We start from the raw sequence: 72,089 nt of genomic DNA on the forward strand, positions 1-72,089 counted from the left end.
GCAAATTATAGGGTTTTCCCCCTGGTGAACATTAAAATAAGTAATTTTTTTTTTTTTAAGATTTTATTTATTTATTTGAGAGAGAGAGAATGAGAGATAGAGAGCACGAGAGGGAAGAGGGTCAGAGGAAGAAGCAGACTCCCTGCTGAGCAGGGAGCCCGATGTGGGACTCGATCCCAGGACTCCAGGATCATGACCTGAGCCGAAGGCAGTCGCTTAACCAACTGAGCCACCCAGGCGCCCTAAAATAAGTAACTTTTAATATGGAAATTTCCATTCATCTCTACCATCTGAAATCACCCTGTATACACAAATGAACCTTTGAGAAATACTACAGTGGTCAAGAGGGAGACATTTAGAAAGTAGGAAAACCCTCCAGCCCCTGCACATCTGTGGATCCAGGTCCTGCTGAACACTGTGTGAGTTCTGGAGTGGTCCCTGCAGTCACCCTTGAGCCTGTCAGGTACTGCGGTGTCCCCTGGACTTGAGCACAGATCTGCCCTTTGAATGGCTTGAGGACAAGCGGGAGGTCCTTAAACCCATTTGCCTATCAGCTTCTTTACCCTTTACTTTAAAGGGATTATGGAAAGAATGACCTCTTCCTTCTTAATTCTTGGAAATATCACACACATCCAACTGAAAAGTAAATAGAGAAACTTTTTAATTCCCTGAAAGGAAAAATTCCTGGATATTTCCATGTGTCTTATAATCACAGAGACATTCTTATCCTTACTCAAACATTACCAAAAATAAAGACAATGTTTACAATTTATTCTACAAAGACGCAAACAATCTCATAAAAAAAAAAGCAGAAAGACAAGACACGAATTCCAAGGACAGACATGAAAACAATATGATTTCAAAGATTTATTGTTTATTTTTTGTATGTTTTGTTTTTATTTGTTTCACTTTTTGTACGTTTATCTCGCAAGAGCCTACAGAAGTGAGGGAAATTGTCTGCAGGCTAATTTTAAACAACATGAGAGAGAGGTTAAGCGTTAAATATAAAAAATAAAACTTTTAACTTACTTACTATACTAGAAAGAATCTTCCTGAAACATGTCAGTTAAATTGGTCTGCAATGCATTAAGAAATGGAGAACATGTATCTCCTCTAAGAAATATTTCAAACCTTGTGTACACTATCAAAAGAGCCGGTCAGCAAGTTTTCAAGTCACAATCCCCTGGACAAACTAAAGACAAGTTACCTTTTACCTGAACTCAGAAGAGCAAAGTCTGTAGGAGTAAAAATATTGCCAGTGTTCTCAGCAATCTACCCATACATCTGACAGCTTCTGAAAGTCTATTCAGTAATGTGAACCATGATTTATTTCCTGCAAGCTCCTTGCTTAAGTGGCAAGTAACTTCCGAGGCTCGACTTCGCAGTCTGTGGAGAGAGAAGCAAGCCGTACTGGCAGCATTGCTCCATCTTGAAAATCCTCCTCCGAATGGGAAGAGAGTCCAGCAATGACCTTCCTTGCAACACCGCCCGCACACGCAGAGCTGCAAGTCTGCACTGCGGGTCGCTGGGCAGGGGCGACTCTCAGCCACTAAAGCCAGTAGCAGATTAAAGAGAAGAGAAAGAAGTGGAGGTCAAACGTTTCAGTTGATAGATGCTATCCCAGATAACATAGCAAGGGCTTGTGGTCTAGAAATGGATGAGACGTCAAAATGAGGTAACCAGGTATTGATAATGTTGAGAATTTAAGATGCAAGTCCCACCACTGAAGATGGAGCTTTTTGACATGGCGCTGCAAGGAGTTCTGCCTGGGATCGATCTATTTGGAAGTCCCTTCTGGGCAGCACTGTTAGATATTTCTATTATCTGCTACATCGGAACCTCTGAATAATCATGACTTATACTCAAGATGATGCCTCTGACACCTGCAAGGTTCTGAAGGATCCTCCAAATCAAAGAAAGGTCATATAATGCCTGGTATTATTTTGGCATTAGCCTATATTATATAACGATTATTTAAAATTCAGTAATCCATATTTGGGCTCAATGATAGCTCTATCAACCTTACTGTTTTCTCACCTAGAACATCCCATTCTCCCAATAGGCTTATTGCACAACCAAAACCAAAGTGGGGACAGTGGGTTCTTGAAATATAATCAGCCAGGAGGAAAGATCCCATCGGCCAACTCCCTGATACAAGATCACCAGTGTATCTCAACGCAACCTGAATACTCCTTACAGTAACATCCTCTTGAAGACCAAATATTCCAAACCCTTAGTTTTTTATAGGATTTAGAATCATTTTTCACTTAGCTAACCCTCCACTTGCTTACTGTCTTCTATATGCATTTGTCCAACTTGGGTTGGCTGTTGAGTACCAGTAGAGGGGAATCCCAATTCTGCCTCCTCGACTCTCCTTTACGGACTTGGAAATGGAAGGTAGTGCAGTTCTTTCTGGCCATCTGGTAGGCTTGAGACTCCAGGCTTCTTGGGGTAAGTTCGGCTGGCAATTTTAAAGAACTCTTCTGCTGCATCAAGAGCAATGAGACGATCCTGCCAAAGATTTAAACATACAAATGTCAAGATGGGAACTCAACCACGTCGATGGGAAAACCAATCCAATAACAATACCCGCCCTAGAAATAATCACGAGCAAGTAAAACATTTCTTCAATTTTTCTCAACAAATTTAGAGATGCCCCTTAACCCTTTGCGTACATTATCCAAGAAATGTTCCACACTCCTAGAGTCCCTTCAAATGCTTTTTTAATCTTAGGTTATATAAACAATGTTTCTCACATCTCTTTGACCTACAAATGGTTCAAAAATCTGACTGCAGAGCAGAAGTGGCTGAAAAGTACAGATTCTTGAGCCACAATCTGAGCCTCAATAGGGCTAAGTGCAATCCAGAAATCTGAATATTTAAAGCCCTTCAGGTGGTTCTGATGCTGCCGGCCCCTGGAAACCAGCGTATAAGATACCACCTCAAGCTGTGGTGTTGCTGGTGGTGCTGGAATGATGAGTATTTGGAATAACAGAAAAGAAAAATTTAAAGCAAAATGAGGGCATGTAAAAAAATATATCCACTGGGGCGCCTCGGTGGCTCAGTCGGTTAGGTGTCTGCCTTCAGCTCAGGTCATGATCCCGGGGTCCTGAGTTCGAGCCCCACATTGGGCTCCTTGCTCAGCGGGGAGTCTGCTTCTCCCTCTAACTCCCTCTGGCTCTGCTCCTCCCCTGCTCATGCTCTGTCTCTAATAAATAAATAAAATCCTAAAAAAAAAAAAAAAATACATCCACTTACCACGACAAAGAGGTATCTCTCCGAGAGCTCCCAGCTTGTTGGAAAAATATTGGTTTCTTCAGCCAGTTTTAACAATATCTCCCGAGCTTTCCTTGTGTTTTTAGAATCACTGATGGTGCTGAGTTTCGTCACTGACAACAAAGAGTCGGCTTCCTTTTGAAAACCTACGGGGACAAAAACTTTACCCCTCATGTAAATACAGTAGTCACAGGAAATGGCCGTCCTACAGGGGATTAACAAGGCACCCAGATGTGGACTCCAAACAAACATCAGGAGCCAAGGCACCATTTCATGGGCTCCCTCCCAGGTCAGTGTGACTGGTAGGGTCTTTAATTAAAGCTCCTTTGAGATTTCTTCTCATTTAATTTTCTTTGTTAACTTCCCTTCCAAGTTAAGCCTCAGATCCTCATCCACTGACAGCTTGCTGCCCCCCCCCCTTTTTTTTTTTTGGCACTGAAATCCTCCTCCCACTCCTTACTCTTCCCCTACCTGCCTTTGCAGTTTGGGACCCGCAAAGTGGTTGTCTCCAGGCTTCTACGTCTCCAAGCCCAGATGCCCTTCCCCGAGGCAATTGTCTGGTTAAAATTACTCACCCCAAAATATGAAAGACTCAGAGATTTACACCTGCCTGGGGTAATTCACATTATAAAAGGAGACAATTAGGTCACAATAATGGTGAGTAAAGAGGGCAGGGGTCCATCCCATCTCACTGTATCCCAACTAAAGCAATGGAGGCTGGCGACAGCAACCAGGTACACCCCATGTGAAAAGGTATGATGCCAAGGTGTCCTGTTCTCTTTCAAGGCAGAAGGATGTAGGACTTCAAACTCGATATGTTCACGCTTTAAATACTAAAACGAGGTCATTTTACAACATGAGGGGCCGTGTTTACTGCAGCACGACCCTGGCCGACTTAAGAAAAACCAATCCCCAATATCCATGCCACAGGTTATGTCCCAACTTGGAAGCTTCCCTACCTTTTATTCCTTCTGAGAGTCTACACCGAGTTTCGCTCTCTTACAAACAGTATTTCCTCCAACCTGCCTCTTCTTAGACAGCGGTTCCTAATTGGCCAATCACGCTCATCTAGTTCAATCCACGAAGTACACTGCCAAAAACATTCCGTGGTAGTGCCCACCTGCTTCCCCTGCCCTGGGATACTCCACACTGAGGACAGATGGAGGAGCACATGGCAAAATTTGTCCTCAAGACATGGGCTGGTGGTAACAGAAATATCAGATGTTTATGCTGGAGGATACAAGGTGGACAGGCTTGGGGCCATAATTAGTACGCGACAGCTCCCATCAGTCAGCCGCCGACGTGCCTTTTACACAACGCACGCAGAAGAGAGGGAAGAATGATCACCACTGGTGATTTGCACCATTCCATGATCACTTTCAGACTCACCTAAATCCTCTAAAATGCGTTTCCATCTATTTCTCACTTCCCTCCGAATCTGCCGCAGGGTGTAGATATCGTAGTTGAGTTTTTGCCACTCCTGTAGGAAAATGAAAATGCAGCTTTACTTTTACCCCTCGGCCTCCACTGCTACCTAATTCCCAAACGGAAGCTAAGTGAAACATGTGGGTCTCCTCTTCACCAGGCTTCAAAACCTGTCTGGAAAGAGAGGAGGGCACGGGTGAGAAGGAGTCCATAGGAATCCGTCGGCTACCAGTTTCGGGGCATTCGTTAAATTCTCCCCATTCCTGGTCTCAGTCTCAGTGCTCTTACCTGTAAAGTGGGGATAACAGTGATGACTTCATTCCAGACCGTTATAAAGATTAAAAGTATATAGGAGCACAACACCTGCATGCAGTGAGCCCCTAATAAAACCCATGTATGACCAAAGCCATTTTATCCCTTGAGAAACCGAGGCCCAAAGACGTTAACTGGGGAATCCAATACCATGCAGCTAATTGGTACCAGAATTGGTATTTGAATCCAGGTCTGAGTCCAAAGTCCATGAGAAAAACGACACACACCAAGAATTTATTTCTTCTTCCTTTATTATCAGAGTGAAGTAGACCTGGGAATCCCAAGTTTCTGGATTCCCAGCCAACATTTTCTTCACCATATCTCATCATCACTCTCTTTCACTTCTGTTCCATGATAGGGCGAATCTTTCAGGCATTCTTCAGAACTATTAAAAAGCTATCATTCTGAAAATTTCAATCTTATGGGCAGTAGGCCATCACATTGGTCCCCATACAGAACTTGAATCTTTCAAGAGCGTTAGAATCTTTATTAAGCTGGGGCACCTGGGTGGCTCAGTTGTTAAGCGTCTGCCTTCGGCTCAGGTCATGACCCCGGGGTCCTGGGATGGAGCTCCAAGTCGGGCTCCTTGCTCCGTGGGAAGCCTGCTTTCCCTCCCCAACTCCCCCTGCTTGTGTTCCCTCTCTCGCTGTGTCTCTCTCTCTGTCAAATAAATAAACAAAATCTTAAAAAAAAAAAAAAAAGCATCTTTATTAAGCTAAGTGTTTCTTTTAAATGTCATGGACATTTATTGTTAAGAAACCTTATCTATACAGAACAGTCATTTTATGGAGAATACCTTTTCCTTTCAGCAAAAACATTAACCACACAACTATTCTTAATGTTCAATTTAAGACCCAAGTATGTGATACTCTGACTTCTCTAACCGCATTTCTTTCAATGATGACACTATTTCCCTATAGTTCCTGTCGAGGCTGGCCTTGCTCATTGCTAATCAACTTTCATGACTGGCTAAGAGAAACCAATTTAGCTGCCATTCACAAATAATTATAGATTCCACTTTGAAAACAAAAAACCAGCAAAATAAAGGGGGTTTTGTTACGACTGCGTTTTAGGTCTTGTATCTAAGGATAGGCCATCAAAAGGGCATAGGATTTCAGCCATTTTTTAGAAGTCAGAAAGTGGGGAATTTGAGTACTGTTTCCTGGTCTTCTGTGGGTTGTTCTTTTTTTTTCTTTTTTCGGTTTTTGAACCTAAGACACGTGTGTACATGTGTGGGCACGAGTGTGTGGTGACTGGGGTCAGCGATAAGGCCTGTGCCCTAGAAGAAAGCAGAGTTAAAGGACTCATCTTGGAAATATGCAACCCTGCCCTCATCTTGAGCACTGTGTTAAAGTGCATGATATATATAATCCCCTACAGAGTGTGTAAGTTGGGGGGAAACCTCAAGTATTGTTGTTCTCATTGGATGGGCCTTATTATACCACACTAGCCATTCAGGGCGTAGCATCTTGGAAAAGAACACAGCTGCTAGAACCATCCTGCCCGGGTCGGGGTCCCGGGTCTGGGCCCCGGGTCTGGGTCCGGGCTCCATTATTTCTTAACAGCCTGGCTTTGGGCAAGTTCATAACTGTGTCTCATGGCCTCTTGTGCAGCAGGGGGACACAAGTACTACTGACCTCAGAGGCTTATTCTGAGGATCACGTGTGCTCACGCAAGCCCTGAAAGGGGCGCTTGATGCACATTCTCCTCCAAGTCAGTGTAGACACGATTAAGAAACAATCTTCCAAGACTCAGGATGGTTTCTATCATGAGAATTGAGGGAAGTATCTCATTTGGAAGGATCTCCAGAAGAAAAAGTGCTCAGCTCTTAGCATCAGATATGGTTTTACTTTTCCTGAAAACTGTTTCGTCATTCTGGACATTATTTGTAACTGATCAGTTTCCACCAAATGAAAACACAGAGTCCTTTCACGGAAAATTGATAGGATTTCATAAGCATTTTTGAATCACCAAAATTTCAAGCTACTTTTTATGTCTTTATTCATGCTTTTTCTCTTCTCATCTTCTGTCTTGTGCTCTCTGTCTTTTCATGTGAGTTGCTTCGGTCCTTTTTGCTAAAAAGAAGATTGTAAATAAATAAAATATTACACAGAGCAGCGTGGCGCTGATTCTCAATGAAATGGGTCCTCCTTAAATGGAAAGTGATCGGGCTTTTAGAAACACTTGATTCAAGAAACCCACACAATCAAAAAATCCGCAGATGAGTTTTGCCTTCTGTCTTCACACAACCTTAAATCATGTAACAAACCACTAGGTGGCTTCATTAACTTGTGATTCAAGGTCTCTGAGATGCTTTCTTGGCTTCTTCTGACTGGCTGATGGCCAGTTCTGGCTGATGCCCCAGAACTTGTTCCCTCAGCTCAAAGTAGCCAAATCCTATCCTTTCAGAGCCCCAGCCTCACTGAGCCGTCCAAGCTTCAGACTTTTTTTTTTTTTAACTTTTCTCTTCTTGCTGCCCACCTACCAGCTATTTTGCTATTCTTAAATTCCAACACTGCATGTCCTGCAAATTCGTTCTCTTTCAGTATCTGTTATTCTAATAAAAGCGCTTGATGGAGAAGCGATACTATGACATGGAAAAATCTGCTATGGACGGATCCCCACATGATGCATCAACTGACTTGTGCACGGGAAGTGCTTGTTAAGATTAACGGGATGAAACCATGCGCTTCATATATCTGGATTATTACTGTCGTCTTTTGACAGAATGGTCATGGATAATCATCACATATGAAAGTATCTGGAAGTTTTGCGCAAAATGTAAAGCTCTAAAACCAGTAGAAGCATGGGTAGGGTTTTAACTAAGAATTAGCTTTTGATAAAATAAATGAGGAGGGAATTTGAATTTGTCTTTAATATGACCCCAAAGAACAGAATCTGAATGCAACAAATGAGAAACGGCGATGTACAAAATCTTACTCACAGCTAAACAAACTAACTCACCTATTCCCTGATACTTCGAGAAAAGCAAGTCTTGTGGTGTCCTACAATTTTTAAGTCGTCACACTTTGTTTTTAGACAAATAATCTTAAAATAACAGAGACCAGGGGTGCCTGGGTGGAGCAGTCATTTGAGTGTCCCGCTCTTGGTTTCAGCTCAGGTCGTGATCTCGGTCCTGGGATTGAGCCCCACACTGGGCTATGTGCTCTGCCCAGAATCTACTTGGGATTCTCTCTCTCCCTCTCCCCCTCCTCCCTCTCTAAAATAAATAAATAATTAAAAAAAAAATAACAAAGAGCAATTACTCTTCACAAGTGAGTTGAAATTCAAACCCACTAGACATCAAAAGTTGGTCTTATTTTCTAAAATTATCTTTTGTTTGTCCTTTGCTAAATCCTGATGTAATACATTGTGCTCGTCTTGATACAGTGGCCTGAAACTTTGACAATAAGTCAATTAGCAAAGGTGTAATAAAAGAAATAATGCAGGGGGCGGCTGTGTGGCTCAGTCAGTTAAGCCTCCAATTCTTGATTGTGGTTCAGGTCATGATCTCAGGGTCGTGAGAGGGAGCCCCACATCGGGCTCCATGCTCAGCAGGGAGTCTGTTTGAGATTCTCTTTATCCCTCTCCCTCTGCCCCTCCCCCCCCCCCCCCCAAAGAAAGGAAGGAAGAAAGAATTGGTTGCATAAGGTACTTGAGAGCCGAGTCCAAGTGAAAGACATGTGATTGAAAGTGTGTTACTGAGGGCACGTAGAGCATATTCCTGAGGTGCTTCTCCTCTCTGTTTGTTGGCCCACCAGATTCGGGCCAGATAAGAAGGCTGAGGCAACAAGAAGACAGGAGAACAAAGGACTCTATTACTGTGAGGTTGTGGATGAATGGGACAGTTTAAAAGTACTTGACATTTCTTGCTAAAAAAGGTGATGTATGCATATAGAGAAATGTACTCTAACAAGAGGCTATATATGTTTTAAGTCATCTTAAACTCTTAGGAACAACTTCAAAAGTGATCAACTTATTTTTAGTTATAAAAATAATATAATCACATGGAAGTAAAAACCCTAAAAGAACAGAAGGGTCTAAAATGAAAATGAAAAGTTTGCTTTCCCATCTTCTTTTTCTTACCTTATTCCTCAGTAGTACACTCAACTTTGGCTGTATATTAGAATCATCCAGGGAGCATTTTTAAAATACCAATGCACGAGATCCATCTCCCAGGCTGATGAAATCAGAATCCTTTGAAGGGGTGCCAGGTTTGAAATTCAATACCTCACATCAGTCAGCATACCCCCACTGGGGCAGTAATGGGCACCTAACCCAGCTCATCAAAGGAGATGCAGCTAAATCTGTGAGGCTTTCAAGAGTGACCAGGAGAGATGTTCTCCCTTCCCCTGGACAATGTAGTGAGAGGGTAAGAAACCTAGAACTAACTAGAACTGCTCCATCACTGTGACTACCCTGAGAAGAGTCAGCCTAAGGAAGAAGTCAACTCTCAGAGGAGGACAAAGGTGAAAGAATCAGAGAGAGAGAGCCTAAGGACATCTGGGCCTCAGGATCCTATCTCATCTGAAGTCATTCCTACTTCTGGAACTCTCTGACAATTCCACGTCGGTTTAGACAACTGGAGTTCTTTCTCTGGTCCTTGCATCCGAAAGATTCATGTTACAAAGTGCGTTCACTGAGTACATAAACAAAAAGGAAACTATAACTACCGCACAAAATATTAGTCTCGTGTTTTCCTACCTCTTGCTCCTGGGGGACAACATTCAGCATATAGACCTATTTAGCTGAGCGAGGTTATGGCTTACAGAGAATGCAGTGTTAATGGCTCGATCTTTCTGTCCCAGAAGTGACTTAGTCAATGACACAAATATAATAGCAGTCCTTTTCTGGGTCTAAGGAATGCTTTACGGTGCCTCCCCTGAAATTCTGTCCATCAGAGCAGAGCTTCTCACTTGGGCAAGACTGTTCTTATAAGAGGGGAGAGGGGTCCAGCTACCATTGACTTAACCACTCAATTCCCTTACTTACAAACATATGTTGAATCTTTCTGTCTGGATCTAATGATCAGTTCAAAGTTAACTTTTGATCCATAATAACTTTGAGTCAAAACCTATTCACCATCTGAAACCCAAGCATTAGGATATCTTGGTTTTTGTCTTTCTTGGGTGGTCAAAAATCATCTTCAGGAGAAGAAGATGCTCATACCCAGGCTTAAATCTGCTTCATCATCATCTTCATTCCATATCCCAAGATCAGACAGTCACAAACTGAACTTTAAGAAATGGTCTTTACTCAGGGGAAATCGGAGGGGTAGACGAACCATGAGAGACGATGGACTCTGAAAAACAAATTGAGGGTTCTAGAGGGGAGGGGGGTGGGAGCATGGGTTAGCCTGGTGGTGGGTATTGAGGAGGGCACATTCTGCATGGAGCACTGGGTGTTATGCACAAACAATGAATCATGGAACACTTCATCTAAAACTAATGATGTAATGTATGGGGATTAACATAAGAATTAAAAAAAAGTGAAAAAAAAATGGTCTTTACTGTATTTGATTGTCAAGAAGAGCCTTTCCCAAATTTTGCATGAGTTATGTTACTTCCCTCATGCTCAACTTCCAGTAGCAGTCAAGCCAGAATTCAAATCTACTTCCAAAGTCTACATACCCTTAATTTAAAAAAGGAAACAGAAAAGAGTGACTAGTTATTGTTGCTACCCCAACACAGCTTCCTTTTCTTGCATATCTATGGCTTGTTTATGTAAGTTAGGTAATACATTCATATGATCCACAATCCAAAAAGTAATAAAGGCCCTGTCCCCCAGCCATCAGTGCCCGTTCTACAAATAAGGAATGTTACCAACTTCTCCCGCACCCTTGCATCTTTTTCCCCCATAAATGCTGGCATACTATATATCCTGTACTTTTCACTTAATATATTTTAGCAATCATTCTGTATCAGAGTATGAACCGTCCTTTTCTCTCTCTCCCTCTGCCCCTTCCCCCACTCATGCTCGCCCTCTGTCTCAAATAAATAAAATCTTTAAAAAAATAAAAATCTTTTAAAAATGTATATATATTTGTTTTATAGAAAATGTCCCCTAAAAAATTACAATATTTTCCTAAATGTGCCTTAAAACTAAAAAATGCCTTAAGACCTTTTGCTCCCCATCATTCTTTCTAGCATCACCTAACTAAAATTCCCTTCGGGAATTTCCACTTCAACTCAACACTGACACATTGGCTATAACAACATTCCGTACACTGCCTTGTACGGAAGTTAAACATCTACATCAGGGTATGGCACAGTGAATGGGACCCCAATACTTTTACTTGAAAATGACAGCTTCTTGGTAAAGTGAATCCTTTGAACACTGTGAACTGCTATCTCTTTCTTTCTTTTTTTTAATTTTTTAATTTTTTTATTTTTAAAGATTTTATTTATTTATTTGACAGAGAGAGAGACAGCAAGAGCAGGAACACAAGCAGGGGGAGTGGGAGAGGGAGAAGCAGGCTTCCCGCTGAGCTGGGACCCCGATGTGGGACTCGATCCCAGGACCCTGGGATCATGACCTGAGCCGAAGGCAGTCGCTTAACCGACTGAGCCACCCAGGTGCCCCTATCTCTTTCTTTCAATTTTTGCCAGTTTATATCATCTCATACTACTTTCTATTTACGATGAAGAGAGATTCTCTAAAGGATAGAAAAAATCATATGGCCTGCATCTCTAGTCCAGTTTTCCTTCATTTCGTACATGGTGGGAAATATCCGATAAGTCAGAGAGAGACGTAATATGTGGGGGCACATCTGCTAACAGATTCTCTCATGTTTGCTTCTCACAGAGAAATGTGAGATGGATAACGCAGACGAGGGTAGTTTTGCAACTACTGAAGGGTACTCAAAACTGTTGATGTCAGTCTGGAGGAAGGTTTTCAGTAATGCAGGACAGGGCTCAGTGTGGGGGCCTCGTCATCATTTTTATCATTGACTTCGTGAAATCAAAGGCCACAGAGGTAGGAGAGGTAGCTGATATATGGCAGGAGAGAAACAAGAGTTGAAAATATGCAACAAATAAAGCCTATGAAATAAAACCTATACATTGAAATTTATTAGGAATAAATGGAGATATATCCTACTGTTAGGCTGAAACAGCAGAACACAGCCAAAGCAGCCGATGCAGGGACCCACTTGCACAGCAGTTCACATCAAAGACAGGTCTAGGGTTTGAATCAACCAAAAGCTCCAAATCGACCCAAAATGGGGCATTCAGTCTGCATTTCTCCGGCACTTGCTTTGTGCCAAGCACAAGTCTGGGCTTCCCAAAATAAATAGCACGTGGAGCCTGCCCTAAAGGTAGCCCCAAAAATGAATGTATATTATACTGCATTAATCATGAGCATCTCTGCACTCCACACAGATCCACCGGGGGTGGGGGGCTGCCTAAAGAGGCATCCTGTCCAACAGTGATACAGCCAGGAGAGGGACCAAGACGAGATGAGGTGCTTGGAAGCCATGTCGTGGCAGCCTGGCTGACGGATCTGCAAACCACAGGGCTTTGGGGGTACGTGATGGCATTCTTCAAGCCTCAACAGCTGCTATGTGGAGGAAGGATCCTCTTCTTTTCTCTTCTCTATATACCCTCAAAATGCAGGACTAAGACTAAAAGGTAGAAAAGCCCCAAGAAGGAAGATCAGTGGAAGAAGGAAGTTTCTTTTCAGAATGAAGTCTTTGTAAGATAGTGAGTCCTTCGTCACTGGACCTCAAAGGGGTCATTTCTACAGGAAATATACCACCGTTGACCTCTGTACAGCTTGGGAGTGAGGGGTGCTGACCTCCTATGAAGTCAAAAGTCCATGAATAACTTTTGATTCCCTGAACTACTGGGCACCTGGGTGGCTCAGTCGGTTAAGCATCTGCCTTTGGCTCAGGTCATGATCCCAGGGTCCTGGGATCGAGCCCCAAGTTGGGCTCCCTGCTAAGCGGGGAGTCGGCTTCTCCCTCTCCTCCCCGCTCATGCCCTCTGTCGCTATCTCTGTCTCTCTCAAATAAATAAGATCTTAAAAAAAAAAAACTACTAATAGCCTCCTGTTGACCGGAAGTCTTACCATTAACATACACAATTTACATGTATTTTGCATATTATGTGTACTATATACTGTATTCTTATAATAAAGTAAGATAGAGAAAATATTATTAAAATAATAAGGAAAAGAAAAAAGAAAATAGGGCCAATGCACTTATAGTACTGTTCTGTTTTTATCAAAATAAAATTCCTTGTATAAGTGGACCCATGCAGTTCAAACCCATGTTGTTCATGGGTCAAATATATATAACTTTAAATTTCTAAAAATGTAATTTCTTTCTTTTTAAGATTTTGTTTATTTGACAGAGTGAGAGTGAGACAGCAGAAGCAGGGGGAGCGGGAGAGGGAGAAGCAGACCCCCCGCTGAGCAGGGAGCCCGATTCAGGGCTCGATCCCAGGACCCTGGGATCATGATCTGAGCTGAAGGCAGACGCTTAACCGACTGAGACACCCAGGCGCCCCTAGAAACGTAATTTCTATAGGCTCTTTCAATACATTTTTCCTGTATCAACTGACAAAATCTAAAAGAATCTCAAGGCATTTACAAAAAAGTAGAGATAGAGAGGTAGATAGAGAGACAGAGATAATATGTATAGAGCACTTACTTCTTCCCAGGCACTGCTCTAAGCCCTTTACATGTATTTACTCAGGTAATTCCTATAACGTGTGTTACTCTGGGAGATGGATATTATTATCACATCTCGAGAATGAGAAAACTGAGACAACTTGCCCAAGTGCGCACTAGTAAGTGAGACCTGGGACTTCGCATCCCAGCAGCCTGGCTGTGGGGCCGATGCACTTTGCCACTCTCCACCGCCTTCTAAAACAGAAAGGGAGGGGACGTGTCGGCAGGTGGGAAGGGAGGAAAGGAAGTGGAGGAAGAGCAAAGGACAGCTGACTGGAGAAGAAACAAACCTGAAGCCACAGCAGCTGCGCCCAAGGAGGAACCAAGAAAACACAGCTAAAGTCTTGGGAGAGAACTTTTCTAGAGACCAAGTATTCCCAGGCTCTAGCCCAGAATGCTACCAAACCCAACAACATCCTTCTCAAGGCCTGGCTTGCTGGGAGGTTGTGCTGAGTCCTTCCTCTGGGGACTTCAGTTCAGAGCAGGTAGAAAGGACCTCGTCCCCTCCCACTCGTCCCGACCCTTTCTTCAGCACACTCCCTCCTGTCCACCTCCTCCCCACGTCCTCTGTGAGCAGAGCAACACGGGCAAAACCATTCCCTCCGAGGCGCAGGGTGGTGGGTAGTGAGGGGTGGCCCAACCGGCAAAGATCTGAGATTCTGAGGACCAAGGAGAAAAAGGCAGTATTTTGGCCTGAACTACGCTTGTCTGCAACGGAGAGCCATGAAACTCCCCATACTTTTCTGAAACTGCTTCAGGCTCCAGGACTGGGTAAAAAAAAAAACCCCTGGGTTTCCTAGACTTACCTGAGGTCCTTCCTCTGCTCCTCTCCCTTGCTGCCCCACCTCTCATTCCGAAAAGAAGCCAGCCACATTAACCTCCCTTCCCTTGCAAAAGTCCCTGGGGAGACTGCAGCCCTCTTCCGCCACACTGTTACCAGGATGCCTAACGCAGAACCCCAGCCATGTCCTCCCCAGAGCGCGCGGGACAGCCACAGCCGGCCAGGGCACTCACCCACATGGCTGGCTTCCTCCTCCCAGACCTCACCAGTGGGCGGCTTTCAGCGGACACCCAAAAGCTTGACCTCATGTGCCACGTCCAAGAAAAAGGATTCGGGAAGGAATCAGCTCATTCTTCTTAAAAGGACAACTGAGTCACTCCCTGACACAAGCAGCCATGGTGCCCTGCCCCTCCAACCCTGCAGCTGCCTCAAGCTCTAGCCCACTCTCCAGGCCCCTCTGCCCACTGGCTTCCCTGGGGGGCTTCCACCTGCTGCTCTCACTTCCTCACCACCCCCAAATTCGCCAGTCCCTGGCAGGCGGCCCCCTTTGGAGCTGTTACCCACAGCAAGCGCTAGCTTGCCTTCCCCACCTTCTCGTCTCACTCGCGCCCAGTCAGGGGCGGCCCTCGCCCTAACCTAAAGCACGGATTGCTGACGGCTGGCCCCTTCTAACGTGCCTCTCTGGGTTTCTGCGGGAAAAGGAGGGAAGGCACAGAAAGGTCCACTATTCCCCCGCCCCTCGGAGTGAGCAGCAGCAGGTGTGAGAGTCAGGATCTGCTGCCTCTGCAGGGCATCCTCCAGCTGACCTCCCTCCCCCGCTCCCAGCTTTGTTCCCCGCTGCCCGCTCCCCTCAGTCCTACACGCCCCAATCCAGACCAGTCATCTGCTCCTGCCAATTTGCCCTCTGCCACACTATTTCCACCACCCCAGCTTTACCTGGCCTGAGCAGCAGCCAAAACTGGTCCCTCCACTTCCTTCCAGAAGCTAAGGTCTCCCAACCCCTGAGCTGTCTTCCTGAAGGTGAGGTCGGGTATATTTCTGGGTCAGATTTGGGTGGTGCCCCAGCACTTACTGAATAAAGCTGCAATTCCAAGCAGGCTCGCCATGCTCTGACCATCCAGTCTTGATCGAACACGTCCCCCCTACACACGTGTGCCCCCGCCGCACAGGACCACTGGTCTGTTCTCCAGCGCGCCTTGAACCTGTGTGCCTTTAACCACGTTCACTCACCTCCTCATTCGAGAGCCATCTAAATCCTATTCACTCTTCAAGGCTCAGTTCAAAGGCCACCACCTTCAAAGATCTTCACCTTTCTTACCAATTGAAAATAATTGCTTTTTCTTTTGAAATTCCTCAGCCCCTTTATGAAAACCGTTGTAGAGCTATTTACTGTATAGACATTGTTAAAAAGGTATTTGTAATGTCCCCTTCGCTACTACATTGTAGGATCCTTGGGTACAAGAACCTGGGTTCACCCATGTCTTACACAATCCTCTGTACACAGGGGTGCCCCAGTGGGTTTGCTGAATTCAAAGAAATATGACAAATCACATAAAGGCTGCATTCTGCCAGTGATTCAGGGCCTATTTTGATCTAGAAACTGGCACTAAATATTATCAGAAAGAGTTACTTGGGCTCTAATCCGTGCCTTTCGTGGACAAGGCTGGTTTGTACCATCAAGATATTTTGATTTCCGTATTTTGGGGAAATGATGAATTTGAGAAAGGTGAAATTAAACAAAATAATCCATTCCCCTCTTGCATTCTGTGCCTGATCAAGCATTTGATATTTCGAAAGTTCTTTTCGCGTTTGTGTCTTTAAATAATAAGAGATGTTGAGGCCACCCTGTGTGGCAGGTGCCGTCCCAGGCATAAAATCCAGCGCGACCGTTTCATGGAGCCCTTTCTAGAGACATGTGAAGTGAGGCCCTGACAGTTTAAATAACCCAGCCGGGATCTCACAGTTATTAGGAGGAGAACCTAGAATTTAAACGCAAGTCTGTCTGACTCCATAACCCATGCTCCTCCTGGTATCCTAAGCTGCCCCTCAATTAGGCCCAAATTTAGCCCACTATGCTGTCCTTCCTTGTCACCAGTGTGGAAACTGGGACACAAGGAAAGAAATGGAACATAACGTGCAGGGACATTCCAAAAGCGCCTTCTGGCACAGCCACTCGGGTCCAGAATAGGGACAGGCCCCCTCCTCTGTTCTCCAGCTACCCCTCGTCGACTCACTCCTCACGGCTCAGCAGCCAGAGGAGAGACCAGATGCCAGTGCCAGGGGCAGGCTGGGGAGAGCAGGCCAGGAAAGGAGGCCACGGTCCATTACGCAGAGGAGCTTCCTTTAAACACAGCTGGTTCTGAATGGTGTCAAGGCCACGGACCCAGGAGGGGCATCCTCTTTCAGGGCTCTAAAAGCCTATTTTCTCCATCCGCCAGATAGGGTGTGTAAGTGGGAAAGACAGGATTGTATTTCACTATTCCTACACAGCCTGGCCGCTCATTAGCCCTCTGCCTCCCCCTCGGCCCAAATGGCACAGGATCAAATGACAGAGCAGAGAAACTCGGTGTACTAAGGGATAAATAACAGAGATGGACCTTGGGGGAGTGGGGAGTGAGGAGTGGTGGCCAAGGAGGGCCCAGAGACCTGGCACTTAGGTCCTTGGGGGCTCCGGGGCTCAGAGGGCCCTCCAGCTGCTCCCAACAAGGGTTGGCTTTATCTTTTCTGCCTGGACAGCTCATCCATCTGGAGCGTCTGTTGGTGGCTAGGGTCTATGGAAATGAGCCTTTTCGGCAGGGTAGATCAGACTCGGATGCAGTTCTCTCTCTCCAAGTATGATCAGACCCACCTCTTCAGTGACATAAGAATAAACTTCTGGGCTACAGACCTGCATCTGGGTCTCCTCCCTATGGACCTTCCAGAACTATCCACTTGCCCTTCTTCTGAATCAGGGAAAGCCGGGCCTAGTGGGGTTCACAATCCCCCCAGGTCTAGGACCAGCCTGCTGGGCTGACAACCAGGCCCTAAGGCTCCACCCCCAGACGCTCTGAGACTTAAAAGATAGTAAAGTGAAACTTTTCGAAGGTCTGGCAGTTTGGGCAGTTTGACTCTACATACAACTCGGAGTCTCAAACCCCTAATACCATCCTGCAATTACTGCCTGGGGTGTCCTGAAGAGGTACACCCTTACCCTGCTTGCTAAAACAGTCCCACTATCCTTTGCAATGCTCATGTGTCTTGACCTAGAACTAAAGCTAGAATGTTGACCTAGAACAAGTCAGACGTAAATGCCAAGCAAAGCCTTTCCAGCTCTCCTTGTTTATTTTCATTCCCCAGCTCTGCCAGGGTTCTGGAAGCAGACTGCTTCGCAGCCAGAGGCCCCTGACCTAATTCTTTATCTGGTTTTAACCAGATTAAGTCAAAGGATGGCTCACGGCTCCTGCTGCCAATGTCTGCCAGCAAGGCCATGGAACGAACGGGGCTTCTGAGCAATGAGATTTCAAGTCAGTTTTGTCTAATTTGGGGGGTTCCAGCCCACTCCCGGCCTCAGAGGTAGGAGAAGGGCCGCACTCAGGATGTGATTTGGCGAATGCTGCCAGTGGGAAGAACAGGGGCTTGGAGGCTGCATGTGACACTGTTATTCCTAATCAACTAGCTGGAAACCAGCTCAAAGTCCTGCTGTTCAGGTCACTGCGGGGGAAGGACAATTCATTGCTGTCACCAAAACCAAAGGATAAGAAGACTATATTCCTGTTCATGGACAGGAAAGGGGGACTTCAGTTTCTGGCAAGATAGAAATGACCCATTCATGTACCCGCGAGGAAGGCTGTTGCCCCCAAGTACTGAGGCGAGTTTAGATTTAAGGCTGGGTTGTTTGAATCCAGAATCTAGAAGCCCACTAAGATCCAGCTATCCTTCAGCACCCAGCCCTGTGTTGTCCAGTTCCATCCCCAGCAGCCACACACGGCAGGTCTGAATGCAGAAGCACTCAGTATAAAAGACACACAGGATTTTGAAGACCTTGTACCAAAGTGAAAAAAAAATGAAAAGAATGTAAAATGCCTCATTAGGAGATTTATAGCGATTTTATTTTGAAATGATAATATTCTGAATATACTGGATTAAAGAAAAGATATTATGAAATTCAATTTCACCTATTTATTTTGACTTTTTTAATGTGGCTAGGAGAAAATTTAAAATTGCTTGGGTGGCTTGCGGTATATTTTTATCGGACAGTGTTGATCTAGATAATACTATACCCTATGGTTTAATTTCAAAATGTGGCAAAATTATAGGGGTTAATGAGTCCCTGCTCCTTTTATTGTTAGTGTGTTTTTCAGTTTATAAGAGTGCTTTCACACCCATAATCTCAAATACATGATATCTATACCTAGGCAAATGTCCCATTAGTTCTAAAAGACCTTCAAGACAACAGAAAAGTATATCTTGACTGAATAAAAACCCAAAACTTTTCTTTTAAATTGTATTGATTTATTTGAGAGGGAAGGTGCGCGAGAGAGAACACAAGCAGGGGGAGGGACAGAGGGAGAAGCAGGGAGCCCGACTCGGGGCTCGATCCCAGGACCCCGGGATCATGACCAGAGCGGAAGGCAGACACTTAACCAACTGAGCCACCCAGGTGCCCCACCTCAAAACTTTTCTACAACAAGGAAAGAAAATAATAATACAAAGGTAAGTAACATGTTGGGGAAAGTGTTTGATACAAACAATAACAAGGGGTTAACACAGAAAAATCACACTTATGAACAAGAGAGGTCAAGAGAGAATTCACAGAAGGGTAACACCAGCTCTTCAAGAATTCTCAAGAAAACAATGAATTTGGTGTTGCTGCTATCTATCCAAATTATCTATGGGAAACAACAATGGGAATGCCTGAGGCTGGGCAGTTGGGTGAGGAAAGGGGCTCCTTCCTTACAACTGAGAGTTATAAAATTGGCATCGTTTTATTTTTTTCACAAAGGGTGAAAACTTTTTGGCAGTGTGTTTCAAAATATATAAAAATGGGTAAAATATTTAATCCAAGAATTCTAGTTACAAGAATCTATCTTAAGGAAATAATCTGAAATACAAAAGATGTGAATGCAAAGAATATTCATTAAAGCACAAATTGGAAATGCAAAAAAGTGAAGAAAAAAGACCTAAAATAATTAGTCATCAGTGTTAAGGCAGAATATTTATTTATTATAATATATATATATTTGAGACAATTATATAAATATATATAGTACATATGTATATGTGTGTACAGTATAAATTCCATGTGTGTGTGTGCATATATGTGTATATATATATACACACAATGTCTCAAAAATAACAGAAGGGGGCGCCTGGGCGGCTCAGTCGTTAAGTATCTGCCTTCGGCTCAGGTCATGATCCCAGGGTCCTGGGATCAAGCCCCGCATTGGGCTCCCTGCTCTGCGGGAAGCCTGCTTCTCCCTCTGCCTCTCCCCCTGCTTGTGTTCCCTCTCTTGCTGTGTCTCTCTCTGTCAAATAAATAAATAAAATCTTTTAAAAAAATAACAGAAGAAAAATGCAGTAAAATAGTACACTAATATTCATCTCAGAGTGTGTGTGTGTGTGTGTGTGTGTATATATGTATATATATACATATATATATATGTATATATATAGACGATTTTTTTCTCCTATACTTTCCAAATTCTCCACAATGGTTATGTACTTCTTTTATAATCAGAAAAGAAACTTTAAAATAACTAAGAAGGATTATTTTTACAGCTTCCTTTGTTAACCCAACCTAATGTCTACTTACTTCAAAGATGAAAAAGTCTAGTTATAAGTACTATTATCATTTGAATTTACTTAGAGAAGTATTTACTATGTTCTGGATGGCAACTCACAGAGCCTACTCAGCTCATATGACTTCGATTAATTCTGTTAAATTGAAAATCCTGTGGGTAAATCTGCAAGTTCCTATGTGTGTATACGCGTGCCTCAGTATTTAGTTGAAAACCCTGGTGTCTCTGTAGAGCGTTTACTCTGCATTCCAAGATCTCTGCCAGCCTTTAAGAGGAGGAAGGGGACAGAAAGCAGGCAGGCAGAGCAAGGACAAAGTTAGGTGTGGTGAGGAAAGAGCCCCAGCAGAGCTGAGATCATCTGGAGATGGTGGGCATCCAAGGGAGCCAGGTAGAAACACAAGGGAGAGGAAGAAAAGGAAGAGAGAAATCAGAAGTTATAATTTGCTTTTTTAAACTAACAACCCCCTAAATCCAAAAGTTTCTCATTTTTTTCAATCCAAACACTGCTTATTGTAAGTGGTAATTTTTTTTTTTAAGTAGGCTCCACGCTCAGCATGGAGCCCGACATGGGGCTTGAACTCACAACCCTGAGATCAAGACCTGGGCTGAGATCAAGAGTTGGATGCTTACCGACTGAGCCATCCAGGCACCCATGTAGTGGTAACTTTTTGTAATTATTCTTCCTGCATACCTTATCACCAGGGACCCTACTAATAATTGTCCTTTCTGTATTTGAAAGCTGTCAGCTTGTTTATTTCTCCCTGGCACTGAATCTTATCAGTCTTTTTCATCTTTGCCCCCTAGGAAGAAGGAGTTAAGGCAACTGGCCTGTGACCCATTCACTCATTTGTGTGTGTGTGTGTGTGTGTGTCTCTGTCTGTGTGTTTGGGGGAGGAGTAAGCCCCCCAAGAAAAAGAAAAGAAGGGGAGCCTGGGTGGCTCGGTTGGGCATCCAACTCTTGGTTTCAGTTCCGATCACGATCTCAGGGTCATGGGATCAAGCCCCACATTGGGTCTGGACTCAGTGGGGAGTCTGCTTCTCTCCCTCTCCTTCTGCCCTTCCCCCCACTCTCTCTCTTTCTCTCTCTCTAAAATAAATAAATCTTAAAAAAAAAAGAAGAAGACTGGTGACCCTGGCAGGTGACCCAATCTAATTTCTTTATCAACCAAATATCCTGGTAACTAGAGGAATGACATCTGCTAGGAGGAAGAAACCTTGTTTACAGATGCCCTTAGCACGATGTCTCTGGCCAAAGCATTCCTTGCACTCAAGACACCCAACATCTTTGGGGTGTGGCTCCCTGGAGAATGTCACATATGCTACAAAATAATGAAGGGATACCAGATGAAGCCCTTTCACAATTCAAATGCTTTTCACAATGTGAGGTAACCTGGAGAACTTCATTTAGACTGATCTAGTGTTCTGAGTCAGAGGTGCATGTCCTGCGGGGGAAGGGCGTCCTAGGGTGACATTCTCAATGTTCCAAACCTCTCCCTGCTTCAGCTGAGCCTCTTGATTGCCTGTGTCTTTGAAAGTATTAGCACAACTTGATGCTAGCTGGGTAGATCTATGATCCAGGTGACTGCTTTGACGATCTGTGTTTTGCTCACTCCACCCCTCCCCCATCCCTTGACTCCTACGTTCTAATTTCTCCATATTTTCATTGTCCACTCTAAGTGGACATTGTCCACCTTCTCTAAGTTATAGATACCCTTTTTAAGACACGGAGCTGCACACCAAACCACTGCCCTGGTCGCACCACATACATCTCCAGTATATTACAACCCTGTGAACACAACCCAAGTCACGTTGACCCTTTCACAAGAGGCAAAAGCTGCTCGCGGCCTGCATCACCTGTCAATGACAACACAGTTCCATTAACAGCTAGGAGTTATTATTTAAATCCAAGCCTTATAAAACTTTTTTCCTTACAGTTCCAGTATCTCATTCACTGCCTACCTCTTACTCCCCTCCAACCTTCAACTGAACCTTCAGAGGTGCTGGCTCCCCCACTTGAGTGTTTGGGGGTTATGCCGACCAAGCCTCAAGCATGATGTAAGGCCACAGCCTAGAGGCAAAATAATCACTTAGGCAGAAGCAGTCCCGTAACTGCCTGGAAACTCACTGGTTAACACTTCTGTTTATAATTATCCCAGCCTTTACTGGCTATTAGAGACACACGGATGACCCTTTGCCAAGCCAATTAGGAGGCTGCCTCGTGAATCCTGAATTAGGCAGCCATTTCCAGTTTTCAAGACCTTTGCCTGGTCAGCATCTGCTTGCTTCTTCATCAACATGGCAGGCTTTTATTAACTCAAACAAAGCCCCTACCACAACTCCTGTGCACTGGAAATCCCAGAACGGGAGGGGAAAACCGTGGTGTGGCATGAGTCCACTGCACATTCAACATGTTTGGAAATTACAGTGTATTTTTTAAATTTTTGACTAATCTCACGTAATAGATAATTGTGTAGTCATTTCCAAAAGAAAAAAAAATCATCAGTAAATGAGAAATGTTTCGCACCCAAAAAACGAAAAGGCCCGAAGAGTCCCTCGGTTCCTAAAGAGGATCTCTTCTTCGAAAGGATCACAAAGTGAGGCGGCGGGGGGTGGGGAGTCACAGGACGCCTTCCTCAAAGGAGTTGGTTATATATATCCTCTTGGTACGAAAAATCCACGCAATCATTCAAGCAAAGTCTACTGAGCGGCAAATCAAAGGCCAAGCGTGGATGGCCTCAAGACAGATAGTAAATGTTGAAGGATTTACAAGACATAGGGTCTCTGCCACAACTACTCAGCTTTGTGACTAAAGCACTAAAGCAGCCAAAGACAATATGCAAACGGGCATGCTTGTGTTCCGATAAAACTGGATTTGGAAAAACAAAACCAACCAACCTGGATTTGGCCTGTGAGCCACGATTTTTCTGGAAATGTGGAGGAAAAGGTGGCATGGCGGAATCAAATCTACCGGTTTTATTCTCGGAACTGTCCAAGCCCCATTCCAAGCACAGTGCATGTATCTCACTCAAAGGACATGAGTGAAGTCTAGCTCCTTACAATGCAGGTGCCCAGGGGTGCAACTCTTGATATTTCTTGGGTTAAAAGCCACATCACTGCTCCCTAATTCACAGGCCTTTATATATGAGTACTTTGAGATCCTGTCCTCCATACCTACCTCCGTCAGATGAAAGCAACAAGCCCAGAGAGGTTGAGTGGCTTGCCAAAGGTCACACAGCAAATCAGCAGTATAGTCAGGAGCTAGTAGTAGTGTTCGGCCTGAACCCCAGGAACCCTTTCTATAACACCACACCCCGCCTCGTGCTCTATGAAATAAGCACCTGCTTTCCTTTCTAACCACCTTTCCTTTTTAACACCCTGCCAGAGCTCTGGGTCAAGTAGATGAGCTCATAAGCTTGTTTTGGCAGGAGAGTCTTTTTTCCAAATGATATCTCAGACAGAACCCCAATATGAAACATATGTGAAACTAAGGGTGCCTCTCTCCCTCTGCCTGGTTGCCCTCAAAGCTCCTGGGGCACCTGGAAGGGATCATAAGGATCAAAGAAACCAAGTAAAGACCAAGTAAAGAAGAAAAGACCTTTCGACACAGAGGAACAGTGGAGTGAGTGTCCTGATGGGCAGGTCAGATGTGATTTTACTTATCACCTGCTATCCTCTCTGTGCCTCTAGCTTCCGGCGCTCTCTCTCCTCTACTTTTAGTCCTGGCCTGATGCCCAGGGCCAAGCATGGCAGTACCCCTCCCTCCCAACCTCCCCCTCCATATCCTGGAATCTTAATCCTGGATCCCATTCCTTTGAAAAGGTCATTTGTGCTGACCTATTAATGATATTAATGGCATGTAAATTAACTTTTGCTAAGACATACGTAATCGGTCTCTGATAAGAATCAATGTATTATTGCTCCCAGATATCAGATTTGAGTTTTAAAGGGGCTTTTTAGTAGCTCAACACAGTGTTTTTGAAATCATGTTGAGTGACTTTTCCAAAGATATATGGGCAGGGGTAGGGGGCTCTGGAGATGAGAAACCTTCCACCAGAGCAGTTTTAATTTTGTCAGTTTCCTGGTAGATTTCATTGGGGGGAGGGGTGCTGGAAGAATTTCAACCTTATTTTTTTAAAGATTTTTATTTATTTATTTGACAGAGAGAGACACAGTGAGAGAGGGAACACAAGCAGGGGGAGTGGGAAAGGGAGAAGCAGGCTTCCCACTGAACAGGGAGCCCGATGCGGGGCTCGATCCCAGGACCCCGGGATCATGACCTGAGGCTAAAGGCAGATGCTTAACGACTGAGCCACCCAGGCACCCCAGTTCCAACTTATTTTAAAAAGAAACTGAAAAACCACAAACAGATGCCAAAGCATTGGCCCAAGGTCAAGGTCTCAGTCATGATGCCAACACCGAAGCTATTCGAAGGGTGTCAAGAATTGTGAGGCATCTGAGATTTGACTCCCTTACAAGGTAACAAGTTCTCCTGCCATAGTTTCATGCATGGCATGAGACATGGCAAAAAACGCGAGACTCCGGGGAAGAGACAAAGGACCCAGCAATCGGGGGTCAGTACTTTTTACGGCAACGCTCTAAGCTCCAATTCCAAAGCAGTAATGGGAAGGGGGCGGGGTCAGATGATCTGCGCAGGTGCAGTCTGCTGCATCCCAGGGAAGGTACTCTGAACCCAGGGAACCCGAATCTTTTATAATGAACAGTAGGCCTGCCTGCCCTTTGTTCCTGAGGCAGGATTACCTACACCTCCCAGGGCTGTGCGCTAAGTTAACACCCTTGAAAAGACAGTCCAGGACAAAAGCCAGGCAGTGCGTCTGCTCACAACATGTGCAAGGATCAAGAGCTCCATGGAGGGGCGCCGGGCTGGCTCAGTCAGTTAAGCATCTGCCTTCAGCTCAGGTCAAGATCCCAAGGTTCTGGGAGGGAGACCAGCATCTGGCTCCATGCTCCCTGCTCAGTGGGAAGTCTGTTTGTCCCTCTCCCTCCCCTTCTGCCCCACCCCCTGCCCCTGCTCTCTCTGTCTCTCTCTCTCACATAGATCAATAAAAATCTTAAAAAAAAAAAAAAAAGAAAAGAAAAAGAGATTCGTGGAGAATCCTCTCACAAGGTTTAAGGCCAGGCCTGCTCAGGCCTCCCAAGGAATAGGAGCTTCCCAGAATGGGAATGACAGAGGCCAGAGGGAAGGAACAGACCTTGCAGAGGGACAAATAAATAAGCATGTTTTACTTGTTTAGATAGGAAGTGCCTCCCCTTCCTCTTAGAACAAAATTCAAGCCCCCCCCCGTCCCCCGCCATGGGCCAGTGGGCATTCCTGCTCTGGTCCTTGCTGGCTTCCCAGTGCCACACTGCTGAGCCCCTTCCCTGCCTCCCCCTGCTGCGGCCACACAGGCCTCACTGTCTCCGGCAGGTACCACACTCCTTCCTGCCCGGAGCCTTCGTGCCTCCACAATTCCCTCCACCTGAAATATCCTCCACGAAGCTCACTCCCTCACCTCCTTCAGGCCTCCACTCCCCAGCCCGGAGTTGCTTTCTGTCCCCTCAGATTGTCTTATTTTCCTTCTTTAAAGTGCTGTCATCACAACCTACTTTGTATGTATCTGTCGTCAGTCTTCCTTCTGCCTCTGAGGGCAGGCCCTTTGTTTATTGCTATGCCCACAGGGTCTACATCTGTCCACCAAAAGAAACAACTATTTATAATCCTATCAATGGTCTACCTACCGTTATGGGTTGAACTGCACACACCCCCAAATTCCCTATATTGGAGTCCTAACCCCCAATACCTCAGACTGTGACCCAATTTCGAGATGGTGTCTTTAGAGAGGTAATCAAGTTAAAAATGAAGTTATTAGGGTGGGCCCTAATCCAATATGACTGGTGTCCTTATAAGAAGGGACATTTGCCATGATTTTGAATGTCGACTGCTCTCCACTCTTGGGAGGCAGGAGTTCGGTAGAAAATCATCCCTCCAAAACATATCCATTCAGTATGTACTCTCTCTAGTTTCTATGGACCCAAGGTGCTGTCTATTAAATGTCACTTTAAAACAGGTAAAAAGATTGGGGTGCCTGGGTGGCTCAGCCAGTTAAGCGTCTGCCTTGGGCTCAGGTCATGATCCCAGAGTCCCGGGATCGAGTCCCTCATCGGGCTCCCTGCTCAGCGGGGGCAGAGCAGGGAGCAAATCTAGGGCAGAGCAGGTGGAACGAGTGGTATGAAGCGCAGTCAGTGTTTCCACATCAACCCAGGATCTGCCAGCTAGACGGGAGATCGTTTCTCAAATGCCCAAGTTCCTCTTTGAAATCATTCACACACTTCACTGAAGTCCTCTGGTTTTCTCCTAATACCCGCTTCTCTTTAACTTCTGGCTGAGCAGAGCCTACACAGAATAAATGGATGTTTAACTGGGTAGAAAGAAGGAAAAAATGTTAGGATTGGGATACTCAGCTGGGGAGAGCCAGGCCTGGTGAGGAGCCAATGCCAGGGGGCACAGCCAGAGGGTGACACGAGTTGATCCCTGGAGGGGCCTCTGGAAGTGAAGAGGGGCCCAGAGGGCAGGGAAGGGTTTGGCACATGAAGGCTGCCCCTCCCGCTGATCACAAATACACCCCACTTCATCCCGACACATTACCCATTCCCTCCAAACTTCGGCCTGGAGAGACAAAGGGATCAGAGCTTCAGAGTAGGCACTATAGTGACTTCCCATTAGAAAAAAACACGGGAACTTCGCTAACTTTAGAAAGGTAACAGTATGCGTGGTATAAGATGACAGAGGGCATCTTAGAATTAATTTTTGCACATTGCCATGCTTGCGTTGAAAGAACCATGCTTGAGCAGTCCGTGGTCTGAAGGTCTCTCTCTCTTCTTACAAGCTGTTGCCATTTCTACTTCTAGCTCCCTCAGAGTCCCCCAGATTGTCAGTGACAGCCTGGGAAAGAGCCCAGGGCTCCTGGGTAAAAGGTCCCAGCAATGAAGCAGGGCCTGTGTTTAGTAATCCAATTGCAGTGGATTTTTACAGCCACCACTTGTACTTGGTTTCAATATCTTCTGCTAAATTCACCAAAGCTGGCAAAAAAAAAAAAAAGAAAAGAAAGGAAAGGAAAAGAAAAGAAAAGAAAATCAGCAAATCGTCTCAAACAGACTGGAGTGCATTCAGCTCTACAACTGAACAAAAATATTCTGGCTGTGCTTCGAAAAGACTTACTCCTGCTACACTCATCACTTGCTCAAAATCCGGGCCTGGTTAAGCAGCAAGAGCACCTGATCTTCTGGTTCTTGGTTGAAAAACTTGATTCCACAGCTAGGACTGGCAACCTGTGGCCCCAAAGCACATTTCCCAGATGCCTGTGGCCTCTGACCACAAAACATTCTTTACGGAAGAAGGGACGAGGTTAATTTTGACTGAGATCTATCAAAATCTGCTCCAAGTTCTTTAAAAATAACAACGTGGCGTAAGAGCTTTGGGCACGGCTTTACCTCAACTAGTTGTCATGAAACATGACAAATAGTTCAAGAGGGTGTACCCGATTTGTGCACCTGAGCCACGTGGCCTGCCTCCTCTTGCAAAACCATCCGAGGCACAACTCACTCCCGCCCTGGAAATCACGTGATTGTGTGTTAACTAGGTAGCCAGGGCTGGGGCACCCAAATGGAAAGGTGGTTTTAAATTGTTTTTTTGGTTTTTTTTAGATTTTATTTATTTATTTGACAGAGAGAGAGATAGCGAGAGCAGGAACACAAGCAGGGGGAGTGGGAGAGGAAGAAGCAGGCTTCCCGCTGAGCAGGGAGCTGGATGTGGGACTTGATCCCAGGACCCTGGGATCATGACCTGAGCCGAAGGCAGACACTTAACGACTGAGCCACCCAGGTGCCCCGGAAAGGTGGTTTTATATGAAGTGTCCTTCTAGAATACTTTGGGGATTTTAAGTCTGAGAAGCAGCAGATCCAGCCCCCACCAGAACTCCATTTTCCCTATGAGTTCAATCAAAACCAGAAAGCAAGCCAAGTGGCTCCTCAGGAAAGCTCTTCAGAAGTCTTGCCGAGACTTCCCGAGCTGAGCACATCCTGACCGGAGGGCCTGGCATGTCAGCAGCTGGGACCCACACAGGCGGGGTGCAGTTAAGAGCCATTTTCCATTATTCTGAGATGAGCAAACCCAACCAAAGGAAGGGGCAGGGGTGGTGGAGGGGGAAGCAGGGGGTAAAGAAGCCAAAAATAAAGCCCTGTTAATTACCAAGTGCAGCTGGAGAGGAAAGGAGCTCCAGAGAAAGAGCCTGATTTAGCAGAAGGACCTGACAACCTTGAAAAGATAAATACTGACTGATGGCTCCGGGCACGGTCTGCCCCAGGCCGTTTTGGCAGGATTCCTCAGCGTTTGCTCCAGCTCCTCCTAAACTCTCATTCTCTGGGCACCCGCCCCCCCCTTCCCCTTCCCACAGCACACCCTCCCTACAACAAACCAAAATGTTTGGAAAGACCCAGGGAAACCGTCACACCATAACGTGTGCTGTGAAATAATGATTTTACATGCAGTATGCATCCATGAAGTGATATAGGCATATGATCTAAAATTGTTTTCAAACAGTACCGAGACCGGGAAGTTAAAGGAGGACAAAAGTCTTCTTCCCTGCACCCACTTCTGCTCCCCAGAGGTCACCATGACTAATAAGCCGAGAGGTTAACCTTCCAGAAACTCTACTGCTGGGGCGCCTGGGTGGCTCAGTCATCGAGCGTCTGCCTTCAGCTTGGGTCGTGATCCCAGGGTCCTGGGATCAAGCCCCGCATCGGGCTCCCTGCTCAGCGGGAGGCCTGCTTTTCCCTCTCCCACTCCCCCTGCTTGTGTTCCCTCTCTCGCTGTGTCTCTCTCTGTCAAATAAATAAATAAAATCTTTAAAAAAAAGAAAAGAAAAGAAACTCTACTACTGTCTATTAGCATTAGCTTTTCTACAAGCGGGATGACATACCTCCCCCCTTAGCAACAGATCATAACTCTCTTTCGAAGTCAGTACCTATAAACCCTACCTCACGAATTTGTACCCAGTACTTTCATTGGATTATTTTATTTCCAGGTTTTTACTTTTCAAAACAACGTGGCGAAGCACATAGATCTTTGTTTAACGACGTGAGAATATCCGTAGGACGGACTGCCGGCAGCAAAACTGCTGCAGAAATTGATTTAATTCAGATTCAATATTGAGGCTACTGCACCTTAAAAAGAATCGCAAACTGGTGAATGGAGCCAAAATGACAAATGAGGAAGCAGAGGCGCTATTTCGATCACAAGGGATTCCATTCTGGGGCAACCACTTCCTGTGGGCTCGCTTGTGTCTCCGCCAAGAGAAAAATGCAGGTCTTTCCTGAAAGCTGCCACAGTCTGTTTGGGCAGAGATTCCTCCAAGCTCAACAGCCTCATTGGTTTCTGTGCCCTAAGGGCAGTTTTAGATATTAAATAAGAAAGCAAGAAAATGAATTAGACTCCAATCGCAGAAGTGTAGCTATGGATGGGCAGTAGAGATGATATTACGTGATTGAGAACATAGTCAAGAGTCTCACGGCAGAAAACGGGACGGCGGGGCTCGTTGGGCCTTGGCAGGACCTTAGATTCTATTTGCAATAATCTGTGTGCTTCATTCGGACGACAGTGTCTGGAGATATCACATTATTCTAGATTTCTCTTGATTCTACGTTCTGTCTGCCCTCCCAAATCCATGCCTGAGTCCAGTGCCTGAGGCTACTGTTCACCTGGGGGTGGTGTTCAGAAATATCTATCTAGGGGCACCTGGGTGGATCAGTCGTTAAGCGTCTGCCTTCAGGTCAGGTCATGATCCCAGGGTCCTGGGATCGAGCCCCACATCAGGCTCCCTGCTCAGCAGAAAGCCTGCTTCTCCCTCTCCCTCTCCCACTCCCCCTGCTGTGTTCCCTCTCTCGTTGTCTGTCAAGTAAATAAATAAAATCTTAAAAAAAAAAAAAGAAAGAAAGAAATATCTATCTATTACCATCAAGGGGCATGGTGTCCTAACCAAATGACATGAATAATTTAATACTGGAGGTGAAAGCACCAGGTTACCATGATCACATCTGGAGGACAAGGGTAGTTAACACAGTATATGTAATGTACTTAGAGCAGCACCCGGTACACAGCTCCATAAATATCCCTTGCCATCGTTCTCACTATCTGATTTTCACCAAGCTACCCCTCTAGTCTGGGCACTGATTTCCCTTACGGATTTTATTATAGGGCAGAGACTGCTGGGACCACTCAGGTGTATGGCCCACCTAAATGGTTATATGCATTTGGGTTTATACAACAGTCTCTTGTGAATTTGGTTACTGTTAGTAAAACCCCCTGGGATGGTTAATTTTATATGTCAACTTGACTGGGCCACAGTACCTAGATAGTTGGTCAAACATTATTCTGGATGTTTCTGTGAAGGTATTTTGGGGATGAGATTAATATTTTAAGTGGCATACACTCAGTAAAGCAGATTACCCTCCATAATATGGATAGACCCTAACCAATCACTTGAAGGCTTTAATAGAACAAAGAGTAATCTCCATGCAAGAAGGAATTCTGCCAGCAGATTACCTTTGGACTTAAACTGCAACTCTTCCGAGTCTCCAGTCTGCCAGCCTCCCTTATCAGATTTTGGATTTACCAAGCCTTCACAACTGTGAGCCAGTTCCTTAAAATAAACATCTCTCAATAGTTAGATAAATAGATAGGTGGATTGGGTGGATAGACAGATAGAGAGAAAGAGAGACAGATAGTTTCTGTTGTTTCTTTTTCCAAAGAACTCTGGCTAATACACTCTCGATGTTCATATAGTTCTAGATGCCCTGAAAAATTCAAGTTCAAAGACCTTGCAAAGCTGATCACCAGATTTTGGGCAGAAGTGACACCACCCGTGGTACGGCAAGCCTGTGAGCTTTGCATGAACAACCAACCAGCCTCTCTCACATACACACCCATCGCACTGGCCTACGAATAGTTGTGAACCTAGAAGTGGGTCCTTTTTACGATGAAAGGAGAAACTAACTTAATGAAGTATCAACCAGTTAGTTCTCATACTGAGTTGAGAGGTGAGGGATCTAGGAAGAACAGAAAATAATTTTCCTACATTGTTGACTCTTAAAAAAAAAAAAGACTAAAAAATATTAGCCTGGGGGTGCCTGGGTGGCTCAGTTGGTTGGGCGACTGCCTTCGGCTCAGGTCATGATCCTGGAGTCCCGGGATCGAGTCCCGCATCGGGCTCCCTGCTCGGCAGGGAGTCTGCTTCTCCCTCTGACCCTCCTCCCTCTCATGCTCTCTGTCTCTCATTCTCTCTCTCTCAAATAAATAAATAAAATCTTTAAAAAAAAAAAAAAAGTATTAGCCTGGGGCGCCTAGGTGGCTCAGTCAGTTGAGCATCCGAATCTTTTTTTTTTTTTTTAAAGATTTTATTTATGTACTTGACTGAGAGAGACACAGTGAGAGCAGGATCACAAGCAGGGGGAGAGGGAGAGGGAGAAACAGGCTTCCCGCGGAGCAGGGAGCCCGATGCGGGGCTCGATCCCAGGACCCTGGAATCATGACCTGAGCCGAAGGCAGACGCTTAACGACTGAGCCACCGAATCTTGATTTCAGCTCAGGTCCCATGATCTCAGGGTCATGAGATCAAGCCCCGTGTCAGGCTCCCCACTCAGCAGGGATCTTCTTTTTTTTTTTTTTAAGATTTTATTTATTTGACAGAGAGAGAGAGGGAACACAAGCAGGGGGAGTGGGAGAGGGAGAAGCAGGCTTCCTAGGGAGCAGGGGGCCCGATGCGGGGCTCGATCCCAGGACCCTGGGATCATGATCTGAGCCGAAGGCAGACGCTTAACGACTGAGCCACCCAGGCGCCTCTCAGCAGGGATCTTCTTGAGATTCTCTCCCTCTGCCCCTCCAAACCTCCTGCTCGTGCATGCACTATGCTCATTCTCTCTCTCAAAAAAAAATTAGCCTTTCAGGCATATGAGTAACTAACAACACTATAATTCCAAATCAAACCTGTTTAACACTAGACACATCATTTTTAACGAAAGTAACCAATAAATCAACACACCAGGCAGAATTTGAGCTTTTGTTAAAACAACTCTTGTATATGAGAATAGCCTAGACTTTGAAAAAAGAATCACACATTGGAGTCACCTTAAGAGAGAAATAAGTTGGGACAGTGTATGTTCTACAAAGGTCTATGGCTATTGGTTTATTTGAACACCCGTTTATTCCTGTTCACATTTAAATAAAGGACAGGGGGGCCTGGGTGGCTCAGTCGGTTGAGCGTCTGACTCTTGGTTTCCGCTCAGGTCATGGTCTCAGGGTGGTGGGATCAGCCAGCACAGGGCTCCGTGCTCACGGAGGAGTCTGCTTCTCTCCTTCTCCCTCGTCCTCTGCCCCTCCACCTGCTGGTGTGTGGTTACATGCATGCACTAACCTGAGTTCCCTCTCTCGCTTTCTCAAATAAATCTTTAATAAATAAATAGATACATAAATAAAATAAAATAAAATAAAATAAAAAAGGACATAGAAAATCATTCCACTGTCTGCCCTAAATTCTCAGAACCTGATGGCTTTCCTTCTCCACTGTGTAGTCCAGGGTACAGAACGCTGAGTCAGAAACCCATTTCTGCTTGGACACAATCACTTACAGTCACTGAAGCTCTCTGGGTCTCTCTCTTTTTAACAAATAGTCTGTCTACATCAAAAGACCGTGGTGAGAGCCAGGCAATACACGCAGAAGGCGCCGTGACCAGATGACAGGCAGGCGTCTCTGATGATCTCACTTGTTTTAGCAAAAACCAAAGCCGACATTGAGTCAAATCTTGTACAATTCCACTAATACCAGGTACCCAAAGTAGTCAAGTTCATAGAGACAGAAAGTAGAATGGTAGTTACCAGGGGCTGGGAGGGAGGTATAAGCAGTAATATTGTTTAATGCGTAGGGAGTTTAGCGTGGGAAGATAAAAAAGTCCAGAAGATGCATGGTGGTGATGGTTGCTCATCAATGTGAATGTACTTATACCACTGAATGGACACTTAAAAATGGTTAAAATGGGGGCACCTGGGTGGCACAGTTGGTTGAGCATCTGCCTCTTGGTTTCAGCTCAGGTTGTGATCTTGGAGTCGTGGGACTGAGCCCCGCATTGGGCTCCACGCTCAGCGGAGAGTCTGCTTAAGAGTCTCTCTCTCCCTCTCCTCTGCACCTCCCCCTGGGCTCACTTCCTCTCTCTCTCAAATAACGAAATAAATCTTTTTAAAAATGATTAAAATGGTACATTTTAAGTTATGTACATTTTACAATCAAAAAAAGAAAGGTGATCCTATGTCCCAGCTTGTCTAGGGCAGCCCCGATTTATATCTTCGGCCTGGCATGCTTGATATCAGCACCTCCTTTTCCTCTTAGTTAAGCCCTGTGACTGTGTCCCAAACTGGACAGTGACAACCCTGAGGTTAAATAACTATTCAGTGTCATCTGGCTAAAACATGGGAAGAGTATAACTCTTATCTCTAAATCGGTCTAATTCCAAAGCCCATGCTTTCTACCACCTCACACCCTACTGAGTATCTAATGACTTCCCCATCTACATCAAGTTTTCTAATATTTATCATTTCAACTCTGCTGCCTTACATAGAGCTTTGATGTGCTACCTACCTCGTAAGAAACAGTATCTTAATGCTGCTTTCCAGAAATGCTTTTATATATATATATATATATATATATATATATTTTTTTTTTTTTTTAAAGGGTGGGTGGGCAAGAACAGAAAGGAATATCACAAACAGAATGTCTCCTGGTGTGATCCAATGGATCTTCGAACCGGGATGGTGCCTGGGGTATTAAAAAGCCCCAAAGCAACAGCGTCTGGAGGATGTTACATGTGGTGGCCAACACAGATGTTGACAGTAAACGAACACCAAAGCCACTCTGTGATTCAGCTGGTACAGGGTGTGTCATGTCGACACATACAAGACGGGAGCGGCTACCTGAGGCAGGAAGTCAGCTTCCCTTTGGTAAGTTTATCTTTGACCGGAAGGATTCCACCGAGGCTTTTTCTAAGCTCATTAGAGAGAGTGGAGCAGTGTTTCCACACTGGCTTCTGGGTCAGCCAGACTGAGCTGGGATCCCAACCTCCCATTCATTCCCTTCAGCACCTTGTACAGACGACTCAGTCTCTAATCTTAAGTGTCAGAATGCCTCCTTCCTGGGGTTGCTGTGAGGATTCAGCCTTTGTCTGGAGAGTGTGCTGGTTAGCACACAGAGTAATACTCGATGTTATTGCCTAGAAAACAGACAGTAAGACCACTTGATTCTCAGATCCTAATAAGCATTTTTATTCTCTCGCCCGCGAACCCAAATATTTACTAGCAAAATAAGATAAAGAATGCCCACCTCCCACAATCCTGATGCTCCGGGCTCCCAAAGAAAAAGGTCTTTGGGGGAACCCAGAGTTATCTAGAGAAGTGCTTTCATTTCCTACTATTTTGCACTCCAGGCTTGGCATAAACCTTGCACTCCTATCTCCCACAGTAGCCAATGTTCAGCCACTTACAGAGAAGCCGGCTGGCCCTGCCAGAGCACATCTCAACCCATGGGTGGAGACCCGTTAAGACTGTCATGCAGAGCCCGATGGCCTATCCTGGGCTCCACGTGTGTCACAGTGACGTGGCTGGTACCCAACCCTCTCTCCTCTGGCTTCCTCACATCCTCCCACCAGACACTCCACTCGACTCCTGTGTTCTCTTTCCTTTCAGTGCCAGGGCTATGCCAGGCTAAGTGTATCATCCAGACACCGCCACCAACCCCTGGGGAGGTCTGTGGCTATTTTAGACATTTTATACGAACCATTTACAATGCCTGGCAACACTCTCCCAGCAGAATCCTGATACACGGGAAGCGCCAACAAATTATAAACCAGGAATATTTTATGCTTTTGCCTCTATGGTTTTAAAAAAATAATACCATTTCACGGTTCCCCAGAATTTGGCAGAGTGTGGTTTGGATGGGATCATTCCAGCCACACAAGCATCTGATGTTCACATGGATCCTGCTGGTGTAGAAATACTGCCCTGTTCAGTGACGGGGAGGCAGGCACGGGTCATGAGAACTACGGACATTTCTGAGCACGTAATGACTTAAGAGCTTTAAAAATAGGCATACTATCACAGATCCCACCAAATAAACGTGACCAATTTTGAACCAAAAAAGTGCTTAGAAGTGTTTAGAAGAACGATTTGACTTTTAGCATTTATTTTCGTAAACAAACATGTAAAAATTTTTTTTAGCAGAGTAAAAATGTTGACTGTTACTGAACCGTCAGAAAGGACATCAAATCACCTAGGTCAGGGAATACTAAACAAAGCGGAGACGGGGTGAAAGGGCACAAGATAAAACAGAAGCCCGGGACAGGAGCCTTGACTGGCTGCAATCCCCGTGGAAAAGCATCAGCCGGGAAAGGTGTGCTGATGGTACAACCAAGAACACGTCCTAGGGCGCCTGGGTGGCTCAGTCGGTTGGGCGACTGCCTTCGGCTCAGGTCATGATCCCGGAGTCCCGGGATCGAGTCCCGCGTCAGGCTCCCTGCTCGGCGGGGAGCCTGCTTCTCCCTCTGACCTTCCCCCCTCTCATGCTCTCTCTCTCATTCTCTCTCTTTCAAATAAATAAATAAAATCTTAAAAAAAAAAAAAAAAAGCCTGGGTGGCTCAGTTGGTTAAGCGACTGCCTTCGGCTCAGGTCATGATCCTGGAGTCCCAGGATCGAGTCCTGCATCGGGCTCCCTGCTCGGCGGGGAGTCTGCTTCTCCCTCTGACCCTTCTCCCTCTCATGCTCTCTGTCTCTCGTTCTCTCTCTCTCAAATAAATAAATAAAATCTTTAAAAAAAAAAAAGACCTATGATTTCAAACTTGGAAAAGGATGTTTCAGAAAGTGAATAGTTTACTTTTTAAAACAAGAAATGAAGACCTTTGCTATTATGATCATTATGAACAAACTGGCTTCACAAATGTCCTCAGAAAAGCCAAGGGTTCCAGGGAAGGGAATATTGGGTCCAGAATCAGAAGTGCTTGAGTTCTAGGTCCTAATCTGCAGCTATAAAAACTGCTAATACATTGAGGCAAGTCACTTACCTCTCTGTTCTAATAATTTCCTCATTTATAAAACTAAGACGATGCTAATCGTTGCATAGTCTTCATTTTTCATTCATTTTAGTTTTATTTATGTATTCATAACTCAATTTCATGTCAAAATAAGTTTGAGGCAGCTTCCAAAATAAACAGAAAAAATAAGTAGGAGAGTCAGAAGAAGAGGAAAAATATGGAGAGTAAAAATAAAATGAAGTCAGGGGAAGGGTTGGTGGACAGTTTGCATGGTGTTGTATTTGGGTATAAGTTCCTCCACAGTCAATAATTCTCGTCTTAGTGTGAATTGACGTATTCATCTCTGCTGTCAGAAATAAGGTTTTCAGGAGCGCCTGGGTGGCTCAGTCGGTTAAGCCGCTGCCTTTGGCTCAGGTCATGATCCTGGAGTCCCGGGATCGAGTCCCGCATCGGGCTCCCTGCTCAGCGGGGAGTCTGCTTCTCCCTCTGACCCTCCCCCCCCATGCTATCTCATTCTCTCTCTCAAATAAATAAATAAAATCTTTAAAAAAAAAAAAAGAACATGTCCTAAAACGCGATCACGATCCTCAACCTCAAACACAGCTCTCATCCCTGGCATCAACAAGTCACAGAAATAGGCTTTGGGCAGACCTGGCTCACCCATTTTGAAATCTACATCAACTTGCAGACAATACCTATCCCTTTTCTCAAGATTTCATGATATATGACGTCTCTGGATTCACGAAGCCAAGATTCAAATCTCAGGGGCACATTTTCAGCTGCGTGGCCCCGGACAAGTTGCTTCCGAAAGAAATAATAATGGTGCCTACCTCACTGCGTTGTTGTGAAGAAGACATAGTTAATATGTGCAATGTGGGTGAACAGTGCCTGGCACTCTTTTCATTATTATTGATATCTTGGAGAACAAGATAGCTCAGTATGATTAAAATTAGGCATGCAAATAAATAATTAGGAGGTGTTGATATCTCATAAACCACTGTAAGCTCCTTAGAACAGAGTGGATTATGTGAAGTACAATTCGCTTAATGGGAATGAACATAACGATCCTGATTCAGGGGCGCAATTTTGAAGTTGTTCACTATTTCTCAAACATAAAGTATTTTACAGCATCATTCGAAGACAAGAGCAGTAAGTTTTCCCGCTTGGAGGTCTGCAGATGCATTATTTCTTCTACTGAAAGTCTGTTTTCAATTAGCTTTTGAAGCTTTTGCAAATGAAAGTGCATCTATTCGATTTCAATAATGTCACATTTTACATCTTCTGTCACTGCAAGTAACTTTAAGTTCAGGCTTTGCTTCATTATTTGCTCTGTATATACCGCTTTTCTGATTCTTTTTTTTCATTTTGGGGAAACAGTGCAAATTTAGTAATATTCGCAGTGTTTCCTCTACTAGGGGAATGGACGTAGTATACACACTTCTGAAATTATTTTTCATTTTTCAGGGAATTACAAATATGGACATCCCCAGCATGCTATTGCTACTCAAGGAAAACCAGGCATTATGGTTTTCCTTGCTTGAGCTTCTAAATTATATCATACAAGAATATCTAGGGTTCTTGTACCTCAGTAGGTAGAATTTCTTTCAAAACTAAAATGCTCTGTTTTATTAACATTTGTACCGGTTTCATCCTTTGTGAAAAAGAAAATAAGCAACAGTAATAAACAAGGAACTCCTTCAAACTTAAAACACAACCCAACTGGCTTCCCAACTCCACCTCCTTAATCAATGGTGGGTTCATTTTTCACTCATACCAGACAACATAACAATAATAATACGTAGTCATCCTTGTTGTAAATGTTCCCTATATATTTGCAGCCCATAAACATATTTTGTCTAGCTGACACATTTTTTAATGTGAGTTATCATTTAAAAATCTGGGGCACCTGGGTGGCTCAGTCGGTTAAGCATCTGCCTTCAGCTCAGGTCATGATCCCAGGGTCCTGAGATTGAGCCCAGCATCGGGCTCCCTGCACAGCGAGGAGTCTGCTTCTCCCTCTCCAACTCCCCCTGCTTGTGCTCTCCCCCGCCAATAATAAAATCTTAAAAAAATATAAATAAATAAAAATAAAAATCTGGACATTTTATCTGTAAATTGGGATTTTCAGCTTCCCTTAAAAATCAAAAGTTTTATGGGTGCATAGATGGCTCTGGACTTTAAGCATCCGACTCTTGGTTTCAGCTCAGGTCATGATATCAGGGTAGTGAGATTGAGCCCCGCGTCGGGCTCCACACTCAGCGTGGAGTCTGCTTGAAGCATCTCTCCCTCTGCCCCTCCCCCCCCTCTGTCTCTCGATGTCTAAAATAAATAAATATTAAGGAAAAAAATCAAAAGTTCTGGCACTTCCAGATCCATGTTCTTGGCATGGCAAACAGCTGTCTGGAGCTCAGCAGCTGCTCCCCTTGAGCACAGGATAAGCTTCCAATGCTCCCCAGTTCTGCAGTCTCAGGGCTCTCTCCTCTGTTCCTCCAAGAAGGAGGTGCTGTGGCAATTCCAGCATTTAAATGCACTTTGACCCAGCAATTCTACTCCTGAAAAATCTACCCAAGGTCATGCAAGTATATATGGATATCCACTGCAGCAGTGCCTCAAAAACCTGAACCAACATAAACGTTAACAGGGACTGGTTGAATAAATGACAGCAAATCCAGGTAAGAGAATACTAGAGACCCCTTCCCCAAAGCAATGAGGTAAATCTAGAGCATCCTGAAATGGATCTATGTCTAAAATATATCATTAGGGGCGCCTGGGTGGCTCAGTCGTTAAGTGTCTGCCTTCGGCTCAGGTCATGATCCCAGGGTCCTGGGATCAAGCCCCACATCGGGCTCCCTGCTCTGTGGGAGGCCTGCTTCTCCCTCTCCCACTCCCCCTGCTGTGTTCCCTCTCTCGCTTTCTCTCTGTCAAATAAATAAATAAAATCTTTAAAAATAAATAAATAAAATATATCATTAAGTAGAAAAAAGCAAGGTGAGCAACAGTACGTAATGTGGGGGAAATGAAGAGATATATTAATATATGCTTTTATATGTGTTTCAAATTTTTGGAAGAAAATATGAGAAAATTTTTATCCAGGTGTCCCTATTATATATACATATATAATATATATAATAATACATACACTTAAAAAAAGAAACTTTAAAAAAATAATAAAAAAATCATACACTTATAGTGCAATTGCATACAAAATGTGTCTCTATTTTATGCAATATACATACTTTGTGCATATATATATATATATATATATTTTACACTTAAAAAAAAAGGAAGCACCATGAGCAGAAATATTTTGAATCATTTCACGTGTGGTTATCATCACATCTTCATATTATTTATTTGATTGCCCGTCTCCGTTATAGAGTTCCTCTAGAGTGAAGCTCGTCCATTTCTGAGGCCAGGAGGAGAAAAAGCCTCCTGCACGGCCCTTCACACAGTCCCCAGAGCAGCGCAGAAATGGTGCAACAGGCCCCTTGGGAAGCTGTGCTTATCCACAGAGCTCTGTAGCTCCTGTTACCTCCTGCCCTGGCTTTTCAACAGTGAAGACTATTGAAGACTCTTCTCCAAAGAGAGCTGCCAGTCTCAACTCCAGACATGCCTTCCGGTCCCTTCCCCGGTTACTTGGGGCCCCGGACAGAGGGGGGTGCGCCATGTATTGCGGCCCTCTTGCTGTTAACAGCTTTGGGCATGGTGGGGTCAGAAGAGGTCTATTCTCACCGGCAGAAAGGAACTCTCACGGCTCAGCCCATTTTAGTAGGGTAAGGGGTGGCTCTTCTCATCAAGGGCAAGCAAGGTCACGCGTTCCTGTCCATATACTCAAGAAGGGCAGCCAGGGTGGCAGGACTTGGCTGGAGGGACTTGATGATGTGCTTTCGGTGTTACTAGCAGAGGACGGAATTGTGCCGGGGACACGGGAAGCTGGGGACAGTGAAGAACACAGCCGGCCACTTGAGGGATGCTATGCCCGAGTTAAACCCTGTGACAGATGTCTAGCAGAGGCCGTCCTCATCAGCACTCCACCACCCAAGACAGGACTCTCCTCCATAGCCACTGCAGACTCTCCAGTCCACCCCTCCCCCGGGCCTGAAGGACCAGAGGCAAGTGTCAGCCCTGCCCCCACCCCGTGATCCCCATCTCCACACCTGCTTCTAACCCCCTAAACGTATCCAAGCCGCACCAGAATAAAAGGACACGTGGCTCTTCTAAAAGTTATCACTTCCTGCTAACGCATGTTTTGGGGGGAAAAAAATAGTTAGCAATTAATTAGCAAAAATAAAGAAACCCAGATAAGGAAAAGATGACCCACCCCCATGGCCACCTGCCCCAGCAACACACATACACGCTCTCTGGTACCTCTCTTCAGACCCAGAGCCTGGGGTTTTCAATGTCCTTATTCTTCTCAATTACTATAAGATACAAAGTAAAACATGAAGTCTGTATTTAATATAGGTATCTACTCAGAACTCACTGATGAACGCAGAATTGAGAAAAGTTCATATTATTTGGAAAATGATACCCATCATATTATAATATATTATATATAGTACTATAATGAGAAGATAAAACATGATCTCCCTTGTTTTCTCTTAACTTACTGTAGTTCTGTCCTTTTCAATATTCTAGTGTTCCCATACCAATAACTTGGGGATAAGAGTTCATTAAGAGTGTTTTCAGCCCCTGTCATTATCCATTTGTCAAAACCCGTACAATACACTACAAAGAGTGAACCCTGATGTAACCTCTGGACTTTAGCTAAATGTATCAATACTGTCTGTAACAAATGTACCCCCCCCCGCCCCAATGCAAGATGTTAATAATGGGGGAAACTGTGGACCTTGGAGGTAGTGGCTGTTCTTTCTGCTCTATTTCTCTATAAATCTAAAACTGCTCTGAAAAATTAATAATTTTAAGCATTGCTACTACCAAAAAAAAAAAGACTGATTTCATGCTTCATCACAAAAATTACGATACGCTGCTATCTAATCAACATGCACAATTTAAGAAGCAGAAAAAATAATTAAACTAATTCAGGCCCCACTAATTCACGATTCGTTGTAACGCAAAATCCCCTTCCACGTCAGTCTGAATCTTCTAACTGTGGCTTGCCAAGCAACCGGAAAAATTACAGAAGCACGGGTAAGTCGCAGAAGATGATCCGTCGTCAGTAACACAGCCTTGCTGTTTCTATAATCCTTCCATCTTCGAGGTCGTACCTGGAAGTCAGTCTTATCTGTGTATCCAGCAGGTTGGCCAAGACCAGCTATAATTAGCAACCCCAGGCTGCTAAAATACCTGCCCTCATTCCGAATATCTCCTTTTTCCTTTTTTTTCTTTATTCCAAGCTGGCCTTCTGGGTCACTGCTATTTCGGACTGGCCATTATCATCGGCACACAGCAAGATCTGCTTACCTCTGAATCTTTGGCCTGCTGATTTCGAACGACTATCAAATTGTACAGGATTCTGTCGTCATCTGCCTCTGTGTGGGACACATCGTGGGGCATGCTCCACAAATTCTTTTCATCATCTCTTGCCAGAGTTGCTCCAAATGAAGAATACGGATTGCTATCACTATGGTGTTTAAAAAAAGGGGTATAAGCATTTGGTAATACATGTAATATATGTAATGTATACATCATACGCATGTAACATATAATACAAATAAAATGTTATATACTGTATAATATACAATGTAGTATATAAGTATATATATTTCTAATAACAAGGTCTGAATTGTCTCTAATTATTAAGCATAGCACAATAGAACACTTTTAAAAATCACTTTAAAAATAGCAGAGAACGGATGCAAGCAGACGCCTGGGTAGAGGTGATTTTACTACAGTCAACACGAAATTTAGCACTACACATCCCAGCAGTGAAAACAAAAAAAGGAAATCCAACAGAGGGGGGGTAAAATTCTCGTGTGATTAAAAGAAGAAATTGACAATTGACCTAAAGAGGTGAATTTTTCACGGAAGCACAATAAACTGAGAACACAATGGCAACAGAATGTCTATCAAATTCCTCACAAGAAAGTGGAGAAATGAATATGCATATCCAAATACTTTCAGCAGACAATGTGAGATGTTGAGTAAGAAGTTCAGTCATTCCGTCTCTTGTGTTTGTTGTAGGATTTACGTTCTACAAGGTGGTATCCATGTTTGGGCTTCTGGAGGAGGTGAGCAGCAAAGCCCCATACTTAGGACCTGCTTGTACCCGGCCCTGGTGAGCTTCTGTGGGACCGCACAGGCAGGGTCATGCCGGGGCTGTTCCCTTCATTATTATATGTATGAAGTGCTGACTCCATGTAAATCACAGGGCTCCGTAAAACTGTGAACAAAACAGACACGATCCCCACCCTTGGACCTCACTAGAGCCCAGGGAGGGAATCACATTAATGAATGACCAGATGACTATATGGTGAAAAACTGGGAGACGTGCTATAGAGGGGGAGTTCAGAGAGCCTTGAGAGCCAGCGGGGGAAAGCATCAGGTAGGCAACGTAAAGAAGGGGTGCTTGAACTTCAAGTTGAAAGATAAGAACATAGCTCCAGGCAAATGAAACAATACATTCAAAGGCCCTGGGGAGGGCCAGGGCCCACTTGTAAACACTGGAGCATAAGTGGGGAGGGGATCTTAGAGCTAAGGCCAGCAGGAGGCCACTATCTGCCTCAGGCAGAGGACCGAGACACTGGACCCTTAAATCCCTCTAGCTGCAGTGCAGCATGTAGGGTCTGGGACTGGACAAAGGGATCAGAGCGATCGGGAAACGAATGGGGAACCAGACTGCTCGGCCACAGTGCTCTCAGCCGCCCGGCTGTCATGTAGGCGGCCCAACACAGCAAAGGCAGAAACGCAGAAAGCACTTCTTCAGAATAATGAGCCAACAAAGAATCCAGTCAGAAATGGGCAGAAGACATGAACAGACAGTACTCCAAAGAAGACATCCAAATGGTCAACAGACACATGAAAAAGTGCTCAACATCACTAGCCATCAGGGAAATAGAAATCAAAACCACAATGAGATACCACCTCACACCAGTCAGAATGGCTAAAATTAACAAGATAGGAAACAACAGATGTTGGCGAGGATGTGGAGAAAGCGGAACCCTCCTACACTGCTGTTGGGAATGCAAGCTGGTGCAGCCACTCTGGAAAACTGTATGGAGGTTCCTCAAAAAGTTGAAAATACAGCTACCCTATGACCCAGCAATTGCACTACTGGGTATTTACCCCAAAGATACAAATGTAGTGATCCGAAGGGGCACCTGCACCCCAGTGTTTATAGCAGCAATGTCCACAATAGCCAAACTATGGAAAGAACCCAGATGTCCATCGACAGATGAATGGATAAAGAAGGTGTGGGGTGTGTACACACACACACACACACACATACACACACACACACTGGAATATTACTCAGCCATCAAAAAGAATGGAATCTTGCCATTTGCAACAATGTGGATGGAGCTAGAGGGCATGATCCTAAGTGAAATAAGTCAGAGAAAGATAAATACCACATGATTTCACTTATATGTGGAATTTAAGAAACAAAACAGAAGAACTGAGGGGGAGGGAAGGAAAAATAAGATAAAAACAGAGTGGGAGGTAAACCGTAAGAGACTCTTTATCAAAGGAAACAAACTAAGGGTTGCTGGAGCGGAGGGGGTGTGGGGAAGGGGTAACTGTGTGATGGACATTGGGGAGGGCACGTGATGTAATGAGCACTGGGTGTTGTTTGCAACGATGAATCACTAAACTCTACCTCCAAGACTAGTAACACACTCTACGCAAACTAAATTGAATTTAAATTAAAAAATTTTAAAAAAAAATGATGAGTCGACAAAAGAAGAGGCAAATGAGGCCTCAGTGCCCTGGCCACACGGGCTTTAACAAGCATGTCAAATTCATTCATTCATTCCATCAGTTGTCGATTCAACGAACATGGAATGGATGCCTGCTGTATCCGGGGCACCAGGGTTCTCTGGGGACTTGAAAACAAATAGGACATTGCCCCCGCCCTTACTGTGACTATAAGTGCAATGAGATAAGTGAGATTAAATTTTTTTTAAGTATAAACAGAATGTCATAGAGCCAGAGAAGGAGTGACAACCTGTGTGATGAGAAGGAAGTTCAAGAAAGGTTTTGTGGAGGCGACATCTAGCCCAGACCTGAGGAAGCGCAGCCTGTCGCCAGGAGAAGCCAAGGGAAAGGTGTTCCCGGCAGAGGGAACAGCAGGAGCCTCTGAGGTGCCCACAGGGCTGGGAGATTCCACGCCTCCCTGTATGGCTACACCACACAGTGCATGCACAGAGGGAGACAGAAGGATGGGAGGAAGAAAAGGTCGTTCGGGGTCAGAGTGATGACAGTGCTGGAGTTCGGGCTTTATTCTGTGAACTGTCGAGTGTTAAGGGGATTCTGAGCCTTGTCAGGTCTGGGTTTTAGAAACAACTCGGCGTGGGGGGGGCACACCTGGGTGACCTAGTTAAGCGTCTGCCTTTGACTCGGGTCATGATCCCAGGGTCCTGGGCTCTCTGTTCAGCGGGGAGCCTGCTTCTCCTCCTCCCTCTGTCTGCTGCTTCCCCTGCTTATGCTGTCTCTCTCTCTCTCTGTCAAACAAATAAATAAAATCTTTAAAAAAACAAAAATAGAAACAACTCGGGGGAAGAAGGAACAAGGACACGGCCTAGGAGGCCATGCCAAGATGGCAGGTGCGGTGTTCATGACCTGATCTTTGAGGTCCTCTGTCAGGGGCCCAGGGGGCAGTTGGAGGGGAAGGAGTGCCGCAGGAGATGGGCAGACAGAGACAGAAGCCCACAAACCAGCCACAACCACCAGGGCTGCTCGATTTAAATCTCATTTTTAGAGTTACAACGAAGGTTTCTTTGGGGCACAGGGAAGGGGGAGTTCTGCTAACAAATACATATGTCATTCTAAACGTCTGAAATACTGGTTGGGGCGAGCACGGGCAAGGGGGTGGCTGCGGAAACAGGGCGGGAACGGACATCCCGAGATGCTGGAGCCCGGTGGCAGGCGGCCCCGAGGTGCGAGCAGAGGCCTAGCTGACGAGGGAGAGGGATGCCTTCAACTGGCACCGCGCAGAGGAGGCCACGGTTGACCCTGAGCCTACGGGACATTCACAGGGAGGTCAGGATCCGGGCTGAGGAACGAGGATGGTGCTGGCCATCTAGACTAGGGAGAAATGCACGTGCATTTCCATCACCTGGAAGCCGTAGCATCGGAAGCCCGGCCTGGGCCTGAGGAGTAAGGAAAGGCCTCCGGGAACAGCTAGACTGAAACAGCGCGGGGGATGGGGGTCGACTGGAGAGAGCAGGTGAGCCACAAGGAAGACAGAAGGTGGGGCCGGGAGGAATTCCAAAGGGCAGGCAGACCCCGGAGAGGTGTCCCTAACTTGAAGGGTGCTGCCTCGGACGGCTCTCCGCCTAAGTAGATTTTACACTATTGAGAAAGCACTGCAGCACTACACAGAGCTTCGTCCGAGGGCTCCCACATCCCATGCTTCCTGTGACAGGGCCATCTGAGGTCAGAAGGGTAGGGAACGCTATCCCCCCCTTTGCAGACACGGACCAGACCCTGGTGTTGCTTAACCGTCTGTCGAGGACTGACGGCCAGCTGACAGTCCTCCCAGCAGGAGGTCCCCAGTGGGGTGGCTCCAAGCAGCCACGTGTCACAGACTGGACAGCCAAATGCTGGACACCCACAAATGGAGCGGCTCAGATAACGAGTACACGTGTGCCGCGGTCCCCATACAAACCGGCAAATTCCCCCCAGGGTGGCTCCTCCCGGCCCTGCGACCCCAGAGATACCACCCGGGCTCCCAATGCACGGGACATTTCCCTCCAAGGCCTCGAAACCCTAGTACTTTCCTGAAACCGCTCTCTTCCTCGTCCCCGAATTTGTTTCATTCGTGTGAGTCTTGACTCTGCCACCGGCTGGAAAGTTCCTCCAGGCAGGGACTGTTTTCTGCACTTCTTTTTTTTTTAAGATTTTATTTATTTATTTGAGACAGAGAGAATGAGAGAGAGCACATGAGAGGGGGGAGGGTCAGAGGGAGAAGCAGGCTCCCTGCCGAGCAGGGAGCTCGATGCGGGACTCGATCCCGGGACTCCAGGATCATGACCTGAGCCGAAGGCAGTCGCCCAACCAACTGAGCCACCCAGGCGCCCCTGTTTTCTGCACTTCTTGACATCCCACATGGCCTGGCAGGGTCAGGCACAGAGGAGGTGCTTTAAAAGCACGTGTTGGGGCGCCTGGGTGGCTCAGTTTGTTAAGTGACTGCCTTCGGCTCAGGTCATGATCCTGGAGTCCCGGGATCGAGTCCCGCATCGGGCTCCCTGCTCGGCAGGGAGTCTGCTTCTCCCTCTGACCCTCCTCCCTCTCATGCTCTCTGTCTCTCATTCTCTCTCTCTCTCAAATAAATAAATAAAATCTTTAAAAAAATAAATAAATAAATAAATAAATAAAAGTACGTGTTGAATGTAGCAGAGTGAGCTATTAAAGGAAATCTCAGCCACAACTCACCCCTGCCACCTTTTTAAAACTTTCCCAAAGCCGAGGTTGAGAAATTAGCCAGTATCCACCCCCATTATCGGTGATCAACAACATCTGATCATGAATAATCTAGCCCACTTTCTGCTAGCGATCCACAATTTCTTTGCATGTTTTGAGAAGATTACAACAGGTGCCTCCCTGGCTAGTCCCCCTGCCTCTCAAAGCCAATCTCTCTCTCTCTCTCCCTCTTTGTCTGTCTTTCACTCCAACACACACACACACACACACACACACACACACACAGGAACATGCATGACTCCAGCCAATGTGAAACACAGCCTCTCCTGCTTGGTCTGCAAACCCAAATGCAGCTCTGCAGGGAGGTCAACACCGGGCCTGTTCAAAGGGCTCCTGCCTCTAGGCAGGTGGGGCCTCCAGAGTTCTCTCCACAACTATAACGCTACCCTAATTAGGAGCCGTGTTGCCCTGGCGTCCCACGGGCCTCGGACTGCCTAGTCACTGACACCCAGGGGAATGGCATAAAACAGGCAAGAGCATCGCGCCCTTCTGCCTCTGAGAGAGCAATGACTCTGACCCGTGCTGTTTGCCTGGGGCTCCTGCCGTCCTCCTGAGTGTGGAATGTGGCCTGCCCATCTGCTCAGCCACATACTGGTCAAGATGAAAGTGAGGGAGGGTTCTGTCAGAGCCCGCCCGACTCACTGATCCCAGATTCTTTGCTCCAGCATGCTAGTCCCTGTTCCTTTTATCCTGCACCACCCACCCAGTCCAGGCATCAATCCATTTTATTCTAAAATTGTAAACCCTTAAGGTGGAGAGACCAGGAAAAAAAAAAAAAAGAAATGCCTAAAGCAAACGACTGGAGAAGCAGCTCGGGTACCTCTGGGAAGGACTCTGGGGCTTGTGTAAAGAGAATTCAGTGCAAAGGCCCTGAGGTCTGAGCCCAAGAAGCCCAGGGAGGACAAAAGGCAGGGATGAAGGGGGGCTGTTGAGTCGGGAACTTTGACTTTCTCTCCCTCCCCCATATGATTTCGGAAAGGTTCTAAAGAAAGTGAGAGCAGCTGTTTTGCCTCTGGCCACCATCTGCTGGTGATAAATATTTTATTAAGCTTGGGCATTTGAGAGGTGGCTCTGAAGTCACATTAGAAGCAGAAGCAGCTTTCACTCGCAAAAGGTAGGATGATTCCACTCCTAGTCCCACCTGGGGGCACAAGACCCAATCCCTTGGGAGTCTTTTCTTTCAACCCACCTGCAGCTCCCAGGAGACTCAAGATCTGGGAACACCGGACTCCCTGCCTGGGGAATGCAGGTGCAAAGAGCCGGCGGCCACTAAGGCTGCTTACCAAGAGTTTCCAGAGCTTCCTGTGAGTCCTCCCTACCCCACAGAATACCGCTGCTGACACCTGGAGCTGCAGTGACCCCCCCCCCAGCTCTCCCCACAGACAGGCCGTGGGTCAGAGATCGGTGGTGTAAGGCTGAAGCCCTCAAGACAGTGAAAAGATAAAAATCTCCAACAGGGCCGCCTGGGTGGTGCAGCTGGTTCAGAGTTCGACTCTTGGTTTCAGCTCAGGTCATGATCTCAGGGTCACGAGATCGAGCCCCATGTGGGGCTCTGTGCTCAGCTGGGAGTCTGCTTGAGATTCTCTCCCTCTCCCTCTGCCTTCCCCTACCCTGTGTGCTCTCTCGCGTGCACGTGCTCTCTCTCTCTCTGATAAATAAATAAATGATTTTTTAAAAATCTCCAATAAACAGCAACCAAAGTCTCAAAAAACAGACCCCGAAGGCCGTTTGGTGGCACCCCCTTGACTACCTAAGGACACCTCATCTGATTCCCCACTGAGAACTGGTCTCCTATTGAGCCCGTGGCTTCCAGACCTCTCCTTCCTCTTGCTAAGGAAGGCTCCCAGTGACGGAGCAGGAGGATCCAAGATCCTCTCCCTCTCCTTTCCCCCCTCTGTCCTTCCTCTTTGTTTTTTCCCCTTTCTCTCTCTCTCCGTCCCCGCCTTCCTACATTCCCTCCCTCCTTTTTTTCCTTCCTTCCCTCCCACCAGATACCCTGGCTCTTTCTCACACCTGGCTGATCCATCACTTGACCCCCAATCTAAACACGGTTCCATAGATGACAGAGTTTTTCTCAGCCTTTCCCCACCGAGGTCCATGACTCTCTTCAATGCCAGAGGTACCACCTGCCTCAATGTGAAGGAAGAAAAGCCCCGATCGGGGGCCCCTTTTCTGGCCCTGGTGCCCATTGTGCCCCTGCCCTCCCTGCCTTCCGTCCCTGGGGCTGACAGAGAGCCCTGTGCCATCTCGTCTTGTGCACGTGTCCAGTGCTTTCCGGCTTGAAGATGGCCCTGACAAGAACCCTGGGAAGTGGGCAGGGGGGCTCAGGAGGATGGGACCCAATCCTTGGTCTCCGGTCTGCTTGCACCACTCCCGCTCACCTCACCCCCTCTCATGGCTTCAAATACCATCCACGTGAGGCACGTTCCTAAGTCTACACTTACCTGTGTCCCCAGACTCCTACACGTACTGCTTCTTCCCATTTCTGTGGAAGTGTGATAAGCAGTTCGAGCTCACCATGGTTAAAACCAAGCACCAGCAGCCTCCACTCAGATCGTGGAAACTCCATCCTTTCAACTGCTCAGGCCAAAATCCTGACGTCACTCTTGGCTCTCTCATCCCCTACCTCCAATCCATCAGAAAATCCTTCTGGCTCTACATTCAGAAAATATCCACCTCTACCTCTGCCACCCTGAGCCAAGGATAAAAGGGGCAGGCATGAGCACACCCCAGCAGAGTCTGGGGTCTGGTGAACCAGGGTGGGTCTGTCTTACACCTGGCACAGGAATCCCTCTACTCATTGTTTCCGCCTACTGCTGGCTACTGTTGCCTCCCACCAATTCTATACCTAACACAACAGCCAAAGTGATCTCCTTACTATGTAAATCAGACCATGCTGCCCCTCCCTCAAAACCCTGCAGTGGCTCCCATTTGACCTAGAATATAAGCCAGTCATTCAGTATTCTATTGGGCCCCATATGACATCCCAGCCACTCTGGCCTCTTTGCTGTCCTCTGAACCCCCCAGTCACACTGGCTGATCCTTCTACCTAGAATGTTTTCCCCCAGATATCCACATGCCTCACTCCCTCCCCGCCTTCAAATCTCTGTTTAAACATTAGCTCCTGGATGAGGAGCTGACCAATCTACTTAAAATGGCAAGCGTACCCCCCTCCCATGCTCTGCCTTTTCTATTTCCTACACACATATTTATCTTCCAATTTACTTATTATATTTGCTGCTTCCTCCCCCCACTAGAATAAAAGGAGGAGAGGATCACTACCTACTTGGCTCGGTGATATTGTGGTATATGACTTGCGACAGTGCTTACAACAGCTCCTGGCACATAGGAGATGCTCAATAAATATTTGCTAAGTGATGAATTGTTGTTTCCCAAGTTCATAGGGCTCTGAATGGTAGAAATGAGGCTGGAAATCCCTGTCTCCAGACTCACAGACAAACTCTTAACATTTTTTAGCTGTTTAAGTTTACGAAGGTGGGCTCACAGTCTCACGGGAGGAAGCAGACAATAAGCACATAAGCTTACGTCAGGCGATGCTCAGGGGTCGGAAGGAATACATGGTGAATAAGGGACAGAGTGAGGGGGTGGGGGCACTGTTTTAAAAGGGGTTGTGAGGGAAGCACTTTCTGATAAAATGACTTTGAGCAGAGACCTGGATAAAGTGAGGGAGTTACCCATACAGGTAAGTGGAGAAAGAACATTCTAAACAGGTAGAGCAGGAAGTGCAAGGGCCCTGAGACAGGAGCATGCTTGGTGTATCTGAGGACCCAAGGGACGGCCCGTATGGCTGAAGGATGAGAAATTTCACCAGCCAACACCACCCAAAAGTCCACCAACAGTAGAATGGGTGAACAAAACGGATACCCTACGGAGCACTGAGAATCACAGGTTAAGCTACGCACAGCAAAGTGGATGGATCTCACACAGTTTGATGTCATTTAGGTACAGCTTAAAAGCAAGCAAAACTAAAATACATTTTCAAGGTGCACACATAGATGGTAAAGCTTTAAAGAAAAGCCAGGAAATGACTATCACAAAAATCTAGACACAATCAGGGGTGGGAGATACAGGACTAGCCATAGTTATCTCTTGCCCCGGATGGTGGTTACAAGAATATTCACTTCTTTATAGTTGTTTATACTGTACCTATTTTTACGTGTTTTTAGTTTCTGATATCACATATACAAACCTGGATTTTTTAAAGTTAAGGAAAAAAATAATAAGTGAGGGGGGGGAATTCAGTAAACTCTTACCACCTTTGGGCAGTAGGGGGGTACTTCAGATACACAGTGTCTCACCTAAATTATTTCCTAAAAAAGGCCCAAAAGAACAGAGCGCACAGTATGTAATTGGCACCAAACAAATATGTATTCACCAGACTAAAAAGGACTTCAATCGCTAACAAAATAAACTTATTTTACCCAGCACTGGAGCAGAATTTACTTTTTAAACAAAGGTGTAATGATAAGATCCCTTCAAGCTATCTAGAGAATAAAAAGTTCCAGGAAACCTAGATCACACGATGCATAAGAGAAAGAAATTTCATCTTCTCAGGAACTTCCAATGTCACTAAGACTGACTCATGCAATTCACTAAAAGGGGAAGAAGGACTCTGGAGGTCTCTTGGGAAGAAAACCTTTATAAGTCATCCTTCTGTGAACCTTGAGTGGCTGACTTCTTGGTAAAGCATTCACCTCCTACTCATTGGACCTGAGGCGCCGTTCTGGGAACTGTGCCCTTGACCCACGCCTCTCCCCCCTCTGGCTTTCAAGAAGGTAAAAATCCAGGCTTTGCAATAGATTCTTCGAGCTGGGAGCCGATTCCTACAGTAGGAATCCTTTGTGCCTTGCCAGGCGCTTCCTATGAATCACTGTCTGGCCCAGGGCTCTGGGCTTTGTACCTGCAGGTTCTGCAGGAAGTCATGGCCGAGCTGCGTTAGCTGGGGGGGCGGGGGGGTAGGGGTGGAGGGTGAGAGGGGGCATGGGGGGGGTGCGCCCTGCGGCACACTAAGGGGAAAGAGTCAGGCCATCTGGGCCCCAGTCAGAGAGATCTCACTGACACGAACACTTCAGCCAACGTTTTTTTTAAGCCCTTCCAAGGGTAGAAAACAATTTACTCAGCTCGGAGGTCATGTGAGTCCACACTGTTAAATGAAAAACTCCACACATGTAAAGGATTATTGTTCCTCTCGAACTGGTGGTGACTGCCTCCCAAGTGTCTTAAACCCACCACCCGTCTTTCCCACGGGCACCTGCTTTCCCACGGGCAGCCTGAATACAGAAAAATGGGCCCGAGGGCTCTCAACCCCGGGTTATAACAATTCGGGGCAGGTTTCATACTGCAAACACAATTTCTAGCACACATCACATAAAAAGCTAGTTATACATCTCCCTGCGTACGAGGCAGCCCCTTCTCCTTCAAATCCTCCTGAGGATTTGAACCTCAGCTCGGGCAAGTATGCCTCTGAGCAAGGTACCCAAGCTCTTGTGCCTCAGTTTCTCCAACCGTCAAGTGGGGATTACAGACACAGTTACAGCTGAGCTTCATCATTCCCATATTTGCACATTTACCCACGTACCAAAATTTATCTGTCATCCCAAATTGATACTGGGGGTGCTTTTGCAGCACTCAAGGGGCATGTCCCCGGCTGAGCTCCAACAAGATGTCGCTCTGCTTTCTGTTTCGGCTCTCGTAGTGTAGACAAGTGTCCTTTTCGTTGTGTATTTAGTGCCATGTTTTTTGCACTTTTGTGCTTTTTATTGGTGATTCCGCTGCTTAGAATGGCGCCCAAGCATAGTGCACACCCAGCGTTCCTTTATGGTCTGAGAAATTCCATTCTGTTGCCCACACTCGCAGGCCCTGTTCAATTCCTTCTCAGAATAGCAGGAAACAACCCTCAAGAGCAAACTGAGATTTTATTTTCTTTTTCCCTGCTGGGAACTCCAGGCACTGCAGAAAAAGGAGACACAGAAGGCTGTCTCTGTGCACCACCGGCAGATACATATGCGCGTAAATTCTGCTCTCAGGAGTGGAGGCTGGACGGTGGGGGGGGGTGGGTGTAGAGGAGAGCAGGGAGCTAAAGCCATGTGGACGCTCATCACGTGGTTCACTTGGGTGGCTTAAGAGAGAGCCACGAATAAAAACTCAGCCAGGGCTCAGGTCATGATCCCGGGGTCCTGGGATCGAGCCCCATGTCGGACTCCCTGCTCAGCAGGTAGTCTGCTTCTCTCTCTCCCTCTGCCTGCCACTCTGCCTACTTGTGCTCTCTGTCAAATAAAGAAATAAAATCTTTAAAAAAACTCAGCCACGGTTGTAATTCTCTCCCTCTCTTCTGTGGCTTTTCAACAAGTTGGTGGTCATGGTGTTTATCAGTTATCGACAGCCAATAAAAAATCAGAGATTAGAGTAAGTAAAAATTAGAGCGTAAGAATTGTACTCCCCGACACACTTCAAAGTGACCCTTGTGAAGTAGGCTTTAGAGAGTGACATTTGCACGGCCCTCCCTTCACACTGCATCGTAGGCTCTTCCAGATCTCTGAGGTCTGTCCCTATTGGATGTCATATGGCAGTGGACTCTGGTGCCGGAGGACTGGGACATCGCTCTGCTCAAAGGCTAACTGCAGCTGCACTTCCAGAATCATGTCATTTCAAGGGCCACAACTCATGCTTGGGGGGGATTTTTATATGGCAAGAGCATGCTTTTACCATGGATGGAAGAAAGCCATGCTATAAAAGTGAAATAAAAACCAGTGCTCTGAGCTCAAACATTTTCCCGAAAGTACCCCATAGTGGGTTGAAGAGTGTCCCCCACAAAAGATCTGTCCAAGTCCCAACCCCCGGTTCCTGTGAATGTGACTTTATTCAGAAATAGGGGCTTTGCAGCTGTGATTAAGTTAAGGATCTTGAGATGAGATCAAGCTGGATTTATGATGGACCCTAACTCCAATGACTGATATCCTTACAAGAGCAAAGAGAGGGGTATTTGAGACAGAGGAGAAGAGGCACATGGAAGGAAACAGAGGCAAAGACTGGAAGTGGGCAGCCAGAAGCCAAGAACACTAGTAGCCACCAGAAGTTGGAACCTGCAAGAAGCAATTCTCCCTAGAGTCCTTAGAGCTTCCAGAACCGTGAACGCACACATTTCTGTTGGGTTAAGCTACCAGATTTGTGGTACTTTGTTGTGCCAGTCCTAGGAAACTAATGATACACACCCCTTATGTTTCTTTTCATTAGTAACATGAAACCTTGAGCCAAAAAGTCATTCACTCTTTTACAAATGATCAATAATCTAGCCTTTCCAAAACAATCCATTTGTCCTCAGTGCACATTGGTTCCTTGTGGTTTGATCACTATTTATTTTAGGAATATAGGCAGGACAGAGAAGAACGGTGTGCACAACCTCAAACCTTCCAAGATGATGGAAAAGATGATTCTTAGACAACTCTGTCCTAAAATCGGAGTGAAGGGGGAGAAAACAATGAGACTGAACAAAACCTCTGGCTTTCTTTGGGCCTGAAGCCTGGTGTGAAGGTCAGGTCTTATGTCCTTTCTTGAGACCTGTGACCAAGCTTCCTGGCATTAGAGATGACTGCTCACCTATTCGCTGGTGAAACAGCCCTGGGCAGCTAAGGAGTTGGACAAGTGGTTGTGATGCATATGCCCTGGGCCTTCAGGTTCCTTCCCTGTACCACAGATGGTCTCACTGCCCCTGGGGTCCCAGTCAAACAATTTCAGCGGACATAAGCCCGCAGGAGGAGGACGATTTGCATCAAGCCTGGAACAGCCCTGCAAGATCATGCATCAAAGTCTGATCTCCCAGGGCACCTGGGTTGCTCAGTCAATTGAGTCCGACTTGATTTCGGCTCAGGTCATGATCTCAGGGTCATGAGATCGAGCCCCGTCTGGGGCTCCGCGCTCAGCGAGGAGTCTGCTTGAGGATTCTTTCCCTCCCTCTCCCTCTGCCCCTCCCCCTGCTCTCATACTCTCTCTCTCTCTAAAACAAATCTTTAAAAAAAAAAGTCTGATCTCCCCATTTTGCAAAAGAAGAAACTAAAGTTTGAGGAAGGTAAAGAGGCCCCCCCCCAAATCCCACAGCTAGTTAATAGCTGAAACTAGGACTCAGGTCTCCTAACTCCCACTGGGCTCACTTCACGGGGCCTGGTTGCTTCCACTTCTAGGTAAAAGAACTATAGCTATGAAGGACATGGAAAAAGGGAAGGAGAAAGGGGCCAAAACAGACAGGAGTGAAGGCTACTGATATCCACCAGTTTCTCATGCATAAGTATTATAAGTTACTTCTGGAAAATATCTGGTAGTTTTCTGAATTTTTTACAATGCAAGGCATGGACTTGGAAGTCTGACAGACCTGGATTCAAATTCTGGCTCTCCGACTTACCAACTGTGACTCTGAATTCATTTCAACTCTCTAAGCCTTGGGTTCTTCCTTTATAAAATGGAGGTAAATAACACCTATTTCATTCAGTCCTAGGGATGACTAATGACAGAAGGTATGCAAAGAAACCTCACTCACGCAATGGCTTACACCCAGCATCCACCATAAGAAAACAGTGATAGAATTGAAGCCCTCCACCTATCTCTCATGACTGCATCTACTTTCCTTCTTAACTTTATAGAAATAGTGCATCCTGGGTGTATGTGTGTTGGCTCAATAGCATTTTGTTTTAAATAAATTTTTTTAAAATTTACACATGGAAATTAACAAATGAACAGCTAGTATTGTAATCATTACCCATCAAAAAGTAGCTATTCAGTTCTTACCCCATGTTGAGCACTGTGCTGGGCCCAGCAGGGTTGGCAGGTGAGCTGGATTTAGCCCCTCCAACCCAGAGTAGAACCTCCAGTCAAGCTGGGGTGGCAGCACCCAGCTTAGAACTGTCATAACCAGAAGTGACCCGAGGGGTAGAGAGAAAGTAAAGAGACACCATAACTGCTTGGGGAGACTTTCTAAGGCTCCCTCACAAAGGTGGCAGCTGATGGGGCCCCTGGGTGGCTCAGTCATTAAGTATCTGCCTTCAGCTCAGGTCATGATCCTGGGGTCCTGGGATCGAGCCCCACTTCGGGCTCCCTGCTCATCGGAGAGCCTGCTTCTCCCTCTCCCACTCCCCCTGCTTATGTTCCCTCTCTTGCTGTGTCTCTCTCTGTCAAATAAATAAATAAAATCTTTAAAAAAAAAAAAATGGCAGCTGAAATGGGCCTGGAGAACAGAGCAGAAGCTTAAGAAGTAGAAAAAAACAAAAAGATGTCTAGCTAACAAATATGGCATCGGCAAAGACACCAGGGGAGAGACCAGCATGACTGGACCGATCACAGGCAGAAACCAGAGAACGCAAAATCAGACAAGCCAGGGAAAGAGAAGTGTGAAAGCAAGCACGGATGGTCAGCACAGAGGTATGGCTTGCACACTGAGAAAAGAACATCAGATTTCTTTCTCTTGTGACTTGCAAGACAGCAATTTTCATGTAATCAAGCAGAGGCCAGAAACCAGATTTCAGGGGCACCTAGGTGGTTCAGTCCGTTGAGCCTCTGACTCTTGATTTCAGCTCCGCCGGTGATCTCGGGGTCATGGGATGGAGCCACGCGTGTCTGGCTCCCTGCTCAGCGGGGAGTCTGCTTGGGATTCTGTCTCTCTCTCTCTCCCCCTCTGCTCCTCTCCCCCCTCAAAAATAAATAAATATTTTTTAAAAATTAAAAAAGAAAGAAACCAGATTTCATGGGGAATGGGTGGTAAAGAAGGAAGTGGGGGTGGGGGGTACAGTTGACAACTCTTTCAAAACCTTTGTGCCCGACACAAAAGGAAGCAAAGGATGGTAAGTGAAGGGCTTGGCAATATCAGGATGAATTTTCAGTCAGGGGAAGCCTCAGCGTATTTCTAGAAAAAGGCGAAATAAAGAACTAGCGGAACAGAGAGAAATACAGACGTAAACCAGACAAGGAACAGGCATTTCCCTTCAGGTATAAAGTTCCAGAAAAGGCAAAAAAAAAAAAGAACAAGATCAAAACACAAAACTCATGATCAGATTGGCAAAGGAGATGAGACTCAGAGTTGCTTTTCTTGAACTCACAAAAATCCCTGATGCGTGCTGGAAAAGGCCCGCAGGTGACCGCATACACAAATGACACTTTGTCATTACCCCAAGCACACCTCATCCCGGCACTGTTCCCTTGCGGCACGAAACAAAATTTGAAAACCATTACGTCACCAAAAAGGATCTGGTTAGGGGCAGAGCATATATACAAAACCTTCTTTTATAAATGAAAAAAAAAAAAAAAGACATAAAGAATGAAGTTCTCCATAAAATAAAAACTAAGACCATCTGGCCCCATGATTTCACCACATCAAGATTTCAAACCAATCATGGGCGCCTGGGTGGCTCAGTCGATTAAGCGACTGCCTTCGGCTCAGGTCATGATCCCAGAGTCCTGGGATCAAGTCCCACATCGGGCTCCCTGCTCTGCGGGGAGCCTGCTTCTCCCTCTCCCCCTCACCCTGCTGGTGTTCCCTCTCTCGCTGTGTCTCTCTCTGTCAAATAAATAAATAAAATCTTAAAAAAAAAAAAAGATTTCAAACCAGTCACTTTGGGAAACAGTCTGGCAGTTTGTCAAAAAGTTAAATGGAGGATTCCTGTATGACCCAGCATCCCACTTCTAGGAATAAACCCAAGGTCACTGAAAACATACGTCCACACAAAAACTTGTACACAGATGTTCACAGCCAAAAAGTGGAAAGAACCCAAATGTCCATCCACTGGTGAATGGATAAATAACATGTACAAAAGCCAAACAAAAGAAGGGTATTCAGCCGTAAAAAGGAATGAAGTGCTGATAAATGCTACAACATGGATGAAACTCAAAAACATGATTCTGAGTGAAAGAAGCCAGGTGCCAAGGCCACTTTGTGTACGATTCCATTTATACACAATTTCCAGAAGAGGCAAACCTGGGAAGGCAGACCGCAGGTAAGTGGTTGCAGGGGATGGGGCGGGCCAAGGAAGGGCAAGTGGCGAGTGATTTTTAAATAACCAAAACTATTAACTCAAATAGCAATCCGGGATGGAAAACTGGAAAGACCCAAGACATTGAGGATGAGTACTGTATTTCTCGTTACAGTGAATATTGACAAGTTGCACGTACAAGCAAGCATGAAATTCCAGATCGTTAGCCACTTCTTTTAAGACTAAGGGTAGTTTACTAGATGTCTCCCTGTCCATATTAACCTAATAATCTAGGTTTCTTGTTGAAACCATCAGCAAGAGCACACAAAAACATTGTGCACCGTGTGTACAATCGTTTCTATATATAAAACAGATATGACATATATATCTACATACATGTGTGCTCACTAAACAGTGAGGGGCAGATGGTAAATTCTAAACCCTAAATCATAGAAGTGAGAGATGAATAAGCTCAAAGTCATCAAAGAGAGCTGCTGGGGTGGGGAGAGGCTTGAGAACCAGCATTTAGCTGGTTGGAGGGGGCAGGAAGGATAAAGGTCAAGGCAAGCTTGGGGGGAATAAGAAAGTTGGATTGTTCCTAGAGCAGCAAGGACGCCTGTCTGATTAAATCAAGGAGTGCACAGTATTTAATATGCTGGAAAATAAGAGTGGACAGGCAGTAAGGGGTTACGTAAGACCTCAAAAGTCAAGGGAAGTGCTTGGACTTGACAGAGTAAGAAAAGGTAAATCATGCTTTTGAAAACTTGCGAAAGCTTTATCATGTTAGCTGCATGTTTCACAAGAAACGCTGCTTCAGTATTTTACTTTCCCCTCATGTCCTGTGCCCAATTTCATTTTAAATCTTGTGTTGCTGTCCTAGCTACCCCGTAGGCATGACCTAGAGGAACCCTCATTTCATCACGGTGAAGGTACAAAAGTAACTGCTTAAAATGACAGCCCAGGACAAAACTGTGTCACCTGGCCCCCTCAAGAGAGCCATTAAGCGCACTGCAAATGTGCGTTCCATTTCCTCACACTTCCTAACTTAGCCTGTAATGAATGAGTCAACATCCTAGTGAATAGGCTGTCCCTACAGAAAATAAGCATTTTTTTTATGTGAAAAGTATCACCTGGGCTCAGTCCCCTAAACTTGTCCTTCTTTGGTAATAACATTGAATGCACAGTATCCAACTTTTTTCCTGGAACAGAAACTCACAGTCCCCTGTTCCACTGAAATACGCCTATTAAATACACGGTCAGGCACAGCAAATCCTCCAGATGGGACGCCGACACAAACTTCTCTCCCGCGCTTCGCTCGGCGCTTCCCGCGGGCGTCCACTCGGGTCTCCCGCGCCTCCGGAGGTTTGTGCTCGCGGGCAAAAATCCCACCCAAGGGACAGGATCCCCAGGAAGGGGCCGAGGGGCTGAGTGGGCGCCTCAGTGCGACCGTGAAGCGAGCCCCCTCCCTCCCCAGCTGGGACGGGCACACAGGTACCCGGCTCCGCGCCGCCCGCCGCCGCCACGGAAAGCCCAGTTCACGGCCCGGGGCGCGCACCCACCTGACCAGGGGCTCCTTCTCGGGCGCGGCGGGCTCCTCCAGGCACCGGCACCGGCAGCAGCAGCACACGGTCCTCAGCCAGTCCCGCGGCCCCATGGGGAGCGAGGTGCCCCGCGGCGCCGGCACACGGGGAGACGGCCGCGGCGGCGAGCGAGCGCGGCTGGGGCGCGGCCACCCGGCCGGCGTCCAGCTGCAGGGACAGTCGCGGCCCGGGCGTCGCGGGCGGGTCCGTGCGCATCACGCCGCGGCCGGGGACGCGAGCGAGGCCGAGACGCCTGCACGGCCGGGGTGTGCGCGGCCGCGCGCTTTCCTCCACTTGGGTTTTGTTTGGGGCGCCTGTTTGGTTGGGGCTTCCCCCCCTTTCTTTTAATTCCCCGGGTGCCAGTTGGGACGCATGCGTCTCCGAGACGCTCCGCTGCTGCCCTCTCAGGAGGAAGCGGGGACTCCAGGCAGCCGGCACCTCCGACGGGCGGCCCGGGGCTGGGGGAAGGAGGGGGCGAGCCCTCGAGTCAGGAGCACGAGGTTAGGCTGAATCTATTCATACGTTTTATTGGCTTCACTGCCCCAGGAAATAAAAGGTCCTCCTTCCTACTCCGTGCCTTCAAAGCAGAGTTTAGGGCAGATTTTTTTTACCAGGTCAGTCCCACACAGAGTAAAAGCTAGTAGAAGAGCATGGATTGTCACATTACGAAGTGGCGTGTTTTTTTTTTTTTTCAAGATTTTTTTATTCTTAAGTAATCTCCACACTCAACATGGGGCTCAAACTCGAACCCAGATCAAGAGTCCCACGCTCCACTCACTGAGCCAGCCAGACGCCCCCAGAAGCGGGTTTTTTTTTTTTTTTAAGTACTATATTCACGATAATTTTTCCAGTCGTTTTCAAGCTCACCAGCCCTTAAATAACAGAACAGGCAACCTCTTTCATTAGTTTCTTGCAATTTTCCGGAGTTATTTATGTACTTATTTATATACTTACGTATGCTTGTACGAACTTGTAAGCATGTGTACTTACATTCCCCTCTTCCCCCCCCCCCCCAAACGCCGGCATACCCCCCCCATTTTTTCCCCCCAGGGGATCCTGGGGACCGTCCCACAGCAATACATGTATATCTTCCTCTATCATTTTAACAGTTATTTATTAAGCTGTCATACCGGTTCCCATATGTTATTCAAGCAGACCCCTATCTACTGACATTTCAGTTCATTCGGCCTTTTGTCATTAAAATAATGCGCCAATGAGCATCCTTGAACTATGTGTTTAGACGTGTATATCTATTGAGTAAATGCTTGGCAGCCAAATGCTGGGTCTTAGTAAGATGCCTTTTTAAATTTTAATGGACCTTGCCAGATTGCTCCCCAAGGAGGCAATTCCAATTTGCACTCTGACCAGCTGAAAGTATCTATTTCCCTATACCCCCGCCAATCAAGTCACCATCTAATTTTTCATCTTTGCCAATCTGATTTATTCAACAAATACTTAATCAGCATCTGTTATGTGCCAGACTTGTACTAGGCGCTGGGGAAACTGCAGTGAACAAAAGAAACAAAAACCCCTATTCTCTTCGAGCAAACATTCTAAGAGGAGAGTTAGACAAACAAAACAAGTGTGTTCTTTAGTGTGTTAGAAGGTAATGCATGCTCTGGGGATAAATAAGGCAGGGAAGGAGACAAGAAATGCCAGGGAGGGGTGTGTGTGTGTGTGTGTGTGTGTGTGTGTGTGTGTGTGTGTGAGCTGGGGAGAGGGATGGTGCCTGCAGTTTTAAATGGGGTGGTCACAGAAAGCCTCCTAATATGGTGACATTAAAGACAAGACTTGAAGGAGATAAGCTAGCTATGATATCACAGGGAAGAGCATTTCAGGGAGAGTGAGACTGTGCAAAATCCCAGAGGACAGAGAATAAACTATAGGGTGCATGAGAGAGAATTCTAGGGGCCCTGGAGAGGTGTAGGCCAGGACGAAGAGTAATAGGAAATGATGGAATATGGTACCTTGTAGGATTTTGCAAGGATGCTGGATTTTGTTCCGAGTTAAGCTCCGAGTTGGAGGTGTTTGAGTGGAGGCAATGATATGGTCTATCTAGATGGCAGTGGGATCCACTAGCTGCCATCTTGAGAAGAAACTGGGTGCCAAGGGCTGTTCAGGGAGATGCAAATGGAGGCCATTCTAATGATCCAGATGACAGACCAGGGAGGTCGCCGTAGAGCTGATATGGATTCTGGATGGAAATTGAAGGTAGAGCCAACGAGATTTGCTAAAGGATTGGAAATAGGGTGTGAAAAAAGAAAGGAGTGACTCTAAGGGTTTCGGGTTGACAAGCTGCAAAAGTTGCCTTGCCATTAATTGAGATAGAGAAGAATGTGGGGGGAGCAGGTTTGCAGGGGTGAGGAGGAAGAGCAAGAGTTTATTATCAGAAGTGTCAATTCTCATGGACAGTGTATTAATTTTTTAAATGTGTTGCTACACGTGAGTGTGTCCTGTTCTGGCTACATTATGAAGCTGAAGGAACTTACCAAATGCGTGTTCATTGACAGGCTGGCTACGGAAGGACAGGAAGAGTAAGAGGAGGTTTCCTTTGACTTTGACTTAGTTGGGGAGACTGGATAAGAACCCGTGATGTAAAGTCAACATTACAGAGTAGCTGCTGCTGCCAGGCATCGCGGGGCTGTGGTATCAAGCCCAGCACCACATCATTCATCACTTGCAACTATGGCAGGATGGAGGCTGAGTGTTGTTCTTGACAGCAAACTTCCTACTGGCTGGAAAATCCCTTTGGGAGAATGCGCTAGGTTCTAAAATTGGATTTTGAATGTGAGTCAATCCACTTAGGTTCAAGTAGAGAGTGGGTAGAGAGGGCTGCCAAATGTGAGCTCAGCCAGCAAGAAGATGCAGTCTAGGTTCTAGCAGCTACTATTAACTACTGGAGTGGGATTTATTGAGTGGATAAATGAGAGAAGGCTTTCTGCTCTTGGAAAATATAGGTGCTCTGCCCCTTTACTTGCTTTGCTCTTAGACAAGTCATTTAATTTTTCTGAACCTCAATTTTCTAATCTGTGAAATGGAGATGATGAATCTGGCCCTACCAAACCAGACACAGTTGAGAGATTCAAATGAGACAGTCTGAAAACCATAAAGTTCCTTAGAAATGTCAAAGTTCAACACTACTGATCAAATCCAGTATAAGCCTATTGGGCAAATGTTGGTTCCAATATTACTTGGCTTACCCAGGACAATATTTTTTACCTCTGCCATGTGTGGGCATCTTTTATGTGGTCTGTTTCAGACAACATATTTCTAGAAGGCCATGGAACCACATCTACTTAACAAACATGATCAAGAGGTTAATGCCCTGACTTACTAAGAATCGTGTATACTGTTTGCCTGCTCTAACAATTCTTAATATTTTTCTTTTAAAGTTAATTTTAAGTTTTAAAACTTACAAATGAAACATTCCTCTAAAAAAGTTTAAATATTACAGCTTACGTGCCTTCTGGCCATGACCCGCACTCCTGTTCATTTTCTACCTCCTCCAGGGTAACCTTGTTATGAGTACAGTACCAACCTTTTTCCAGACACACATGCACCTGGGTGCCTCTGTGATGTATATTTAGCATCATTGTGTGTGTCATTATTTTTGGCAGTGTTTTGTTTTAATATAAAAGGTGCATGTTAATCTGCCAGTTTTTTCCACCTAATCATATGTCTTGGATGTCTATCCTTATTAGCACATATAATACTACCTCATTCATTTTAACTGATGTGAGTATTCTATTTATCAATTTCCTAAGGATTATTATATCTGTGTTCTTGTAGTGCTCATCTTCCTGGAAATTAAATACCCTCATGATTTCCCTGTTTTTTAGTAAATTGGACCTTGGATAGGAAGAACAAGGTTACCAAACCCTCCAGCTGCAGCTTCCAGGTAGCTGAGACCACGTTTCGGTGACCCTGTTTCCTGTTTCAGACCTCATTCGCGGGAGAGCAGCGAGCCTTCCTTTTTTTAGAGTGATGCTAGATTGTTCCTACCGCCTGAGTTGATGCCAACACCACCCACCACAGACAGCAACATCTGACATTCACCAAGATCCCCTGGGCACCTGATGTCGGGGGAGTAGGCAGTCTCCTGGGGCACATAGTGACTCAGACCCATCAGCTGATTATTTTCAAGGCAGAACTGGGGGCCCATGTTGTCAGCTTTCTCCATGGCAGCAAAAACTCTAGCACCTGCTTTGAAAACAACTATCTCCTTTAAGAATTTATTGATGACTCCTGTGAGTTAGAGGCAAAGGCATATGCAGGGCAGGAAAGATTAGAAAATCAAATTCTTAAGCTCCAACAGCACATGAGTGCATTCCACAGAAAAGCTAGGCTTGCAATGACATAGTTTAAGCTGATGTCATTCATATAGTCATTCAACAAATATTTATTGAGCCAGGTCCTGGGGATGCAATGGTGAACTAGAATGTGGGCTCCATCCATGAAAACAAGGACTTTGTTTTGTTCTTGCAATATCCCCACCACCTAGAACCGTGCAGATCCAGGTTAGGGACTCGATAAACAGAAGGGAATTCTGTAAGACAGCATCTAGAACAGTGCAGACGCATGGTAGGCACTTAACAAATGTGTTAAAGAAATGTGTGAAAATAGAAAAAGAGCTATTTAGTGAACCCAGAGTTGGCATGAAGTTATGTTTGATTTCTGAAGAGCCTGTTTATGAGCTAACCGTATCCAGTAGAGAGCTAAGGGACACTGTCTTCCTTATAGAAAACAGGTATCTTCTGAGACAAGCCAGTATTCCAAGCTGACCTCAGCATCATCACTCACTCTAAGTGACCCAAGATGGACAGCTAACATGCCTCCTATCTCTGGAGAAGTCACATCAGGGAGTGAAATCACTAAGGTAAAAGTCAGCCAAGGGTCCCCTTTGAGTCTCTTGTTTCTCTCTCTGCAGTACGCCTCAAGTCTCCTCCTGTTTCTGTTTGAGGAAGACCCCCGCTCCGATCCCATGGGTGGGGGATGACAATGAATGTACACCCCCCATCCCTCAGACCTTAACCTCCAATGAGGGATGGGTGTGTGACCAAGATGGGCTGATTAGACATTCTTCCTGAAATTTACATCTTAAGGACAAGGAGCCAAAGATAGAAAATGGCTGGAGTTGAGACATGTATTATTTTCAAAACAGCATCCTAAAGAAGAGGTCCAACAGCAATTACTATTTAGATGTCTGGAGCTTGCCTGTTCCTGGATTTTCCAAAATCCAGTTGTTGTAGCTGTTTAGTTTGCCCATCATTCTGTGGGTTACTCCATCACTTGTCAAATCAATACTTCTTTTTCTTTTTTTCGCTTAAAGTTAACGAGGGTCAGATTGCATTGCTTTCAGAGCTAAACCCATCCAGTCCCACTGAAGAGGGTTAAGAAACAAAAAAGGGGTGTTTGTGCTCCGAGAGAGAATTATGAAAGAACAACTCTCTTTTGGGCCATACACAACAGTCCGAAGTTTGATTAAGTCAGGTGAGATTTTTGTCTGTTTCTTTGCTTGATTTCTCCTCCTTGAAGAGAAACAGACAAAAATCCGCCACCTGAGAATCCTTGTCATATCACTCTGTGGTTCTCCATAATGCAAAATACTTTCCTTTTTTTTTTTTTTTGTCACACTATTTTTATTTGGTGCGGTCTGCTGATCGATTTCACTTCCTTCCCTGCCCCATGATGTAGACTCTAAGAAAACCTTGCTAATCAGTCTTTGCTCCTTCTTCAGTTTCAAGCAACAAACATCCTGGCTCTCTGGAAGTTTAGTAGAGACTCTTGGAAACAACTTGGTACTTAGAATCAGTGTAACCTGATTCTACGTACAGCTACCCTGTAATGGTAGTAGCTGATGCTCTGGTTCACACATGCTTGTGTGTGTCCAAGGAGCTTCTGCCATCTGGAACAGACCGAAAGGACCCCACAAAAAAAGGGCCAGTTCCTGGTCCTCTCAAGGTCAGTGCCCGGCAACTCAGACTATAGGGGCTTTCTGCAGGAGGGACTTCAGAATCCCACCCCACCCCCTAAAAATTCAGAGGGGTAATTGATGAGTTCAGCGACATCTACTCCCAGACCAAAGAGGAAGAGAGAAATTATTGCACTGGATGTAAAGGAGCTCTCTCTGAGGCTGAGGGATGATCCTGAACACCTGTATTAGAATCCCTGGGGATGCTTATGGAAACTCCAGATTCCAAGGCCCTACCGGAGACCTTCTGAATCGTAAGCTCTGGGCTGGGGCCCCGGACTCTGCTCTTTTACCAGGCTCCCCAGCAAGGATGGTACTAGGCGGAGGTTCATGAGGTGCTTATTGGCACAGTAGTTAAAAGGACACTCACTATTGGTGCAGACCCTGTACTTGCACAAACAGACTTGAGAGTGAGCATGTCCTCAGTGTTCCACCCCACGCCCCTCACTTCCCAGACCCTAGTCCCAGCCCTACTTCCAAGGTTTGGGAATTCTGAGGCACACTGTTACAGACTGAACTGTGTCCCCTTCCAAAATTCGTATGTTGAAGTCCTAATCTCTCGTACCTCAGAACGTGACTGTATTTAAAGACAGAGCCTTTAAAGGGGTAATTAAGGTTCAATGAGGTCATTAATCCATTATGACTGGCCTCCTTATAAGAAGAAGAGATTGGGATGCAGACACAGAGGGAAGACCAGGTGATGACAAAGAAAGAAGACCACCATCTACAAGCCAAGGTGAGGCCTCAGAATATCAGCCCTGCTGACACCTTGATCTCACAGCTTCCAGAACTGTGAGAAAGTAAATTTCTGTTGTTTCACCCACGAAGTGTATGGTATCTGTTAAGGCAACTCCAGGAAACTGACCACATAGGACATTTGAGAACCATGAACAAGGTGGTTAAGAGCATGGGCTCTGGCATCACAGCGCCCCCGTGTGGCTACAGTCGGGATGAGGTGAAATAATAGCCAGCACAGTTTCACAGAAAACAGGAAGCACTCTGTAAACGTCAGCTACAATTATTGTTGTTAAAAATATATACGTACTTATGGGCGCCTGAGTGGCTCGGATGGTTAAGCATCTGCCTTCGGCTCAGGTCATGATCCCAGAGTGCTGGGATGGAGCCCCGCATCAGGCTCCCTGCTTGGCAGAGAGCCTGCTTCTCCCTCTCCCTCTGCTGCTCGCCCTGCTGGTGCTCTTTCGCTCTCTCTCTCTCTCAAATAAATACATAAAATCTTTAAAAATAAATAAATAAAAATAAATAAATAAATTTTTTAAATACATACTTTCATCAGATTCGACTCCATCCCCTTACACAGCTAATTGTGACCACCTAAAATTACTCAATTTAACAAATATTTATTGAATGCCAACTTTATAAGCATGGCACTGTACTAAAACTCTTGTGGAATACAGAGATGAAAAATAAATAGTCCTCAGACTATTACTTGGAGCAAATCTACCCAGAACGAAAATTTCAGAATTATGACACTGAAATCTTCTGTATGCATCTGTGCCCCAAGGCGCTCAACCTTTTGATTCCTACAGTGTGTCCTTCCTTCCTTCACCCCCATCTTTTTCATGTTTAACTATCCTAACCAGACTCCCCGAGCTAACTGTACTGCTCCCACAATGTTCCCATCGTAAGTATATTCCTCTCTCTACTGTCGTTAACCACCCCGCTGTGACACACACTGTTTAGACGCCCAGTCTAAATCCTCACATCTTCAGGGACGAAACTGTTTCACACCTCGGAAGACCCTCCCCTGTAATCCGAAGTGCTCTAAAGCTTGCCAAGTCTCCCCAGTATAGCCTACTAAAATGAAACATCAGCCTGGATCCATTAATTATACCACACTTGTTCCTAATCTGATTAAACTCTACTTAATAAACATGTATTAAGCGCTTGCTACATGCAAGATGACACCAAGATACAAAACTGGAGAAGCCATTCATCGTAACTGTAATATTGGAGAATACATGAGCACCGTCCTTGGCTGTGAAAGGCCCCCAAAAGTTTGCTCCAACTTTAAGCCCAGAACCCGCCAATCTGAGTGTTCGTAGATAACCAAATTTATCACAGTGGGTTTTTAGTTTTCCATTCATTTATATTACTTATTTCTCCATAACACTCACAGAGATACATAAACAGGCCAGAACGCTGCCACTTTTCCATGCAAGTTGTACCCAAGCAAAAGTACCAGCTAAGGGGCGCCTGGGTGGCTCAGTCGCTGTGCGTCAGCCTTCGGCTCAGGTCATGATCCCGGGGTCCTGGGATCGAGCTCCACATCGGGCTCCCTGCTCGGCGGGAAGCGTGCTTCTCCCTCTCCCACTCCCCCTGCTTGTGTTCCCTCTCTCGCTGTGTCTCTCTCTGTCAAATAAATAAATAAAATCTTTAAGAAAAAAAGTACCAGCTAAACCTCCCCATAAAGATTTCATTTAACCCCTCCTATAGTTCTCCATGCTGCCACCTGGTGGCTGTCCGTTGTAAATGAATCGCAGTTTCTTGGGAGATGGACTAAGGATCTGAAATGGATTCCAAAGATTTCTTTCGCTCAACAGATGGGAAGTTGCTACAGCTACACCACCTATATAGACTTAGATCTTAAAGGACCATCTCAGTATTCAAATGCGAGGCTCCAACTGGCTCTAGCCAAATTCTAAACCTGCTAGGGCACTGCTGAACTGCTCAGTAAGTCCTCTCTTCTTACCATCACGTGCCACAGATGATTGATCATTGTTTTTCTATTTCATTCGATCTGATTATTGATACTTGATTTATTAGCTTGATTTACTATCTTATATAAAGGAAGTAATTTAAATAAGTGGCTGAAACCGAAGAGTTTTTGTTTTCCAAGTTTATTATTTACTTTGTTTTTTATCTACTTGGAATAAAAAGTACTTCCAAATCTATCTTGGAAACAATTTGGCATAAATTAAAGGGAGGGTGGAAGCAAAATTCCCCAGAAAAAGAACCATCCTTGGTGAAATGTGTTGATGGACCTTTTTGGCTGTGTAAAAATTCCCTCTGATGAATGGGCTAGAACGATCTTGTTCCGCATACTAATAGGGGGAAAGCAAGAGTTGGTGTGCGGAGCAAGGATTGGAGAGAAGCCAGAAGGAAGATGAAGCAGGAAGGAGGGAGGACAGTACCAGAGAGCATCCTTCGTGAGCTGTGTGTGAAGGAGGGTGGTAGTGTGAACCCTTCTGGAACTGAACAGCACCATGCGCCAGTACTCAGAAGAGGAGAGAGTCAGACTCTCAAAAAAAAGCTGATGGATGTTTAATTTCTACATGACCAAAGCTGAGGCCCCTTTAAATATAGGTTATGAGTGGCCTTTTCAATGGCTTTGTGAAGTTTGCTAGCTTACGTCTGTAAGCAACAATCCACCTTCCCTTGCTGAGCCCCACAAGGGTCTTCTTTCCATTAGCTCTGTCTGGGCTGTTTTCAGTACAGAAAGGCCTTTGTCACCCGGGTAGGGATTTGACACAGAGCCACCTTCCTTATCCCTCACGTCTTCCCTATGTGCCCCATAAGAAGGTGAGGTCTCCTGTTTTTTGTCCATAGGCTATTGTGATTTATCACAAGGATTCCTTAGTCCAAGGGAGACCCATCCTTGTCCAGTTTATGTTAAACAATGATGGTTTCAGGGCACCTGGGTGGCTCAGTTGGTTAAGTGGCTGCCTTTGGCTCAGGTCATGATCCCAGGGTCCTAAGATCAAACCCCACATTAGGCTCCCAGCTCAGTGAGGATCTGCTTCTCCCTCACCAGGAATTGAAGTACATAGTCTAGACTTACACAAAACTCTCACAGTGGGTCAACGTTCCAATGCACCAGAGCAGCTCATTATTTCCTCTTAGGCAAATCTGCATAGAAAATCAAATTTTTAGACTCCTTTTTGGACATGGACTTGGAGGGAATGCAGTTGGTTTAATGAATTCAGTTCTGAAAGTCTGATGCATCCTCCAAAACAGGTATGTACACACCAAGCAAAGCAAAGGTGTGTAGCCCGTGGGTGGGGTGTGTGTCTTATGACCAGTGGTCAGTGGGCCCTGCTGTGGTGGCCAATGTGGGTTTTTCCTACACTGCCATGATGGACCACTCTCCCACTTTTGAGGGCTGCATGTTTTTCTGCTCACATTCATATTTTAAATCAGATTAAAGGGAACTCTTGCTGTGAAATGACAGGAAATTTGGAATTTATTCTAAGATACTCAGAAATCAAGTAGGGGAAATAAACAAATTTGGAAAAACATAGATCATTATTAAATCTGGGTAATGGTATTATTATACTATTCTCTTTTAGTGTGTGTTTGAATAGTTTCATTAAAAAAAATGTTTAGATTATCTCTTGATGTCTTGGTGAGATAGTCTGTCTCAGGATATCGTATTGGTCACAGGCTCTACAGTTAAGACTCTTTTAATTCAAATCCCTCTTCTGCCATTCACTAGGTGGGATCTGGAACAAGTTACTGGGCCTGTTTGTGCCAGTTTTCCCAACTGTAAAATGCTGGTAGTGATGAAACCTACCTCACATGGTTTTTGTAAGGTTAGGATGACATCATGCATGGAAAGTGTTTGGCAGTGTCTGGCATATAGTAATCACTCAATAAATTATTGCTATTGTTATCTACTACATATTGATTCTATAGCTCTGTGAGCAATATATTTCTGCTCTCCAATTTGAACTCCCAAGCCAACCACAAAGCCCATTTCTATACACACGCACTTTGCTTGCTCAACAAACTATTCTCTTCTGTATCTCACTGAAATCTCCTGTTTCATTCCTCCATATAAAATAGTAAGAACTAATTAGAATCCAATAAAGGCATCCATCCCCCCGCAATTCCCCTAAACTCCACCCCAACAGTATAGAAGAGAACGGTTGCTCCTTCTCCCTCCCACCACAGTCAATCCCACCAACCCCAAATCCAGACTCAATGCCTCACATGGGAATCTTCCTTCAGCAAGAAATAGATTAGTCCTCTCTTTTCAATTCATCTGAAAACAAGAAGCCGAAGAAATTTAACAAAATCAGCTTTGGTACATACAGCCTTTACTTCAGAAGGTTAAATTAAAATTAAAAAGGGTAAGAAATTCTGACTGATAATTACTCTGAATTACCCATAGAAATGACTTCTTTTTTAAAAAGAATCTTTACTATTTAAGTTTAGCATTTGAGAAAAAGTAATTCTGTTGAGTCATACTTAAAACTACAAATTCTAACTAAATTTGTGACTCAGTCTATACAGATGAAAACAGAAGCTTAATGGTCCAAATAGTCAAGAAAATCAAGGAATATTGTTTTCACTTTGCTTATTTGATTTTTTTTTCCAAATTTACCAATTGGATATCATTTCTCCATTCAAGCATATGAACTCAGGTATATCAATGTCACTGGAATAATTGGACTATTGTCCCTTTCCTGCAACTCTACATGTTTACCCAACTGGCTTGTGCTAGGGCTGACTGGTAATGCTAAATAACCAGTGTGGGAGGCTGGCCAGGAGCTTGGGTTATGCCCAGTGACTGCAGGGCAGAATTCAGGTTAAGAGGCAACAGCTTTGTACCACAAAATACATATTCCATTTGGAACATGGCCTTTCACTCCCTCTGCCACACCCATGTACCCCCATGAACCATTGGAGATCAAGCGCAAACTCTCTCCTGTTTCTCCCAAGTAACCTTTATTTATAACCAACTAATTCATCCCCATGTTACCCACTAGCCAAGTGATGAATGAGACCATTTTTATTTTGCAATTTATTTTATTTTAGGAATTTCCAAACTTACCCAAAGGTAGAGAGAATAGAATTAACCATCCAACGTATAATGTATCTGGCACTGGTCTAAACAATTATTATCATGCTTCCAATCTCATTTCACCTGCTCCCCTCCCCTCCCCAACTGTTCTTTAAACTGGAGTATTTAAAAGCAAGTCCTAAATATCATTTCTTTCCTAATAGGGAAGGGCATTTTTTTAAAAAAGTAACTGCCCTGCTATTATCACATCTAATGACAAGTAATTCTTGAATAATATCTGCTAATACCCAATCCATATTCAAATCTCTCAATTGTCTCAAAGCTGTGACAAGAGTAAGTGGTAGAAGCTGGGATTCAAAATCAGGCAGTTGGACTCCAGCAGAGTCTAAAAGCCATAACTCATGGAAAGAGAGAGTCCACCAAGACCTCTGCAGGAACACACAGGAAAGGGCAAAATAAGCAGGTGGATAGGGTGTAAGGGTGCCCTAAGCAGACAGGTTGTTCATAACCTCAGCAAAGTGGCCTCAATCAGAAGAGGTTTTCAAGAGGTTTCCTTTTAGGGAACTGACAAGCTCCAGAAGAGCAAGTTTGGAGGCTGCAGATGAAAACGAGGGGAGGACCTCACTCAATGAGAGGAGTAAGGAGACCTCCAGGAATGCAGCTCTGATGCGGGTCCCCACCATCTGACTCCCACTGAGGAAGACGTGCCTCTCACTCCAGCCACAGCTGAGAAAGCTGGACGGTGATGCAGCTTGGGGGGGAAGCACACACTAACTGACAGGGGGCGCTGGTTACCAAACAAATCATAAATAGCATTGTCCTCAAGATTCAAAAT

The 72,089-nt window shown here is 45.5% G+C and overlaps 1 protein-coding gene across 3 annotated transcripts; it reads right to left on the bottom strand.

Annotated features, from left to right (window-relative positions):
• Window positions 1-863: 863 nt before the first annotated feature.
• Window positions 864-59,849, bottom strand: MREG (melanoregulin). Of its 3 annotated transcripts, none has more exons than XM_021702826.2 (6): window positions 59,499-59,849; window positions 41,789-41,948; window positions 4,666-4,756; window positions 3,259-3,422; window positions 2,337-2,511; window positions 864-1,549 (listed from the first exon to the last, which is right to left on the bottom strand). In XM_021702826.2, exons 1-5 carry the CDS (start codon window positions 59,591-59,593, stop codon window positions 2,377-2,379), a joined length of 645 nt encoding a protein of 214 aa, XP_021558501.1. In that variant the 5' UTR covers window positions 59,594-59,849; the 3' UTR covers window positions 864-1,549; window positions 2,337-2,376. The 3 variants fall into 3 exon arrangements, 2 of the variants coding, with proteins under 2 accessions (XP_021558501.1, XP_021558500.1); XR_002481064.2 differs by having other exon boundaries at window positions 2,292-2,511; XM_021702825.2 differs by having other exon boundaries at window positions 864-2,511.
• Between the last annotated feature and the right edge of the window lie 12,240 nt (window positions 59,850-72,089).

This window comes from Neomonachus schauinslandi, chromosome 3 (genome assembly GCF_002201575.2).
Source record: "Neomonachus schauinslandi chromosome 3, ASM220157v2, whole genome shotgun sequence".
NCBI lineage: Eukaryota > Metazoa > Chordata > Mammalia > Carnivora > Phocidae > Neomonachus > Neomonachus schauinslandi.

Excerpts from the sequence above, each read along its gene's own strand:
- MREG (XM_021702826.2), bottom strand. The coding sequence starts at position 59,593 with ATGGGGCCGCGGGACTGGCTGAGGACCGTGTGCTGCTGCTGCCGGTGC. Across the intron at positions 4,757-41,788 it reads AGCAGGCCAAAGATTCAGAG|GAGTGGCAAAAACTCAACTA; the intron begins GTAAGCAGATCT and ends ATTTTCCTACAG. Across the intron at positions 2,512-3,258 it reads AGAGATACCTCTTTGTCGTG|GATCGTCTCATTGCTCTTGA; the intron begins GTAAGTGGATGT and ends AATCTTTGGCAG.